General features: G+C 32.6%; 3 protein-coding genes and 2 pseudogenes across 3 annotated transcripts in view; all 5 read right to left on the bottom strand.

The window, feature by feature from the left end:
* The window catches only part of LOC107139769 (olfactory receptor 6C1-like), a 960-nt gene extending 777 nt beyond the window's left edge, over positions 1-183 (bottom strand). Inside the window, exon 1 of the mRNA XM_015482638.1 lies at positions 1-183. This exon is cut by the window's left edge and continues 777 nt beyond it. Within this exon, the coding sequence (XP_015338124.1) occupies positions 1-180 (180 nt within the window). The 5' untranslated portion in view covers positions 181-183.
* Positions 184-11,757: 11,574 nt separating this feature from the next.
* Positions 11,758-12,714, bottom strand: LOC107139766 (annotated as a pseudogene).
* Positions 12,715-21,892: 9,178 nt separating this feature from the next.
* LOC107139765 (olfactory receptor 6C4-like) lies at positions 21,893-23,824 on the bottom strand. The gene is given in 6 exon segments (XM_048801273.1): positions 21,893-21,991; positions 22,532-22,543; positions 22,898-23,331; positions 23,334-23,397; positions 23,618-23,721; positions 23,776-23,824. Coding segments are annotated over 6 exon segments (762 nt in total).
* Positions 23,825-25,431: 1,607 nt separating this feature from the next.
* On the bottom strand, positions 25,432-26,379 carry LOC107139764 (olfactory receptor 6C2-like). Its single transcript, XM_015482637.1, has one exon. The coding sequence runs from the start codon at positions 26,377-26,379 to the stop codon at positions 25,432-25,434; it is 948 nt and encodes a 315-aa protein (XP_015338123.1).
* A 21,994-nt stretch (positions 26,380-48,373) lies between these two features.
* On the bottom strand, positions 48,374-49,315 carry LOC107139851 (annotated as a pseudogene).
* Between the last annotated feature and the right edge of the window lie 22,774 nt (positions 49,316-72,089).

The following is a 72,089-nucleotide window of genomic DNA, read 5'->3' as shown; positions in this document are numbered from 1 at the left end:
GAAGAAATACATGGGAGTCTGAAGATGAGGATCCAGCAGAGTAAGGGTGATGATGGTCAGGTTCCCAGTGATGCTGAGCATGTAGGTGAGGAAGAGAAAGATGAATATTACCACCTGGAGCCTGGGATCATCTGACAGGCCCAGGAGGATAAATGATCTTATTTCTGTGTGGTTTCTCATCTGGTTTTCAGTTGTTTATGTTTGCTCTTGTCAAACCTATAGGAGAAAGCACAAACAAAAAACTTGGGTTGATGATTAATAAATATCCCAGTGTGAAGCTGGAATTTTGCTGAAATATTATGCCACTTCCACCTTCAAGGGAAATGGAAAGCCACCTGATAATGACAACGACCCTTTAATTTCCACTCTTACAGTGAAAAACTCTTTGGTTAAGGTAGATTAAAAACTGCTTTAGTATCAATACTCCAGTGAGGTGTCCTCTCACCACGTTAGAATGGTTAAGGTCAAACACACACACACACACACACACACACACGAGGAAATACTGAGGATAATATGTGGAGAAAGAATTCTTATAAACTGCTGGTAAGAATGTAAATTAATATAGCCACTATGAAGGATAGCACATAGGTGCTAAAAAACTGAAAATAGAACTACCAAATGATCCAGCCATGCTACTACAGGGTATATATAAAAAAGAAATGAAGTCATTATACTAAAGATATACCTGGGTGCCTATGTTTATAGTGGCACAACTCACAATTGTAAAATATTAAGGGCCTAGGTGCTCTTCATCAGAGGAATGGATGTATAAAATGTAGTATGTATACTCAAAGTAGTAGTATTCAGCCACAAAGAAGAATGAAATCATTTGCAGCAAAGTGGATGGAATGAAGTGCATAATTTTTAGTGAAATATGCTAGACCCAGGAAAACAAGTATCACTGTACTCTCTCATATGCAGAATCTAAAAAACAAAACAAAACAAAATAAACAACCAAGTAGAATAGTGATTAGTAGCAATTAGGAAGGATGCAGGGATGGGTTGATGGGACAGTAGAAGAAGGGTTGTTGAGTATGATCAATGAATGTTGTATACATCTACAGAAATATCACATTGAATTTCATTAACATGTATAATTAATATGTGTGCATAAAATAATTGTAAAGATAATAAGAAAATAATTTGGTATTATACAGCTTGAAATGGTAGGGCTAACTAAGGTTTTAGCCAGACTTTTCTGATTCCAAATGTTACGTCTCATCTTTCATACCTGGGTCTACAAAATATCTTCCTTTTAGGACAATGCTCCGATCTCTATAGACATTTCCCCTTATGTAATAGTTTAGTTTCATTGAAAATTACCAAAAATGGAAAAGACATATAATTATTTAAAGTGATTTTTTTTATCCTTAGCCATCCACTAACATTTACTAATGCTAATAAACTTTCCAATTCTTCCTCCTATATCATTGGAAGTTGGAAATCCTGATGCCATTTCCATAAGCAGCCTAGGTGTGAAGGATAGAGGGGAGAAAAAAGCAGGAAACAATGAACACTGGAAGGTTTGAATCTGAGGTTTATTGAATGTAAAGCTCTTGCAAGATTTTATGACATTTTAGTCTACTTGTGTCACTTTTATGTTGTTTATTACTAGTCAACTTATTTTCTTTTCTAATTGAAGCAATATATCCTTATTATTGTTATTAATATTTGAGGATAGCCTTAGATAAATAGACAAGCATACCCCAAGAAAACTTGCTTTAACATTTTTATTTTTACTTTAAAAATAATAAGTTCTAATGCTTTTTTAGAGGTGAAGTTTAATGTTATTACCAAAGATATTTCCATATGAAAGAATGGGAATGTCTGGTTGTAAATCCAATTTGCTCTTTAGGTCTTAAAATCACTGCTCTATGCTCAGTTTCCTTAACTACAATACAAATCAATCTCATTTGATAATTGTAAGATTTAAATAAGTTAATATATGTAAAGCATTTGGAAATATGCTTAACATTTAATGGAAATTGTATAGACATTTTCTATGCAGAAAATATTCTCTAACCACTGAGAAAAATACCTTGGGATTAGGATGATGTTCTGAGTCAAAGGCTATCTTAGATAAATAGGAACAAATACATTTTATCCCAGGAGAATTATACAAGAATAACAACAATAGACTAGGAATTACCTGATTGTACACACACTCTACTCCCATCCCTAGCAGGATTTGATCATTGTACCTGAGAAAATTATGTATTCACAGCATATTAACATTATCCATGGCTAGTTTGTTTTTCTGATACTCATTAGTAATAATCTTTCTGGAAGTGATTGTGAAGTTTTCAGTAAGCTATAACTAGCATTGTGAGTGGCTCATTGTAATGACATCCCAAATCACCTCTTTCCATCACAAGAGGAGTATCCATTGTATAATGTTATAAGAACCCCTAGTCCTTCCTCCCAACACACCACACCTTTACTATGCTGAAGTCTCCTGTGAACTCTGTCCTTACCCTACTCATTCTTGAAAGGACAGGATCTTATCTTCAAAGCTAAAAGAAAGATTCATCCAGTTAATGCTGAGTTTGTTGTTGAAACAAATGCTGCCATCAGGCTCAGTTCCCTATTTTATGCTCTATTCTAGCCTGGGCAGTAGTTATGTCTTATTTTTCTCTTATAAGATGTATTTTCACCCATTACCTTACAAGATATACTTAAACACTTAGCTCAATGTCCCTATATGGAATGAATTTAAATTCACACATTACCTTACAAGATATACTTAAACACTTAGCTCAATGTCCCTATATGGAATGAATTTAAAACAAAAAAAAGTAAGGGAAATCACATTTTATTGATACATAAATTTTTAAAAACTTCATTAAACATTATTTCTAAATTACTTTTGTAACATTTCTTTCAATTCTCTTTATGCCTCCTCCAGTAATATTACTTTTACTTTGTGTTTGTTTATATTGAATTCAAGAGTTTTTCATAATACCTTGAAGTAATAAACTACCTTCCCATCAAATAGACCAGATTTGGTGATAGTCTCAATTTTAAAGTTCTTATAATAACTTACTGATATGGGAAACTCATACTTTTAAAAATATATTTACATTATTACTATTCCATAGTAAAATGTATGAATGCACTCTATTTATCCTTGTTTCCAACTTTATTGAATATCTATATATTTTTCTAATCTTTGTTAATTTTAACATTTTTGTGAATATTAATAATATCATGAGTCACTATTTTTTGCTACTAATTAAAGTTCTGAAGAAATGTAGGAGGAGCTGTGAAGGATGATATAAATGAATAAAAGAAGGCTTTATGAGCCCATCACACAAAAATGAACATTTGTATAGAAAGTTTCCAAAGACCAAAGAAACAGACTTAAAGAAACTCATAAACTCTAGCAGTAGGAGATTGAACATCAGTAATTAAGTGTGGTATACTGTGCTTTTCTATAAAAATTTGTAAATATTCCATGGATTGTTTTCATTTGTTAATATAAAATGAGCATGATAAAATTATGAGTATTTCTATTCCTTTGAAAGAAAATTAATTAAATACTGAATAAAATATATATGATTCCTGATCCTTAAACTAAGGATGTGTTTATATGGAGGATGATGGGTATCTGCAGAGATCTAACTCATTATTTTAGTTTATTATTTATGAATGTAAACTATATTTTCTCCTGAAAGAACATATTTTTGGTTATTTAATTCTCATTTCATTTTACACATTACATCAAAATTACTTCTTATTTTCTTTCCAAAGAATCTGAGATAGATTCTTTGAATCATTCAAAATGAAATTTAATAGTGATATTTATAACTTGTTAAATAAAATTTGCACTTTCCAAATCTCTACTATCAAATGAATATTAATAATGACCATATAAATAAAGCCAATATGATATGGGCAATATATTTAATTAGAAACACTATACTAAAATATATATTAGGTGTGAAGGATCAAAGGATGTTCTTTAGAGACTGAGATAAAAGACTTTGGTTCCATTTGATTTCTGATCTCCACCCCCCTTTCTCTCTCTCTCTCTCTCTCTTTTGGTTGTTTGTTAAATATATATATATTGCACTGGGTTGAAATCTTCTTTAGTAATGCAATAACTTTGAGACTCTAGTTTTTCAATATTTCATTTGCTCAATTCTCTTTTCTTCACTTAAACCCCAGTGGAAATCATTAGTAAAGTTTCATAGAGCTTCTGATCCTGTCACACTTTATTTCTACTTTATAAATTTCAGGATCTGTTCAGTGTCTAGGTTAGTACATTACAGAACAAACTAATTATTGAATTCGACATGTGGGCAATCTCTAGCTCAGCTCTGTAACCACACTAAAATGCACTTTTACACTTCTTAGGCATTTCAGGCTCTGAGCCAGGACATGGGAGATGATGGTTCCTGAAAAAGTCTGTCAGCATGAATAAAGCAAAAACTCCTTAGGAACACCAACTAAGCAGTTAAAACACTTGTTTATGAGAATTTATTTTTACTGTTTCTTTCAATTATTTTAGAAAACTTTTGCCTAAAAAGTAATAGAAATAAGAATAATTTATATATTATTTTCAGTAATGATGGGCAGATTCAATTCTCTGTAATCATACCAGCTTACAGAGAAAGAAATCAAGGGAAAAGAGAGATCATTGAATTTAAATTGATGATCATTTCATAAATACTAACACTCGTGTCAGTGTTTATATTTTCATTTCATTACCTAATTATCTATAATTTAAACAAGAAAGGAAGAGGAAATAATCATCTCAGAACATGATTAGATTATTCTTTATTACATTAGGTGTGAGCTTAGGTTTTAGATGTAGATAAAAAATACAGATGTGTCATGCAATGGATTGGGGACTTTGGATGCATTACTTAAATTCATTAAACTTCAGTCTCTGCTTAAAATGCAAATGGAATTTCAAGACTGTTTTTGAGAATTAAATATAATCATGTAAACAAATGTACTGCATAAATCATGTGGTTCTTAGGTTCTAAAAATAGCTGTGATGATGATTTTTCTTTTGGTTGGAATTAATTCTCAACTCTTGAAAGGATACTAATAGTAATTGTGGTTTACTAAACAAAAGTTTATTCCAGTGACTGAAAACTTTTTATCTCATCTCAGTTATCATAACACAAATGTGAAATTGTTCCACCTATTCCTAAAGAAACATTGAGACTCAAAATTGTAAAATTTCCATTAATCCACACAGCTAGCAAATGTGGAATACACTCTCAGACTATGTACAACTCAAGTCTATTCTTTTAACACAGTACTACAAGTCGCTATTCAATTTAAAATACAGAGATACGAATAGTAATTTTCTGCTTTTAATCAATAGAAAATGAATATATTAAGTAAAGCAAAACATGCTAACCATTTTATGACTTTTAATATGTCAAGTTTCAAAATATACCTGAGTATATTCTATTTAACCTTGATTAAAAGTTGAGCTGTTAAGGATTGAATCAATGCTGAGATTTGACAGTCTTCCTCTATTCTCTGTGTATCCAACTTACCTCTGGTTTTTATCCAGTTTTACTAATAACCAGAATGACTGGAATAATAAATAAATAGACAATGGCTTTGTTGTAATCCGGGAAAGCCAGTATTCCTAAAAACATTCCCTCTTTCTTCTACTGAACTAGTATGCTTATTTTAATTGTTGCAGGTTATGTATCACTTAAAATACAAGTCAATTTTTATATTGTCAAAAATTTTATCTTATTTTTTTCCATTTTATCCAGAGCAGATATATCTCTTTGACTATAGATCATGAGAAAGAAGCAAAAATATAAAATAGAAACAGTATCAGAAGTGCTTTAAAATGGTTTGATGTGGTTTCTATAAAAATTTTATATATCATGAGCTACTTAATATTTTTATCCATTTTCTCTGTCACTGACTCAAGGGACCAATTCAGTGAAGACTGCCAGAAGAAGAATGTAAACAAAACTCAAAGGAATATAAACATAATACACATTACTACTGAAGTTCGAAAGGAAAGGTTGGGGGACAGTGGGCAATAAGGGGGTCATGATTTACTGTAATATACAACTATGGAAGCAATACTTTAGAAATATTTGCCTAATTTTAAACACATGTATATATTTAAATTATATATTTAAACATGTATATATTTAAACACATGTATAAATTTATATGAGACAGTCACAGTATGTGAGTGTCTCATAAAGCAAAAAATAAACAAACAAAAACAACAACTTTTAGCTGAGCTTTATGAATTATGTTACAGATTTAAAATCATAACTAATTACAAAAAGTCTAGTTTTTTCATTTGGAATATTTTATTAACTTATGTCTATAATAAAATCACAAAGCTTTCTGTCCTAGTATCCCTAGACTTTGAAAGTTTATCTTCACAGGACAGAATCCTCACTCTGTTTAGAGAGAGTGATACAGGAATGAATGTGCCACTGTGCTCACATATCAGGCCCTGGGGCATAACTCACATTCCCTGTAACTGTATCAGGAATAACCCCCCAAAATTTGAAAATTATATTCCTGTGTCCTTGGTAAATTTACTTCTTATTGTACATTTTCAATTGGATCTCCCAGGAATGCCTTCCAAGTGTGAAAGTAGAAGTGTATGTGAACTCAGATCAATAATTACTTGTGCTCAGTCCCTTTATTCCATAGTACACGGCAATTCTGACAAGGACTATTTCATTTTTCAATTATGACAATTTTTTTTCATGTCATCTAGAAAAGTGATTTGTTTTCAAGTTCGAATTTTATATAAATCTCCTCTCCACTTTCTAAAAGCCCAGTATACACCTGTTTTAAATTGGGTCTTCTTAGTTAAAAATGAGAGTAGAATCTATTTTGATAAAATTATATAAGGATGGAATATATCTTATTTCAATTAAGACCCCATTCTTGTGTATGGGGACAATGGTGGGTTCACTTAGGTATTTTAATATGTGTACTTAGAACAATTTTATTAGATTGATTCTACTGTCTTCCTTATTCCTTTCCCAAATCCCTTCCTTTCATTCTCCTTTGTATAACCTACTGAGCTTCTCTGATTCCCTTCTCACATATTTATTGTGATTTAGCTTCTACATATCATCAAAAATATTAAACCTTCATTTTGGGGGGATTGGATTATTTCACTTAGCATGATAGTCTCCAGATCCATACATTTACCAGCAAAAGACATAAAGTCATTCTTTTTTTTTTTTTAGAGAGAGAGAGAGAGGAGAGAGAGAGAGAGAGAGAGAGAGAGAGAGAGAGAGAGAGAGAGAGAGAAGTTTTTAATATTTATTTTTCAGTGGACACAACATCTTTATATTTTATTTTATATGGTGCTGAGGATCGAACCCAGCGCCCCGCGCATGCCAGGCGAGCACATTACCGCTTGAGCCACAACCCCAGCCCTAAAGTCATTGTTTACAGCTGAGTAATACTCCATCATTTCCTTTATCCATTCATCTGTTGATGGGGCATCTAGGTTGCTTACATAACTTAGCTATTGTGAATTGTGCTGCTATAAACATTGATGGGGCTGTGTTATTGTAGTACACTGATTTAAAATACTTTGGATATATGCGATGGAGTGGGTCAAATGGTTCCATTTCTAGTTTTTGGAGGAATCTCTATACTGCTCTCCAGAAAGGTTGCACCAATTTTCAGTCCCAACAACAATACATGACTGTTCCCTTTTTCCCACATCCTCACCATCATTTGTTGTTACTTATATTCTTGATAATTGCCATTCTTTCTGGAGTGTGATGGAATCTCTGTAGTTTTCACTTGCAATTTCTAATTGATAGAGATCTTAAACATGTTTTTTTTATATATTTGTTAATCATTCACATTTCTTCTTTTGAGAAGTGTCCGCTTAGTTCTTTTGCCCATTTGTTAATTGGGTTATTTGTTTTTGTTTGTTTTTATTTTTTTTTTCTTTTCTAATTTTGTTTTGTTTTGTTTGTTTATTTGGTGTTAAGCTTTTTGAGGTTTTTTTTAACATATCCTAGGAATTAATACTCTATGTGAGGTGCAGGTAGCAAAGATGTTCTCTCACTCTATAGGCTCTCTCTTCATGCTCTTGATTGTTTCCTTTGCTATAAAGAAGTTTGTTAGTTGGATGCCAACCCATGTATTGATTCTTTATTTATTGTGCTTTAGGACTCTTGTCAAAGAAGTCAGTTCCTGTGCCAAAATGTTGAACTGTTGGGCCTACATTTTCCTCTAGTATGTGCAGGTTTCTATTCTGATTCCTGGGTCCTTGATCCACTTAGAGATGATTTTTGTTCAGGGTGAGAGATGGGAGTTAACTTTCATTCTATTACATATGGATTTCCAGTTTACCCAGCCATTTGTTGAAGAGGCTATCTTTTCTCCAGTGTGTGATTTTGGTGCTTTTGTCTGGTATAACTGCATTACACATTCCTAATTTAAATTATAACATCATTTGATTTTCACTACGAAAATACTCTTTCATGTGTTTGTCTTTGCTCATGTCCCATGATCTCTTAACTTTCTTCACCCTTTGTAAGTGTGCTTGTATTATTAGGAACATCTACATATCTTCATTTTTATCATCATGTTTATCTTATTCATTATCATGATCACATTTCAAAGACAAATATATGCATAACAAAACTGATGTGAGTTTTTATTGATACACAAAGGTTATCATCACCTCTCTCTGTTCATTCTCTAGTTTTACAAAATATGGACAGTAGCAGAAAAAATCCTCTAATTATTTACCATAGTACTTCATTAAGTTTTAGTTTATGGTCAATGTAATAATGCTCAGTTTTAAGCTAAATTTTTAGCACATTATGAAACAATATTTATGATAACAAGGCATGTATAGGATGGCATTTGATAAATTATGTCTTGTAATTTTCTCTCAATCATGTGAGTTTGTATAGATTAGTGTTTTTATTCTTGGAACTATTAACATTGCCAACATGATAAATATTTTTCTCTATGGGTATCTTTAAACAAATAATATCTGAAAAAAATGGCTATTCACATGATCAGTAACTCATACCATATATAAAACTCAAATAAATCATACCTATAAAAATAAAGTTATAAAACTTCCAGATAAACACAAAACTGACAGTAGATGTTATCTTGGGCTAAATTGAAACATGAGCCATAAAGAAAAATAATTGATAAATATAAATAATCAACATTATGCTTTTCAAAACACATTATTCGTGAATGGAAGTACAAGTCACAATGTAGAAAATATATATGAAAATTGCATATCTGAAAAAGGACTTGTATCTGCAAAACACAAAGAATCTCAAATAGAATTCTCTATCATGTGTTTTAGCATTTTATTTTATGGATCTCAATCTACTGTCAATGAAACTATCAACATTCAATTTCCAGGAGCATGCCTATTTTGTCTAGTATGATACAAGTTCCTAGATAGCTGTTTGGTGAGGTTATGAATGAAAGAATGAGCATAGGTTTGTTCCCAGAATTTGTGATTTGATGACTGAGAAGAATTTGTCCCAGAAGAGCTTGGAGTTGAGATATTGTTCTACAAGGGACACATATAGATCTTAAAATCTAGACCTGTTTTGGCTTGGAAAAATTAAATTGCTTTAATAGTAATATATATGCTTATGATTGTTGCTCTTTTTCTGATTCTTCCCTGCATCAGAAATCATCTTCTATGCCCTCTAAAACTACGCTCACCAACCAGGACATCAAAGGCATCTGAAATAGCATGAGTAGATTTCATGGATGTAAGCATTCATAATTGACAGAAACTTCAAACAGTCCTTATAATTGGTTTAAATTGAACAAGAAGATGAAAAATGCATCTCATTCCTTCCAGCCTGTCCACAACACTGACATCATTCTTTGAGTAGAGTCAGCAATAAAAAGCAATGATTTGCACTCTCTAATACCATAGCTTTGGTTTTATAGAATCTCCATTGAACTATATATTGCTGAGTCAACATCACACATGACCTTTCTAGCTATTCTCTAAGAGCAGAGGACCAACTGGGAGGCCATTTCCCCATTGTTTCCTTCTCACTATGGTAAGTTAAAACCAGGAGAGGACTTTGTGAAAAACTTGAAAGTAGGAAAAAAAGCAAAGTTTATTGTTCCCCAGAAGTGTTTGTAGTCAGGCAGCTGAGCCAATGTGACATCCAGAGTATCTTCTCACTAAGTGTTTGGGAATTACCTACTTTACTGCTAAGGCTTTGGGTAAATACTGTCTCAGAAATTATGAAATGCATTGCCATTTCCCATTCACACCTGCCTCACCTTCTTTGCAGACCACCATCCTGAAATCTTAAGTATTAGTTTGCTCAACATCCTGTCATCAATACTCATACTTTGGCTTTTGGCTCCCTCAGGTCTTCAAAACCAAGTTGAGTCTTGGAGTCTGTTTAATTATAAAAACAAGTTATCAAGTTTATTTTCAGGTGAAGTGGGCCCGTGGTCCACTAGGGTTAGGGTTAGGGTTACAGTTACTTCTTCTTTTCCTTGAGAGACAACTTTTTAAGCTTCTCTGCCTGGATGATGGGAATTGGAGAGTGGAATCATCAAAAAATAAGAAGTCCATTATTATTAATTTCATTTTGACAGATTTTATTTCAAAAGGACATATGTAAGGATAGAAATTTTCAGGGATTGGCATTTCAATTTACTCACTTTTCACACTAATCAAGGAAATAATTTACTTTTGTGGAGAGATTCCTCAGACAATGAAACACCAAACTATTGGATCAAGTGAGGAAAAACTGGCAATTTCAAAAGAACAGGAGACATGTTGCTAAATTACATCAGCATAAAGAAGAAGATATGAATGCATCCAATAGCATGGGTGAACTTTGTTATATTGAACAAAAGAAGTCAGACATGAAATTCAAACCATAGTTTCATTTATATGAAATTCAGAACAGGTCCTAATCTACAGTGACTAAAAATCATCAGTGTATCGTTTCTTTCAGTGGCTGATGGAGGTGATTTTATACACATGCTTTAAATATATAAATATTTTTCCAAACCAAGATATAAATGAATCGTAGGTTGAATTTCTTTCATGAAATAGTTTCACCTGTAGTGTTCAGAAATGGTAAAGTTAGAACCAAAGCCTGGAGTTTATTTTTTTTACCTCAAATGACAACTATTCATGTTTATGTTTAACTTATTCTTAATTATTACAAATCCACAGGAGAAAAGTTTTCAGTAGAATATCCATTCCTTTCATATGTTATAGCTCTCATCACAACGTCCTTACATTTTTATTTTCTTTATCCATCTTTCAATGTTCAACATAAATACTGATTCTTCTTGGAAGTTTACCTTGAACTTTAAAATTTCTTTGATTTTCTACTACTTTTCTATCACAACAGCAATTACATTACATAATAAATGATCATGTTTTGTGTCTCTGACAATTTTAGCAATGCAAAATACTTAAGAGCAGATGCAATGCTTAGCAATTAACACATATATCAAAATATTGAACTAAGTATGTCTAGCAAGGTTCTCTTGCAAAAAGTTTCAATGTATAAAACTACCCTTTAAGAGAATAGACATTTCTAAGTCAAGATAGAATTTAATATTCTGGATTAAAGAAGACAATTTATTCATCGAAATTAGGAAAATCCACTCAGAAAGAACAGAGAAGAGTAGATAGACACATGAAACCTAATAAGATATAAATATTCAATGGGTGAAATATTATACATACAAACTAATGTAATAAATAATCATATTGAATTTTCTTATTCATGTTCCAACAGCATATTATTTATGTATAACCACTGACTTGTCCTTTTTAAAAGAACAAAACCTTTGGAGCATATGCTTAAGAGCTTCTTTCACCTGCTGGTTCCTCTGGGTGTAAATGAAAGGGTTGAGCAAAGGGGCAACAGAGGTATTGAGCACAGCTACATCTTTAATTAAAGTCACCCTTTCTTTTGCTGGTGGCTTCATATACATAAAGATACAACTTCCATAAGTAATAGAGACAACTACCATGTGTGAGGAGCAGATGGAAAAGGCCTTCCTTTGTTGTTGACCAGAAGGGAATTTGAGAATAGTTATGATGATGAATGTGTAGGAGAGGATCACTAATAACAATGTGATGTCAAGTGTCATCACAGCTAAGACAAAAGCCATCAATTCTATGAAACGTGTATCAGTGCAAGAGATCTACAAGACAGAAGATTCACACAGGAAGTGATCAATCACTTTGGAAGAACAGAAATCCAGCTTGAGTAGCAAAAGCAAAGGGGGAAAGATGATTAAGAGTCCAGCTGCCCAGGAGCTGAGCACTAGTTGGTAGCACACTCTGCTGTTCATAATGACTGGGTAATGCAGAGGTTTGCAGATGGCAACATAGCGGTCATAGGACATGGCAGCCAGGAGGTAAAACTCTGTAGCCCCTACTAGGAAAAAAAAGAGTAACTGAATTGTACAACCATTGTAGGAAATTGTTTTGTCTCCACTGAGAATGCTTATCAGGAACCGTGGAATGCAGACTGTTGTGAACAAGATTTCCATGAAGGAAAAATTTCGGAGGAAGAAATATATTGGAGTCTTGAGGTGGGGATCCACCAGGGTGGGGAGGATGATGATTAAGTTCCCCATCAGTCTCAAGATATAATTGAAAAATAGAAAGAGGAAAATCACAATTTGTAGCAGAGGGTCATCTGTGAGTCCAAGCAAAATGAACTCTATCTCCACTGATTGATTCTTCATTTCTCTTTTGTTCTATCTAATTGACATAAAATAAAAATTAATATTGCAAGAAGTTATTTCTTCCTTTTCATCCATATAAAGTTCCATTTTCAGAAACTTACCAATTCACCAATATTTCTCAAATCAGCTGAGAGTTATCACAATTAACATATCCTTCACTTAAGTCATCATCTTTATAAGAACACTGAGAGATCCTTCTATGACCAATCTTTCAAAGGCTTTACTACAATAGGCTATTATGATAAGCTATTCAAATATTTGATTATTTTTTTGAACCAAGTATTGAATTCAGGGACACTGAGCCATGTTCCCAACCCCTTTCTGTATTTTATTTAGAAACAGGTTCTCATCGAGTTGCTTAGGGTCTCACTAAGTTACTGATGCTGGTTTTGAACTCCAGGTCCTCTTGCCTCAGCCTCAAAGCCCCTAGAAATACAAGCACGCACCACCATGCCTGGATTGATATTTTTAAATTTTTTAAATTTCTGAATTTAACTAATATTTCAAACAAATTTTCATTCAAGTGATACAATGGTAATAGGAAATAGTGTTTTTTTTTCCTGTAGCCATAATAACTAAAATTTGAAGATACATATACCAGTATAGGATTTCTAAGGGAGAGAATATATATGAGGGTCTAGTGAGTATCCAGCAGGGTGAGTGTGGAAATGATCAGATCAAAATAGTGCTTAGCATATAACTGAGAAGCAGAAAAACAAATAACACAACTTTCAAATGTGGGTCATCATTTGAACCCACTATGATAAACACAGCCACTACTGTATGGTTTCCCATTACCATTTTCTGAATTTTATCAAGTCTGAATGGTGGGGGTTAGGGAAGAAGCTCTATTAAATAACAGCAATGTTAGAGTCTGTAAACAAGTCAGGATGGCACCTGGCATTTTGCCAGAGAAATGTTAGAGTCTGTAAACAAGTCTGGATGGCGCCTGGCAAAATGCCAGAGGGAGTGGTTTGTGAAGTAATGCCAACGAGCCATTAAGTGTGGAGATTCCTTATTGGTTGACTGATGTATCTAGTTTATGCTAATTAGATAAACTGTGTGGAATGTATAAATACCTCTGTTGTCCTACAATAAACGGCTCCTACTCCTGCTGTATCAATCTACACAAGTCGATCGTCACCCCCCAGTTATTTTGCTGCAGCCGTACTCCGGCACAACAATAGCTAGTGCTTAAGTTAGAATTAGAAAAGTTATGTTTCAGGTAGAGTAATGCAATGCTCATTCATAATGCACAGGTAATTTGCTGGTAAGAAAAATAATTTGAATTTCCAGAATACTTTGACAGAAAATTAAAACTTTATATATTTTAGCAATATTATAATTCTATAAATGTAATGAGTGTTGGTTATTTATATGAATAGTAAGAAGACCCATAAATCCTGGAGAATGCACCTTTTTGATTAATACACAAGAGTTGAGATGGCATATCAGTTCTTGATTAGTTTGTAAAGTAGAACCATATACACAGCAATCTATATTTGCCATTTAACATACACAGAGAAACAAATCTAGTCTAGACAAGTAACCAGAGTGTGGCCATCTCTGCTGTATGAAAGTTTAATATGCCTGAATATTACACGACTTTTATGGCTAATTATACCACTGGTCCTCAACTATTTCCAAACAACCAAGGTACAATCTATTTGCTTTTCTTGTAACAATTTCTATCTCCTCGTCTCTGATAACATCTATTCCAGATGACACACACTTCCCAAAATATTTTCGTTATGAACAATTTGGTAATGCTGTTATATATAACAAAAATGTTTTTCTTCTAGTTATAGTTTGAAACTTGATAAGATCTAATAATGTGAAATGTACTGTAATGATTTTCAGAAGCACAGAAATATAAAAATGTGTTTGGGATGTGCTATGAGAAGTGAAGTATAATGTGAGGAGAAAGAAAGGGTCATAGAAACCTAAAGAAAAAATTATATTTTTTAAAAGTTAGGGGATTAGCTTAAGAAAAAATTGAATGATTAAAATACAGAAAGATATATATGTAATAAGGGAAGAAAATTTAAAACAGAATATGCTTCTTTATAATAACATACCACTTTGTTGATTCCACAAAGTGTAGACTACAACCATGAGTATACTTTAAGTCAGCATAATTTAGAAGGAGAAGAAAAGTTAGTGATAAATTTTAAACTTACACTAGGTGGTTGGACTGTAGTTCAGACAAATTTTGGCCATTTATCTCATTTACACAAACCATCCCAAAAAATTTATCTCATTTACACAAACCATCCCAAAGGCAACACTAATATAAATGTTTAATTATATAGTAAACTACAATTTTCTCATGGTTGATTTTTCCTGATTCAACAATCACGCATACCATGTATCTGTACAATGCATATTTTGAGGGGAAATAATATAACATCATATGAACATTGGCCAATAAGTACACTTATATGCAGTTTTGTTGAAATAGTAAATATAACATAAAATTGAAACTTAAAATGCTAGTTATTTTTAAATCATTATGTTATCTTATCAATTACCTTTCACCCATATCTACAAGCTGAAGTACAGATAATAGTTAAAACACTAACCTTTAATAGTTTAACACAGATTTGTATCTGCTTCTGTGGGCCAACTTGATGCACTTCCATACTTAACTCATCATCCTGGTGAGCAGAAAGCACTGAGGATTCAGTTTTCTCCCTAAGCACTTAATTCAACATAAACATGACTGATTTAAATGTTATTTTAGAAATATTAATTTTGACTGATTTATTATATGTTCTTAGAAAATTTATCAAACTAACTTCTTTCTAAAATTTACTATAACCCACTTATCTGAAGTATTATACCACTTGCTAAATGTGATGTGCTATACAATATGAAAATTAGTTATCACTTGATACTGTGAAGGATTTATGTCTTCTGTTTTACAGGAAAATATCTAATAAGAACAAAGAATTCTCAGGATAACTGACACCCCAAAATATCATTTCCTAAGAAATGGCCAAATTGTTTTCTACAAACACACACACACACACACACACACACACACACACACACACACACTTTTATATGTTCTAACTATGCTTTCAATGAATTCTGTATATGATGCTATACTAGTTGATTGCCTACCACACATCCAGTCCCAGATGCATAGGTAGGAGTTTAGAAGTAGACAGAAAGAATAATATTTTAAGGTTGATATGAGAAGTGAGAATATAAGATATAAAAATATAGCCTCTTATAGACTAATTGAGCTCAGGCTAAATAAGTTATAAGACAGATACCCTGTTTCCTTTTGGTTTATTCACTAAACAAGAATATCCTTTCAAACACATACATCAACACATGGAGATATTTCAAATTTCTTAATGGGTGCATAGTCCTTCTTTGTAAGGATGTGTCACAGTTGATTTAATTCCTCTCATATTTGGCTAATAGATTGTTTACAATTTTGACAAGTAGAGAGCACAAATGAATAAAATTGTGCATATATATTTTCATAAGTTTTTAAATAAAATTTAAATTACATAATTTAATATAAATTATTAACATTGGGATTTCTGAATCAAAAGCAAACCCCATTCACTTTCAGTTAGCAATGTTAAACCATTTTCTACACACAGTATTTTAATTCCCATTAATATTGTGTTATTAGGGTTCTTGTTTTTCATTAACCTTAACAACAGAGTAAATTTATATAGTTACAAAATGTTAGCTATCCTATGTCTTAGACATTGTAGTTGAGAATCATTTTACTTTGCATTTCTCTAATTATATGTTGGATTGAATATCATTTCACAAATCAAACAGCCATTTCCTATATAATTATGAGTTGTCTATATATGTCTTTAGCTAATTTTCTCTATCAAGTTTTTATTTTCTTAAACCTTTTAAGAGTTGTTTATAAATCATTAATATCATCTTTTCATCTTTGCTGTGTGATAGATATTTCCTCCTATTTGACCATGACTTGATTTTTTTATGAGTTTGTGTCTAAGTAGATGTAGGGGGAAAAGATCTTCCTTTTTGTGTCTTCAAATGTGTCAATCATTTTTATTGTACTTGTATTTGATTATAACAGCTAGAAATCTTTTTCTTACATCAAATATGTAAAATAATCCATCATATTGACTGTTTTCTTTCTTGTATAGCTTTTTTTAAATATAATTCAATTCATTTTTTGTTGTTGTTATTGTTGTTTTGTTTTGTTTTGTTTTGCTTTTATGTCTGTGGTTTTGGAGTCTTATCCAAAAATATTTGCCCATTCCAAGGACTTAAAAATGCCCTCTCTATTTTCTTCTGGTAGTTTCATAATTTCACATTTAACTATTTCTTTCTCATTAAGTTAGTTTTTGGAACTGGTGAGAGATGGGATCTAGTTTCATTCCTTAGCATTTGTATTTTGAAATTCACCAGCATTGTTTATTGAAAAGACTATCTTTTCTCCAATGCTTGTTGTTAGCATCTTTGTCTTGAGTCAGTGGCTATAGGTGTGTGGGTTGCTTCTAGGCTTTCTATTCTGCTCCACTAGTCCATGTATCTGTTTTTATCTCAATACCATGCTCTTTTGATTACTATAATTTTTCAGTATATTTTGAAGGCAGGAAGTGTAATGCCTCCTGCTATATTCTTTTTGCTCTAGAATGTTTTGGTTATAAGGTGTTGTAAAGAAAATAAAAAAGAGACACATATGCAAGATTCAGAGGCAGAAAAAAATGGCAGAATGGCAGAATGGCCAAGCAACCAGCTTTATTTATATCAATAAGTTACATTAGGTCTCTGGCATTGGTAGTACACTATTATTCATTGGTTCATTAGGAAGGTTATAGAGTTAGCAACATTATGCAGTTTATTCCTCAGTTACATACTGTAGTTGCAATGTGCAATGTTAGGAGCTTTGATTAGCTCTCAAGAAAGTCTATATTTTAAAGTTACTGTTATGTGGGCATGTTCGGGCACAGTGGAGCTTGGTGAAATATTGTTGCTGTCTAACAAGAGAGTTTCAGAGCTGTGTGCCTGAGATCAAGGTCAAGGCTGACAATACTCTAGCACAGAGCCTCCTCATGCAGGGCATTGCTGCAGCACCTAGGCATTCCGTGTCTTTGCACAGAAGATTTCCTAGCAGCCAGGCATTCTGTGTCTTTGCACAGAAGCTTCCTAGCCACCAAGCATGCCACAGCATGAAGCTATCAGAGACCTAAACACAGAACCCTTACATTTAGGGTCTTCTGTGGTTTTATATGAGTTTTAGGATTTTTTGTCCTGGTTCTTTGAAGCATGCTACTGGTATTTTGATAAAGCTTGCATTAAGTGTGTAGACCACTTTGTGTAATTTAGACACCTTAATTTTTGATACTTTTAATTGAAAGACATGGAATGTCTTCTTATGTTTTGTGACTTTCATCTTTGATTTCCTTCTTTAATACTTTTTTTTTCATTGCAAGATTATTCCTACACACTTTATGTTTTTTTCTAACCATTACAAAAGGATGTCTTTCTTGATTTTTAGATAATTCACCAGTGACTTATAGAAATGCAACTGATATTATATATTGATTTTGTATCCTGTAATTTTGATGAATTCATTTATTACTTCTAATTATTTCCTGGTGAAACCTTTAGGAAGATCATGTCATCTGTAAACATGAACAATTTGACTTCCTCATTTTTAATTTGGATGCCTTTTACTTCTTTTCTTGCCAGAATGCTGTGACTAGGACTTCCAGTAGTAGGTTGAATAAAATTAGTCAAATAGGCATCATCATTTTGTTCCAGATCTTAGAAATCTTTAAGCTTTTCCCCATTCAGTATGATGTCGTATTTATTATGTTGGGTTACTTTCTTTCAAAATCTAATTTGTTCAGAGTTTAAATCACAAAGGGATAATAAATTGTATCAAATGCCTCTTATGTATGTATTAAAATTATCATTTTTGTCCTTCATTCTGATGACATAGTGTATCTAATTTATCAATTCACATGTTGAATGATTCTTTCATCTTTATGATGAATAACATTTGATTATGCAGAATAAAATTTTAGATAGGAGTAAGAAGTTCTTTGCTATTGCACAGAAGGGTGAATATAAAGACACTATATATTTCAAAAGCTAAGAGAAAAGAAAGTATATGTTTTCACCATGAAGAAATAAAAAGTATTTGGGGAGATATATGTGTTTACCCTTATTTGAATAATTTATAAGTTAAACATGAAAACTTCAGATCATATTCCATAAATATCATTTTATGTTCTATGTATCAGTTAAAAATTCAAAAAGAAATTTACCCACATTTTCTTTTAATTATGTTTATTTTCATTTTTTATATTTAGATCCCTAAGCCATTTGAACTCAATTTTTATATTCATATTTTAAGAAATGAGTGACCTTTATATCCAAATTACTTATCAATATGCCCTACAATATGTATTTAAAAGTTCATACATTTCCTGTAATCTTCTATCTTTATTATATGCAAAATTTCACATATAAAATAGTATATATAAATCTTTTCATTCTATTCCAATTTACCTATTTATTAATACTCCTACAACTTGATATTTTATTAAATATTTAATCCCTGATAATTGTTGTTCCTTGTAGATTTTCTTTTCTTAACAAATTCTTTAGGCAATAGTTGCTTTACTATTTTTTCATATATAATTTATTTTACTTACAACCATAAGAAAAATCTTGTTGGTATTTTTATTGAGTTCTTATTGAACTTTTAGTAAAATAATTGAGAACTTTTATCATTTTGTAAATAATTATTCTATTGAATCATAAAGAAAGGGTTTGTTTGTTTCTTTCTGCCTTCAGGAAATGTGCGTAAGGTTTTACTTTTTCTAAACAAGAGTTATTTTCTTCAGTATATTCAGTCAACAAATCCTAGGGCAGTCTAATTAAAAATAAAATGAGAGAAAAATAAAATTAGTAAAATCAAAAATGAAAAAGAAACATTACTATAGATGCCTCAAAAATAAAAGAATCATAATGGACTATTATGAAAAATTTTATGACCCCCAAATTGAATAAACCAGAGGTAATGAACAGATTCCTAGAAATATATACCCACCAAGACTGAATCCTGAATAGTCTGAAAACAAAGTAAAAATAAAGAAATTGAAGTCATAACCAAACTTCCCTCCAAAAAGTAAAGCCCAAGATAAAATAGTTTTAAAAATGAATTCCACAAAACTTCAAGGAAGAACTAATACCAATTCTTCAACTTTTTGAAAAAAATAGAAGTATAAGAATACTTAAAAATACATGTTCTGAGATATCACTGTGATACAAAAGCCAGAATATCTCAAGTATTTTGATCATAATAAAAATCCCAACTCAGCTTTAAATTTAAAATATTATGAATGGAATGTAAAATTAGCTCAATAAGTAAGTTAGCAAACAGAGAATCTGTTAATAAAAATTTTAAGTTATGACCAGCTTTAGAAAATGAATATAATTTGTAAGAACATCTGAATATGGGGATTATGACATGTTTGGAGATGGAGAGCAATAAAGATAAGAAATTAAAAATTAGAAACATATATTTTGTATTATTCAAAAAAAGACTTCAAAATTCTGAGAATTTATTTCATGTGTAAATGACATAGAGCTTTTAAGGAGTCTAATCATAGATTAATGCTAACATAATATTAAATTACTTATTCACTTACTAAAATTATTGAAGAAATATTTACATTAAAATGTACAAATACAATGATTTATTTAGAAGATAAGGGATTTTATATTACTATTTAACTGATGACATTTTTTAGATATTTGTTTTGATATAATAATAAACATTCTGACAGTTTTCTTTTTTCAGTTTTGACATCATATATATTTATATAAACTTTCCTATAAAATTTTACCTATATTTCCATTTTTCACTCATTTATACATTTTTTAAATTTATTCTGGTTAGTTACATGACATAAGAATGATTGACATATCATAAATAAATGGAGAATAACTTCTCATTTTTCTGAGTGTACATGATGTAGAACTACATCAGTCCCATGTAGTCATACATGCATACAGAGTATGGATATCCAATCCATTCTACTATCCTTCCTATGCCCCTACCCCCTACCCTCCTTCACCCCGCTCTGCCTAATCCAAACTACCTATATTTGACAGTTTTGTTTTGAATAATAAATAAAGGTCTTTCACTTTAAATACTTTATTTCGTTTCAGGAAGATTAATTTGATGAGTAAAAAAAACATGGCTGTATGCATAGTCAGAATGGAAGTGTATAACTATTAGAATCTATGTTGAAAGAAGTTAATTCAAATAGTTAATTTTATGGGTAAATCAACTGGAAAATTAGAATGACTTGTGGGATAGGTCATTGAGTTACTAAAAAAAAGTTATGAAATAAGTAGCACAGAGAACTGATTGATAACTCTGCATTGAAATGATAAAAACAGATACTTAAGAAAAGTGATATATGAACTGAATACTTAGAGGGCTCAGAAAAGCTAATATATGAAGTATTTCAGAATAAATGACAGGTAGTTTAACTTGAATGGTATTGTTTTAAGCAAATCGGTCCTCACTGATACATAACAGAATCAAAATTAATGAATCTATTGAGAGTACTTTAGGCTTGACTTTTATTTTACATTGTTACAAGATATTTATACATATGTGTGTGTGTATATGTACATACGTATGTGCACACATAATTTTGTGTTCTCTTCATATCTCTAAACCTTAGATAATGCTCTACAATCATCAGGTGTAAATGGACAATTTAGAAAAAAAATGTATACTAAATGAAAAGAAAAACTATAAATAATTTATAATCAATTGTTTAAATAGGTTTTTTCCTGAAATTATGTTTATAATCTAAATATCTTCTAATATTCAATTCATTCTACAAATTGTACAGAAACGTATATAATTGTCTAATTATATGCTATGTTTATTTTTCTCCCTGGTTATATTTAATCCCATCCCTTTGGGTGATATTTTCAAATATATTTTTTCCAACTAAGATTCTCACTTTAAAAAAATGAAATGAAAAAAGGAAACCCGATATAATACAGATGTTTATAGGAAAATGTTCATGAAATTAGATGTGTATCTTTAAAAATACTATTATATTTTATTCTTTTGAAGTTCTGTTTATTCCACAAAATTTAAATTTCAGAGTCTCCTAATAGATTCAGTCCTAAGCTAGGAAATCAGTAAGCTAGAAATTGAATCTTCTACTATCTTGGTATCACTGGTAGGAAGTATATCTATATCAATCTGCATATCTGTACTAATATATACCTAGGTCAGACATAAAGGTCAGACAAATAAAATGTGAAGACAAAATAGAATTAGCATTGCTCTTATTTCACAAAGATTCACAAATCATTTAGAATTTGCTTTAGGATTATCTCAAGTTAATCAGAGGAATTTGGGGGAGATTGAGACCATCAAATAAGTATTATATTATTATTATTGATTTTCAAAATGAACCAGTAATATATCACATTTTCTTTTAACCATGATAAAAATCATTTATAAATGAAAATTCTTTCATCTAAAAATTAAGTGATTTGTTATTTTAGAGCTTATGCACATATACATAGATATGTGTGAATATACACTTAGAGAAACACATATAAAATATTTGAATATACATGTCAAAGATAAATAGTGCTCAAAGGCAAACATGAAAAGCTCTGCTATAATTTTCTTTTAAACTACTTAAATACAATACACATCAGTTAATTGGAAGCATAAAAATAAATATTAATTCTAAATTAGTTTGATGGGTCATAAGTCAAATACAATTTTAAATGAGATAAACTTTTATAATCTTACCTTATTGCAATTCTTAAGGGACAAAAGAGACATATTGAAAGTGAAAGCTCAATGTTGTCATATATCCATAGAAAGAAAACTAAGAGAAGGGAGGAAATAAAGTCAAAAATAAAAGGCAGCTTTAATGGAGATTAAAAGAAAAATTAGCATTTCAAACCCCAAAGTTTTATGAAAAAAATATTTTTCAAAGGATATAAAGTTAAATGTCAGAGCAATGAAATAAAAAGTAAAGGAGGAAACTATCTCTTGGAAGCTGCTGATACCACCTGGGCATTCTTTATTCATATCCTTTGTATAACAAAGTAAAACATTAATTTTTTGAGAAAGAGACAATTCTGTGTAGCAGATTAACAAAGGCTTTTTCACTTGTTGATTCTGTAAGGTACAGATGAAAGGGTTCAAAAGTGGAGCTACTGAGGTATTGAGGACAGCAATTCCCTTGGGAAAAGATATTCTTTGTTTGATTGAAGGTTTAAGATACATGAAGAAGTAGCTGCCATAGGAAAGGGATATCACGATCATGTGAGAAGAACATGTGGAAAAGCCTTTTTTCCTCTGACTAGTTGAAGGGATTCTTAGAATGGTAAGGGCGATATAGGTGTAGGATACCATCATCATGACCAGTGTGACCAAGAGCGTCACCAAAGCTGAAATGAATCCCATCATCTCCAGGAGCCGTGTGTCTGTGCAGGAGATCTGCATGAGAGGTGTAGTGTCACAGTAGAAATGATCAACAATGTTGGAGGCACAGAAGTCAATATTTAGACCTAGGATGAGTGGTGGGAAGATGACAAGCCAGCAAGCCAACAACTGAGGACCAGCTGAATGCAGATTTTGCTGTTCATGATGGTCATGTAATGAAGGGGCTTATACAGATGGCCACATAGTGGTCATAGCACATAGCTGCCAACAAGTAAAATTCTGATGCTCCAAGTAGGAAGGCAAAAAACACTTGAGTAGCACAACGGCATAGGAAAAGACATGTCCCCAATTGCCATAATAACCAGCAATTTAATAGTATTGGAAATTTCTAAGAGAGAAATTCCGAAGGAAAAAATACATGGGAGTCTTCAGGTCCATATCCACTAGGGCGAGTGTGGCGATGGTCAGATTGCCAGTGACACTCAACAAGTAGGTAAGAAGCAGGAAGACAAATAACACAACTTTCAATTCTGGGTCATCAGTCAAACCTGCCAGGATGAACACTGTCAGTCTTGTGTAGTTTCACATTATGGTGCTCTTACTTTCACCAAGTCTGAATGCAAAAACAATCATCATCATCATCATCATCATCGCTTCCCCCAAAATAACAGTGGTAACTAGGTTTGAGCTAACATTAACAAAGCAATATACCAAAAAAAGCTATGCAATGCTCATTTATGCTTTAAAAATGATTAAGCATTCCTTTTTTTTTCAGGCTATCTAGTCAGAGAACTAATAAATTAGTTTGCAGTTCTACTGGAGAATAATCTATATTGTGTAGCAATTGTTTATTCTGTTTTATGAATAAATTAGAGGGAAATTAAAGGAAGTTAAAGACTAAAAAATACTTTTTCTTTCTTGATAATACATAAGTTTTGGTATATAATTTCACTAGTCATTTAAAGGTTTTTTGTTGTTGTTTTTTTTTTTAACCTTAATTTTCTTTATTTATTTTAATGTGGTGCTGAGGATCGAACCCAGGACCTTGCTCGTGCTAGGCAAGCACTCTACCGCTGAGCCAAAACCCGAGCCCCTCATTTAAAGTTTAATTAAATAAAATTCCATCACTTTGTGTAAACCTTGTGATTCTTGTTATTTTCAATACATCATTTTATTTTGTATTTTTGCACAGACACACACACACACCTAACCCTCCTCAAGGTTTAGGGCTTTACAATGTACTCAAAATCTTCATTCCTTTATCATTTGTTTTCATGGTTGAAACTCAATTTCTAATAAGAGAAATGATACATAGGAAATAATTTCATTTACTCTTCTTTTTACTATGCCAGTATCTCTGGAATAGTCTCTGTTGGCAACCCCATTCTTCCTATTCTGTACCTCAATACAAAATCAGTAGGAACACTCTGATAAAGTCAGTGTTAGGTCAGCCAGGAAATTGAATAATAAGATACATGAATGTAGAGGCAAAGAGAAANTATATATATATATATATTGTTTTGTGTTGATTTAACCAGTTTTCCTATTTGTGGGAACTTAAAGTTTGGTGTCCCAATTACCTTTTATGCAACTATTGTGTATTAGTAACCCATAATAGGTTATTTTATGTTTATATTGCTTTAAATTAAGCATTTATCTTTTAAGTGATACTGTTCTTTTATATAAGGAAATATCAAGTAAATCTTGTCAGTAATTATAATGATATCTCAATTTCTTCAATTCTGGTTAATCACAAACTACTGTAGACATTTTTTTCCCAATTAGTTTAATGGACCTGGAATGTCTTATCCGGTTCATTATTTTCAGCATATCTCTGCTGGGTTTTTTTGTTGTTATTGTTGTTTTGATAGTTGCATTTGTGTTGTTCATTTTGTGACTTTTATTACAGAAAGAAAGTGACTAGCACTATTGTCATATAATTTAACCCATAGAAAATTTATACAAATTTTTAATATTACTTTCCTTCCCTAGAGAAATGTTATTTTCTGTACTTCCCTATCTCATAAGTGGAGAAAAACAGAATTCTTGGAAATTATATATTTCAATTTCACAATAAAGGAAAACAAAATGTGTGAATTTGATTTGAAGTTATAAAGAGTTTAATAAAGGTGTGGTCAGTATGAAATATTAAATATTATTGAGAAGGCTAATCTGACTGAAATGTATAAAGGAAATCATGAAGTAAGTAAGAAGCAGCAGTAAAGCAGTTGCAGAATGTTTTATTTTCCTTTGATTCATCAAAACTTCTGCTTCTTTGAGAGAAACACAATCTTCTTTATGGAGTCATTAAAAGCGTGTTTCACTTGCTTGTTTCTCAAAGTGTAAATGAAAGGGTTCAACAAGGGCGCTACAGAAGTAGTGAGAACTGAAACTCCTTTATTTATGGACACCTCTTCCTTTGCTGAAGGCTTGATGTAGATGAAGATGCAGCTGCCATAGGTGATGGAAACCACAATCATGTGGGATGAGCAGGTGGAAAAGGCCTTTTTCCTTTGCTGAACAGAGGGGAATCTCAGAATGGTCCTGATGATGTACGTGTAAGACAGAACCACACAGACTAGGGTAATAATAAGCCCAAATACAGCCACAAATAGAACCATCTGTTCTAGCATCCACGTGTCTGAGCACGAGATCTTTAGGAGGGGACTTGCATCACAGCTGAAATGATCAATGACATTAGAATCACAGAATTCAAGCTGGAGACCTAAGCTAAGGGGTGGGACAATAATCATCAAGCCAGATACCCAGCAGGAGAGGACTAATAAGGTGCACACTCTGTTGTTCATGATGGTCATATAATGAAGGGGTTTGCAGATGGCCACATAGCGATCATAGGACATGGCTGCCAGGAGAAAAAATTCTGTTGCTCCAAAGAGAAAAACAAAAAATATCTGACTTGCACAAGCATTGTAGGTAACAGTATTGTCTCCAGTTGATAAACTGTACAGGAATCGAGGGATACAGACAGTAGTAAATGAAACTTCTAGGAAGGAAAAGTTTCTGAGGAAGAAGTACATAGGTGTCTTCAGATGGGGATCCACCAGTGTGAGGGAGATAATAGTCAGGTTCCCTGTTACACTCAACATGTAGGTGAGCAACAGGAAGATAAAAAGCAGAACTTGCAGTTTTGGGTCATCTGTTAGTCCCAGCAGGATGAAAGTGGTTATTGCTGTGTAGTTCCTCATCATAGAACTTTGACAATTACCTAATCTTTGTGTAAAAAAATAAAAATTTTATGAATAAACAGATATTTAAATTCTAGAGCAAAAGACTGTGTATAGAGAAGCCAAGCAAATCAGCCTGTTTATTTTCTCTTTTCACATCATTATTAATGTTTTTACTATTCCAATAGCCTTCCTGAATTATATGTGGATGAGCAGTGGAGATTTCCTTAAGGATTCACATTATGGTAAAACATTCAACTTTTTCTTTTATCATTTGTTCCTACAGAATTTACATGTGTGGTTAATTTGTCACAAACAAATCATTATGTGGACTGGATTTCCGATGGGTACAGAAAGATGTCATTTCATGGGAGGCTAATAGTTCTTTGTCCAAGCAAACTCTGGATACAGGGCATATCCAGGTAACTAAGAGCATGGATTCTTTTCACTATTATTATCTGGGGATTGTTTTAAGGATAAGATATATTTCTTCTGAAAAACAAACAAATGATAATGACAACAACAGGTTTCCTTATAGTGGAAATTCTAGAACATATGGATGGTTTGATATAAAACTAATTTACATAGACTGCAAGGGAATGTCCAAGATATTTACAAAAAAAGTATTATTCATTCATTTATGATCAATTATTTGATTGTTCCTCCTTTTCTCTCGAAACCTAGAAGTTAATTTTTATTTAACATCAATAAATATAGCCTTCTAGGATGTGTCTTTTTCTCATGATGCTTTTAATTCCTTTGAAAAGACTTTAGTGTCTCCTCAGCTCATCTTCACTCCATTGAGGCTTTAAACAGTTATATTGGGACTTGCAACTCCCTATAGCTTTCTGAATACCCCAATGAGTTTATTTCTGTTAGACAATGACACATTTTAGTTTTTATCTTGCCTGAAATTTCCGCAGCATTAAAAAGCAAAGTTTGGTCATTATTTAAGTGGTTCCTATATCATCTTTCTGATTTTCCTCCTAGCATTAGATTGCTATTTTTAATGTCTGTCTTTTTTCTATTCACATGTGAAATATTGGTCCTCCCCAATATTCTGTTTTCAGACCTCTCACTTCCTATGTTCTGTTTGTTATTCTTCTTTCTCTTTGATTTCTATGAATGATTTCATCAATTCATTTGTTTTATCCTTTATATGACATACTCCAAAGATGAGATCTATTATCTATAAAAACATTAAACATATAGGTCATTTTTGGGTTGTTCCAGGACCCCCTATGGGTACCAAATCTGAGGATGCTCTAAATATTACAAGTTGTGTGTCCACATCTCAATTACCATATGCTCTAAATGATTTACTATATCTTCTTCCAGTGTTAACTAAGTTTTAATATAGAAAAATTATTTTTTTTAACTTGCAAGGCTGTTATGGAAAGTACCTTCTTTGTTTTTTTCACTTCAACACTTGTCATTTTCTTACCTGTCTTCCTTAGGGCTTGAGTTCCACTAACACTGACTACTTAAAAGTCTTCTTAAGTTCTATATGCTTTCTCCTCTGCACAGGCTAATCTTTTGATTAATACCTATCAGTCCTTCCACGTTCCCCATAGGTATCAGTTCTTTCAGGAAATCTTCATTCATGAACCCAAAGCATGTAAAATTGTGCTCCTGTGGTATTTCCAAGTACGTGTTGTTTATCCAGTCATGGAATACATCACACTGTATTTTGCTGTGCACTGTAATTACATTTCTCCTGTATGTTTCTGTAAATTTATCTAAAGTAGAAACCATATTGTATACACTATTAAATATCCTTATATTTTGGCTTATATAATAAATTTAGGGACAGAACAAAGCAGCATTGTCTACATACTGGGGAAACTTGTATTCCTTAATGCCTATTCTGATCACTTGGTTCAACGTTCTTATTTTCATATGTGCTTCAAACTACTCTTTCATTTTGAATACTTTTTTAAACAAAGGCCTGATTATGCTCAGTTTTAAACTGTAAAGATTCTCCTTTCCCAGGGTTTTCTCAGCCTGTGAACGACTCTACCTTACTCTTAATAACTAATTCCCTCTCTGCTGCTGCTGTTTGCTTTCCTGTGTCTGATAACCTCTTTCCTGACCTCTTCATTGTTAGGTACATAATTAGGATTTGCCACCATTTTACAGAATTGCTTCCCATATATAATTTTTTGAGACTGCAATAGTTTCACTTCTTGATTTTTTTTTTGAGTCTGAAACCACCTACTGCATGTCTAAAGATTTAATCTCCTAAGATAGACTTTGTATATTTTTACTAAAATCAATAGTGATCATATATAATATGAACAGATACATTCAAGAAACTGAAGAGTATCTGAATATTCTCAAAATTATTCGATTTTTAGGGTCAATAGGAAATGTACTCTAAAAATAGGAAGTTTGTTGTCCTTCTGTTATGTCATTCGTGGTTACAAAAAAATACCTGATACATAACTCATGTTCAATAATTTTTGAATAAATAATTTAATGTACCTTTATGTAACTGTAACTTGTATTTTAATTTTTCAAAAAGTAGAGAATGTTTCAGGTAACACTTATATCTAAAAGGCTTTCTTATATCTTCCCTCTGGAAGATCAGAATTGCTGTTAAATCCTGTGATTGTAACCAAGGGAGTTTTTTTTTTCTTTGTTTAATTTACTTTCCTATCTATATCCCAAACCATTTCTCTCATACTGACACTCCAAGTACATTTGCTGATATAACCAGAATGCAACTAGTGTTACATACTTTTCGTGATCATGTATTAATTCTACACATCTCTTTATATCCATATTAGAATGTTCCTCTAGCTGCCTAGTTTTCTGTATTTTTTAAAATCAAAATTAGTGGTAGTGTTTCTAGAGAAAAAAAAATGTTTACCATAGAGATAAATAAATAAACCTACCTACCTTTTGTAAGAGAGAAAAAAAATGTCATCGCATTTCTGTGGCCCACAACATTCACAGTCTGAAAAACTCTTATTCAACTTTTCTTTGCCTGGCCAGGTTTCCTTCTGTTTTCTCCATTCTTCCAGTCCATCAAGTCACCTAAAATGTTATTAAATTATAAATTTCTTATAAATTTCTCCAACATTTTTGAGATAAGGAACACAAAACTACAATAGAAGTTGATTTTTCTTTTGCAGTGAACAGAAACCACATACAGGATGAAGTAAAGGCTGAGTGAGAGAGAAAAGTTAAAAATTTTCTTAAACTTCTCTTTTCTGGTGATTTTGCTATCTATCCTCCAGGACATGTGATCCTCGTTTAAAATCTTTGTTACCCTGGGAATTGTGGGTATTTGGAGTCGCACAGTAAAAAAAGTAATTCTAACAACTAATAATAAGTTGTGAACTACAATCAGATGTCACCTTATATCTCTTATGATATCTATTACCAAACTAATATATGTTTTGATGAGGATGTGGATAAATTGAAATCTGTGCCCTTTTTTGGTGGAAATGTAACCTGGTATAGTTACTAGAGAAAACATTATGATGTTTCCTCAGAAAACTAGCAATAGAATGGCTGTAATCTAAGAATCCCACTTTTTGTCATATTTCCAAAAAAATAAAAATAAGTATCCCAAAGAAAAATCTGTATCCCTGTGTTCATTGCAGCAAAACTGAAAATAGTAAAGACATGGAAACAACCCAGATTTACGTCAACACATAAGTGGATTAAAAGAAAATGTGACAGGCATGCGCATACACACACACACACACACACACACACACGATGCAATATTATTCAACTTTAAAAAGAGGAAACCCTGCAATATGCAACAACATGAATAACCTGGAAGACATTATCAAAGTGAAATGAGTTACAGAAGGGCAAATATTGCATGATTCCACTTCCATGAAGTATTTAACATAGTCAGATTGAAAGAAATAGAGATTCAGAAGGGTGGTTGCCTTGTCTAACCTCACACCCCTAGAGGGGAGTTGTTCTGTGGCTATAAAATTTCAATACGGAAAATAAGTAAATCTAGAGATCTGCTGTGCAACATGGTGCCATTATTAGCGCTGCTATTTTGAGTACGAAAAAATTAAAGAGGATATATGTCCTTTTAAGTGTTTTTACCAAAACAAAGGATTAAACAAAAAAAAAAAAAAACAAAGAAAACCAAAAGTTAAAAAGGAAACAAATTTTGGGAACTGATGGATCTGTTCATTACCTCTCTTCTGATAATGTCTTCATGGTATGCATGTGTCCTATCACATCAAATTGAGTATTTCAAGTATATGCAATTTATGTTATAAATTATACTTCTATATAGCTGTCAAAAAGAAGCATATGCTGTAGATCATTAAACTATCTGAATGAAGTGTCACTTTCATAATTATGAACAGGTTGTGGCATACTCTGCCAAATGACATCTGGCAATATTTTCGAACTGATCTCTGTACCATGTGGGTGGACTATTGGTGAATCACATGTAAAGTTATTTGGTCAAGTGTATCATTTGGAAAAGACCTAACATGTTTATTTGGAGTGTCTTAAAGTAAAATTTCGCCTCCTTAATTATTTGACATGTAGTTTTTCCATGTGTACTTTTATAGCCTCTCATGTGATCCTTTACCCAAACTTTCAATTTCACCTATTTTTCTCCTCAGAACACAATATCACTTTCATTTCTCTTTTCAGTCTTTATATTTTATTGAGTAGGAGTAATTTTTTTCTCCTTTTTCATAAGAATTCTTTTAATTCTCCTAATATTTTTGAGTTTTGTCCTTTCAGACTTCTTTCCACCAGTGCAGGCTAGGGGAAGTTGTGTTAAGGTAATGATTGTTCTCTAGCGTCCATTCTCCATACTCATCTTCCCAAACTCCCAATATCCTTCTGCCAGAGTGCTCCACTCTGACATTCTCTTGGCCCTAGTCTTCCCAAAGAATAAGTGCTCTGGATCTTTTCATCCTCCTCGCTCTTATTAATTCTGTTTCATGGATTAATTGAACCTGGTTTTTGGCAAACATGAACCAAGTTATTTAAAATAAATTTATAACATGTAGCATCTGCCATTTCCCAGGCACCAGGATAGGTTCCATATGATGAAACTCATTTAATTTGTACTAAAACTCTCACTATCATTTTCTGTAATCTGTTACATGCATCTTCTGAATTAAAATTTTCAAAGATTTTTCTCAAATATAGATTCATGGGAATTAGAAAGCTAAATAGTTTTCACCAGGTAGTAAAGGAGTGAGGTTAGACATTAGTGGAGAAATTAGAAGCTAAAATAATTTTAGTATAATAATTAAGAGTTTCATATGCATGTTAAAATTTAAGAATCACGGAGGCAATTGAATGACAGTGTTCAACATTGACATTGTCATCTACATACTCTGTTCTTTATGCCATAAATCATCACTTAATTTATATATTTGCATTATAATTTAGACACAAATGAAGGATGACAAAAACATTAATAGAGATCTTTTACCTGCCTTACAGCCTTTCTTTTGTTGATGTAATCTCTGATCATTATGTGTAGTCTTCATATAGAAGAACAGACTGTACCTCTGTTCATGGAGCAATAACTGCCCCTAGTCAGCCAGCAATAATTATTTATAATGCTAACAATGAACACATGCATTATCTGAAAACACAATCTATTGGGGTTTTCTATTTTCCTATCATTGATATTTCCCCAGGAGATAACTGCTTTAGGAAAAAAAATTAATTCAGTTTGCTTTTTACAAATTTCTGTAAATAACATGAGTCCTATGGGTCTGGAAAAATGAATTCTTTCTTCCTATGGCCATGTGCCTTAGAAAATCCCATGTGGTATATGTGGCAAGACTCAGCTTATTTCAGAGAATCATCACAGGAAAATAAGCAGAAAATTAAGGGAAGTGGTGCAGACTGGTATAACTTGGATGAAGATACTAACAAAGCACACTGACAATAGTGGACAATGATAGTCTGTCACATGCATTCACTTCTGAGTGAGACTTCAGGTTTTTAAAGAAATCTGTAAAACCAAATCTGTTACCCTTAATAATATCCAACCTCCACCTCAAGATTGATCTCTTTGAAAGACTCTCAGGCTAACCAACAGCTGATTCAAGGAAAAGAAAACAGCTCTTTGTTTTCAAATTTGCTGGGGTTTTCTACTTCAGCCTCAATTTTTTTAAATGCAAATTCTATTTTGTCTTTGATAGACAAAAATCAACACATTAATTGTTTCTCTTTTATACAGGTAAATCATATGCCAATACTTCACTATAACTTCCTTTTTGATTTGAGTTTATCTAAGAATTAATTGTCTCTCAACTACTTCAGGGCGATAAAAAAGTGCAATAAGCTATGAAGTAACTAAAAGTTGACAAGCTTTCTGTCATCTCATTCTTCATATTCCCCCTCTGAACACATACCGGGCAAAAACTGTCTTGGTGAAAATCTTAGCCTTGATGATCTTGTGCAGTGAATGGTGGACATCTAAAAGTTCTCTCAATAGAGAGTAATTTGTCTCATTTAGCTTTTAAGGGAAAAATTTCATTAAACAAATAGGCGATATTTCACAGTAAAAGAATGTTTACAATTTAGAAAATGTTGAAATTTTCAGCAATGTAATATTCTTGTGGTACATTTTCCAAGGATTTGGAAGGCATACCTCAGTGTGTCTTTTAAATTAAATAAAGAGGATAACAAATTACTGGATTGGTGACTACAGATTGATGCTTAAATATGCCCTGACCAAGTCGTTAGTCTTGTCAAGGATCTGTTCAATAATTTAAAAACATGTTCATTAGAATTTTCCAAATTAAAAATTTAAAGCAAAGTTTAACAAAATTACAGGAAAATACACTAACAAATATTTCTTTCCCTTATCTCTCAAAACAGAAAGCAGTTCTCACATCTACCTTAGATTACTTACTCTTGACAATTTTTCATCATTTGGCTGGAAGCTCTTTTTTGGGTTTAATTGTGTTGTGTTAAGGTAGATGTGACTTGTCCAGGGCTAGCACCATCATCTAAATTTGTTCTGTAGACATATTTTGGAGAGGCTTGAGTTTCCTAGTTTCCCATTTTCACACAGTATGTTTATATCTTTAGAAAACTCTTTCCTACATTCTACATTGCAAACGTTTTCTTTGCTATCCATCATGCTGGTAAAAAAAAAAAAAAAAAAAACCTGAGAGGGAGAAGAAAAAAAGAATTTTCTTTGGGTTGAGAAAAGTGGTGTTATGATTTTTTCTGAGCAGGCAGTAAATATTTCTACTCCCCAAATAATGATATTTATGTTTTCTGCTCTGTTTCCAAGAGACACACTGGGATTGCCCAAATTAATAGTCAGGTATCCTTAGTGCCCAGGTTCAAACATCACTTACTAAACCTTCTGTGTAATTAGCCTTGGCAAAGCAACTAAAATTGGCAGCCGCAGAGACAATTTCCTTTGAGACAGTAAGATAGCAAACCAAAATAATTTAGAGAGTAGTTGCTCATCTTAATGAGGGGGAAAGAAACCTCAAGCCTGATTCAGCTCACCATTATAATTTCTAAGGATATAATTATGTTGGTTATTTTATTGAATTCTTCATGATGAAATGTTCTGTAAAGTATCTGCTACATGTAAAATTCTAATTGACAAATATTATTATGTATACAGATATATTAAAAAACAATCATTTTATTAATCAGCATTTACATTTTAAAACAGGAGAACATGTGTAAGTTGGACATTATTTGTTCTATATGCAAAAAATGCATCTCTTTATTACTTTGTGTTTGGAGCCTAACAGCTCCTTTCTTCTAGTTATTCATAAAACATAAAATGTTATTGTGAACTGCATACCACTCTCTGTTCTGTGAGTATTATCTTACTGTGTTCGGGTACCACTTTTCTTACCCCCATTATCCTCCCCATTACCAGTTCTAGTAACCACTATTGCACAATCTTATCAGCTTAATTTGTTTAATATCCACATATGAAAAAGAATAGATAATATTTGTCTGTCTGCATGTGACTTACTTTACTTTGCATATTGTTCTTTAGTTTATATCCATCGTGGGGCATATGATATCATTATTTTTATAACTGAATAATCTCAATTTTAAGTCAGATAATTGACTATTAGTGCACAGAAATACTAATGAGTTTTGTATGTTACTTTTGTATCATTTAACTTTGTTGAATTAATTTTAGTTCCAATAGAATTTTATTAAAATTTTGGGGATTATCTGTACATATTGTCTTACAAACAATGACAATATGATTTCCTCTTTACCAAATTAGATGTTTTTTTTTTCTTTTGCCTGATTGTTCTTGCTAGAATGAAAGTGTTAGAAATGGCATTCTTGTTCCAGATGTTAGAGGGAAATCTTCCAGCTTTTCTCCATACAGAGTGATTGCAACTGTTGACTTATCATATATAGATTTTATTATGTTAGATACATTAGTTTTATACTTAATGTGTTCTGTTTTTATCATAAAGTATTGTTGAGTTCGCTATTCTACATCTACAAATAGCTGTTCTACATCTATTCAGTTGATCATATCTTTTTTGTCCTTCATTTTGTTGATGCTGTATATCTTGTTTATTGATTTGCATATTTTGAACTATACTTGCATCCCTGGTATGATTCCCACTTAAGAATGGTGAATAATCGTTTTAATGTGTCATTGCACTTAGTTTTCTAGCTTTTGTTGTAAATTTTTGCATCTATGTTCATCAAGGACATTGGCCTGTAGTATTCTTTTTAGTTATGTCCTTTTCTTATTTGGGTATCAGGGAAATTAATGTTAGCCTCATGGAATAAATTTGCAAGAATTTCCTTCTTTTCAACTTTATGGAGCCACATAAAAAATGGAATTAATATTTCTTACATATTTGGTAGGACTTTGTAGTGAAGCCATCTAGTCCTGGGTTTTTCTTTGAAGGGAGACTTTCATTTACTAAATCAACCTCATTATTAACTATTGGCTGTTCAGTTTTTCTATCTCTTCATGATTAAATCTTGGCAAGGTGTACATTTCCAGGTATTTTTTTCTTTTCTCCTAGGTTTATTTTTTAGGTATAGTTATTCATAATAATCTTTGATGTTTCTCTGTATTTCTTCAGTGCCAATTTTAATAATTTTATTTTTATTTCTGATTTTGTTTGCATATTCTTTCTTTTTTGTAAGTCTTGCTAGAGAATTGTCAATTTTCTTTATTTTTTGAAGGACCAGCTCTTTATTTAATTTGTCTTTTGTTGTTGTTGTTGTTGTTTTAATTCTCTATTTGACTCATTTTGGTTTAGATTATTATTTCTTTCCTTTTACTAATTTTCAATTTTGTTTGTTCTTATTTTTCTAATGCCTTGAGATGCAGATATAAAATATTTAAAGTCTTTACTTTTCTGGTGCAGGTGTTGATTGCTATGAACTTTCTTCTTAGTACTGCTTCTGTTGTATACCATTGTTTTTGGTATGCTGTGTTTCCAATTTCAATTGTTTCAAGCATTTTTTTAACTTCATTCTTGATTTCTTTCATTATCTGTTGGTTGTTCAAGACTGAATTTGTTTAATTTCCCTGGATTTATGTAATTTCCAAAGTTTTCATTTTGATTGATTTCTAATTGTGTCATGGTTTGTTTTCACAAGATAAATTAATATGATCACAATTTTTAAATACTTATTGAGATTTGTTTTATATCCTATCATATTATTCTGAATGATTCTGTCTATTACTGAAAGTGCGTTATTCAAGTTCTATACTTTTATTGTTTTGGAGTTTATCTCTCCATTTACATCTATTAATATTTTCTTTATATATTTATATGCTTCAATATTGGATGCACATAGAACTATTATTTCCTCTCATGAAATTGATGCTTCATCATTATTTAATTATATCCTTTGTATATTTTTTAAATTTTTTTATTTCCTTTTTTGTTGTTGGTGGTGCTGAGGATTCAACTTGGGGCTCATGAATTCTAGAAAAGGACTTTATCACTGAGCCACACCCTTGGCCCTACAGTTTTTATAGAGGGTCTAATATTTTGTGATGTGACTGTGGCTATTCTTGCTTCATTTTATTCTATTTTAATGGAACACCTTATTGCATACTCTCACTTTCAGCCTATGTGGATCTTAGTGGTGAGTTGTGCTTCTTGTCAGCAACAGACAGTTGGGTCTTTATTTTTTATTCATTTAGCTTTGCATCTTTTAGTTGGGGAATTTAACACGCTTACATTTAAATACATTTTCAATCGGTAAGTATTTGGAAACTCTTTCTTGGTTTTATTATATTTCTTTTCTTCCCTTTCCCCTTTCTTCCATGTCTTCTTTTGTGATTAAGTGATTTACTTCCTTTGTGAATGTGTTTTGATTTATTTCTTATTATTTTTGGCTTATAGATTTTTTTTGTATTTTCTCTGAGGGTTCCAAAGACATCTTTGATTATAACAAGTTATTTTAAAATATTTACAACATAGCATGATTATGAAGGTTAAAAAAAAATAAGACAAAGGAAAAAGAAACTATACTAATAAAAACATTACATTTGCACTCCACTCCTCCCCACATATTCAATTTTTAGTATCCCACCTCACATATTCCGTAAACATACTGATGTAGTTACTGGGTTTAGGCTCCTTTTGTTCATTATTTTCATACTAAAGACATAAATGATCTACAAACCACCTTAGAACATTAAGGCATTGTGAAATTTTTCTGTTACTCTTACTCTTGAGTTTTAAATCTTCTCATCTTTTGTTCTTACTCTTCAACATCAGTTTCTTTCATTTTAAATAACTCCCTCTAGCATTTTTTGGCATTTAGTTCTGGTAGGGACAAATTCTCTCAGATTTTAGCTAAACATACCTTTACCTCTTTTTCATTTCAAAGAATAGCTTTGATGGGTACAGTGTTTTTTGCTAATAATTTGCTTTTCCTTTTTCTAAAAATCTCATGCCCCTCTCTCTTACCCTATAAGATTTTGCTAAAAAGTCTGCTGCTGTCAGGTAAATTGAGACATCCTTATGTGTCCTCTGTTTCTTTTCTTCTTCCCTCTTGAGAATCTTCTCTTTATCTTTCACTTGATAACTTCATTAAAATATGTCTTGGAATAGACTTGGTCAAGTTAAATCTGTCTGGTGAACCTTGACTTTCCTATACCTGGATATTTGTATTCTTCCCTAAGTTTGGGGAGTTTTCTGTTATTATATCTGACAATAAGTTTTCTATCCCTTAGGCATTCTCAAGTCCCTATTGAAGCCCAATAACACAATTATTTGCTGTTTTAATGGTGTCCCAAAGTCCCCAAAGGCTTTCTTTATTCCTCTTGTCTTCTTTCTTCTCCAATGGTGCATTTTCAAATAACCTTTGAGTTCATTAATTCTCTTTGCTGTTTAATCGATATTGCTATAATGCCTTCTTTCATATTTTAAAATTTTGCTTAGTGTATTTTTGTGGTGCAAGGATTTCTGGTCATTTTTTCATTTTCAATTGCTTCAAATTTTCTGCTAATTCTTTGTTACAGTTGATAATTTCCCTATATTTTCTTGAAGCTTATTAAGTTCCTTAAAATTATTCTTTTAGAGTCTTCATTCAAGAGTTCACATCCATGTGGGTTACTATCCGGTCGTCTTTGTGTACCTTATTTGGACAGTTAGTAGTTCCATGAAAGTTCGTGATGCTTTTTGGTGTACAATATCATTGAAGAGTTGGGTGTTTATTCCAATCTTCATAACCTATCTTTGTTTATGCCTTTATTTCTAGTAATTTTAAGTGGCCTGCTTCTTTTCTCTGAGTCTGTAGTCATTTCTGCTATTTCAGCTCTAGATAGTGTTCTAAGTCCAGGTTTGCTACACATTTGCTTAATGTGTTCATTGTGTCAGCGCTAGAGGGCAATCCAAGCACAGTTTGTCCCAAATCTGAAGTTGTGTTGGGCAGCATAAATTGGCTTGGTTTTAGAGGTTTCAGGCTATGGTTGCTTGATCACATAGCCTGCTGAGACAAGACTTGCACTGGAATTAACCAATTAGAAGGATAATTATTAATATTGGTGAGTATTTATTTGTTTACTTGTACTATTTTAGATACTAACCTACACAAAATCATAACATAAAAATCTATGAATTGATTACAATTATTTTTTCTCTGTTACAACAAATGAAAAATCTGAATTCCAGAGAAGGTAATGTTTTTTTTCAAAGTGTCAACTTGTAAATTACAAATCCAGAGTAAAAACCCTGGCAACCTAATCCCAGCACTCATACACTTGAATACATTATGGCTATGAAACGTAAAACTGACCCTCTTGGATCTACGAGATAAGTCAGTAACTTATACCTAATCAAAGAAATGTCAATGAACACCTCCAATTAGCCCTTTAATTGAAATTGATGGTGGTGAATGTTTTGCTTTTCTATAAGAAATAAAAAATAAGGAATTGTATTTTTTATATTATGAGAAGGTATTGCATTTTGCCAATTTTGTTTCTCAAGCTATTGGGATGGTGATATAATTTTATCATTCATCCTATTAATGTGGATTCTCTAATTAATTGATTTGCCCATATTGAGCCATCCTTGCACCCTAAGGATAATCACTCTTTTATAATTAAAAAAAAGTAAAAACAAACTGAACAAACTAGATTCAGAAGGAATTAGTATCAACCTAATGAGTCAGTGTATAACAAGCTCACCACTGACACCATATTCAGTGATGGAAAACTTGATACTTAATAATAAAAAGCAAGACAAATTTTCCAATGCTTACCATTTTCATTCAGTATAAGACTAAAAGATAGAACTAGATCAATTAGACAAGTATATGAAATGAAAGGCATTCAATTTGAAAAAAAAGTCAAATTATCTTTGTAGATAACATAGTCTTCAATGAAGAACACAATGAAGGTACACACACACACAATAACTGTCAGAACCAATGAACCAGTAAAGTTGCAAGATACCATACCAAAGTACAACAATCAGCTGCATTGTATGTGCTAACAACAAACTATTTGAAAAGTTTGTAAGAAAACAATTTATTTTACAAAACCATAACAGAATAAAATACTTAAAATAAACGTAAATAAATAGAGAAAATACTTCCAGGCTGAAAACAATAAAATATTGATGGATGACTTTAGGGACACAAATAAATAAAAAAAAATATCATGTTTATGGATTGGACAATTTAATATTGTTAAAGTTTTATTTGTACAAAGTTATCTACACATTCAGTACAATCTGTTTCAAGATTTCAAGAAAAATATTTTTACTGAAAAATAAAAATGTCTAAAATGGAATAACCAAAAACTTTGAATAGCCAAGTAAGTCCTGAGAAAGAATAGAGCTGGAGCCATAACACTTGCTGATTTCTAAATATATTACAAAGCTACAATATTAAGAAGAGTATGTCATTTGTAAAAAGATAGGCATGTAAACTAATTGAACAGAATAGAGAGCTCAATAATACTCTCATGCAGGTACAGAAAATTGATCTTTTACAAGCGCTAAAAATTCACAATAGGAATGACAATTTATACAGTAAATAGAATTGGGGAAATGGCATATTCACATGCAAAATACTGAAACTGGAGCCTTAGCTTCCATTATACACAAACTGAAAAAGTACTAAAGATTAAACATAAGATCTGAGACAACGGATGTACACACATGCACGCTCACGTACGCACACACACAAACACACACACACACACACACACACACACAGCTGAGACAGTAAAACTCCTAGGAAGAAATACATGCTGAAAGATTCATGGCTGTGGTCTTGGCAATGACATCAAAATCTCAGGTGATAAAAAACAGACATAGACAAGTGGGAACATATCAAATTGAGAATCTTCTGCACAACAAAGAAAACAGCAGAATTAAAAGGTATCCCATGGAAAGAAAAAAATATCTGTATACCATAAACATATTAAAGTATTAATATCCAAAATATAAGAAACTCTGTAGACTTGACAGAAAATGAACTTATGTATTAGAAAAAAAAATGAGGAAAGGACCTGAATATTTATTTTTCAAAAGAGAATATACAAATGTACAAAGTTTTCAACATCACTAATTATCAGAGGAGTGCAAATTAAAACCACAGTGAGGCATCACACCTGTTATGATGGCTAGTATATAAATAAAAGCAGAAACAACAAACCCTCAGACTAAAAGTAGCAAGTTTTGGCCAGAGGAGGAGACGCAAAGAAAAGACCACTGACTCCAATTTTAAATCAAATTAAAGCAAGCTTGTAATTCTGACCAGCAGGGACTGTCTCTTCCAAAATCCTTGGGTTAGAGAATCATCCCACAGCTCTCTAGCAGCATGGTTTTATAGCACAAAAAGTTGCAAAAGGGGGGTGTCTTGAGAACTTACAGATAACAGGATTTTGACAAGCATAATACAAAAGCAGATAGGAGGTTAATGATCTAAATGGTTTAACATATTTCAAGTTAGGGAGTAAATTTAGATCTCAACACCAGAATTTATGAGGCACCACTAAGGTTTTAAAGAGGGTTGTTATCTGGTCATGGAAAGCCAGGCATGGGTGAGTTCAAGTCATGGGCAGGAATTCCAAGCAAGTTTTTTATAGTAATTTATAGTAAAACAGAAATTAACTTTTCATGATTTTGTGACAAGATGGCTCCCAATCTTAAAATAGAATTAGGCTGGGTTCATCAGGATGATGGTCCTCAGGAGATTTAGTCATGGGCCTTAGACATGTGGTTCAAAGTCTTAGACCCAGTAAACAGGCCTGTCCAGCTTCTAGGACTTCTCTGTCTGCAGTAAACTTAAAACAAGAAAGACAAAGAGAAGATTCAAGTTGGGGAACTAGAGCTTGCCCCATCTGTATGTAGCTCTTGAAAATCAGAAAGGTGATCTAAGAACACAACCAGAGCAGGATTTGTTGTTTGTAGCTCTTGGTAGGCAGGGCAACAGCCCAGATCACATTTCACTAGAAAGAGAAAACAAGAAGATGGGGGTGGGGAGGTGGGTTTGCTCTGCAGTATTCTCAGTCTAAGGAAGAGGTTGAATTCTCAGCCTAAGGAAGAGTTTGACTTGGCAGCATCCTCCATAATTTACATTTGAATGGTCCTGCTCCAGCAATAAGACCTGTTCCTGAGGAAAGACTAAGACTCAGACTCCCAAATATGACCACCACAAAATTCTCCACTCCAGTGGGGTCTCAGAGACATCTGAGTGATGGGAGAAGATATATTGGAATTTAAAACATTTCCAACTTTTGAGCAGTTAGAACAACAAAACCAAAATGTTATATTTCATGCAGCTATTCCTTTTAAAATATTTTTTTAAAAATTAAGATATGCTTGCTTCATGTATGGCCCAAACTTTCCTTTTGTGCAAAGTTTGATTAAACTGATGTATAATGAGGCCCTGCAGCTTCATGATTGGATTAGCTCTGCTAAGGCTTAGCTTTAAAAGCTGAATATTTGTTGTAGACATCAAATTGCATGGATTTTTGCTCTGAGCAGGCAGAAACTAACAGAAGGCATGGAGTTTAAATTACTTTACAAATGTTGATTGGGACATGACAATTTGCTGATTTGGAGCAACAGTTAGATTATGACTTACAAACTTATACTCAGATTAGTGTATGTGTGAGAAGGACATGGAGATAATTACATACTGAGGGAGAGAAAAACTAGATTTCATTCAAACCTGGTAGGGGCCTGAGGAAATATTTCTCAGATTTTGTAGCATATTTCTATCAAGCTGTGAGCTGTATGATCAGAGATTTGAAGGCCTCTGAGATGTTAGTTAACAGCTAGGTTTTGAAAATGCTAATAAAGTTTGGGAAGAGGTCATTTGGCCCCAACCCAAAAGGGAATGATATCAGATTACATACATCTTTTTTCAGAATTGGGACCAGCCTACTTCCAGGGTGCATCCATGGTGACTGCATTAAAACAAATTTTACAACCTCCATTAAAGGAGATCAATTCTAAGAGGCAATGCTTAGACAAGACAGGGCAAGACAGGGCACATGGCAACAAATTGCAAACCAGTCACAAGTACAAAGGAGTGTAACAGGTCTTTGTCTGCAATGACAGAAAGGTAACCCCTGGGTACAGGCATGCCATGCCCAGAAGGTTGTAAAGGGAACATCTCTGATTACACATCAGGGAAACTGGAGGTAGGGCCAGCCCCAGCTCAGCCAAATAATGGGAACATCACAATGTGCTCAGGAGCAGCTATTGGCTGTGGGTCAACATCACTCACTCTATCCCAGCCTCCTTATGTACAAGATCAGTCTCACATTACACCCAAGATAATTTCCACTCAAGAATAGGGAGCTGAGAGCTCTGTTCCACCTCAAAAAACATACTAACACCAGAGATGGGTTCAAAAATGATTTTGATGGGGCATTTGCATAACTCTATCCTGAGATACAATAGGTTAATATCGAATAAAAACAATTTAACTCAAAAAAGAATTCAGGTACTACCAGGTGTTCTTGATGTAAATTTTAATGGGGAAATTAAAGCTGCTATTCACACAAATTCCATTATTCAGCTTTCTCAAAAGTACACCATAGTGCAAATTATTATCTTGCCTTGTCATTCCACAGGGAAAGAGTTATCAGATGGACCCCATGAAATCCAGATTTCTGGGTCCCCAGACACAACATCCATGGCTCAATTCGTTAAGAAATAGAGCGCTCTATTGGATCTTAAAATTAATTACAAAATTTTCAAGGGAATTAAATATACTGGCGCAGATGTCTCTGTAATCTCCAGTAAATTCTGGACCTGAGATCGGGCTTTACACACAGCACCTGCCCCCCCGAGAAGGCATTGGATCTCTTAGCCTGCTCAAAGTGCTCAATACCTTCAATGGGAAAATAAAGATAGCAATTCAGGACTCTTTATAACTTATGTCTTCAATACTTTGTCAGTACATTTATTGGGGTGAGATATTTTGAGCAGCCTAGAAGTGTTGTTAAAAACCTAATTCCATGGTGACATCTCAGATGTTTAATCAAAGATCTATTTCCACTAAAGTATTAAAAGGAAATTAACAGGAAAGGTATTTACCTATTCCTCAGTCTTCTCAACAAAGATAATTTAAATTACTGAATCCATCTAATCAAAAATCTTAACAGAGGCATTGATCTGTGTATCATCCCAGGAAACAGCAGAAAAAAAAAAATTACTTGTCTGATGATCATGTCAGGGTGAACCAATGGCCCCTTACATGGGAAAAGCTCCAAGTAGCCCATAATTTTGTTCAAGAACAGCTTCAAGCTGGTCATATTGAGGGTACTCTAAGCCCTTGGAATACTACAGATTTTATGGTAAAGAAAAAAATCTGGCAAATGGAGATAGTTACAAGATCTCAGAGCTATTAATTGAACTATGGAACCAATAGGAGCTTTAAATTCTGGACTTCTTCTACAGATTTCCCTGTTATCAATTAATAGTAATAGATTTAAAAGATTGTTTTTTCATTATACCATTACATCTAGATGACTGTAAGAGATTTGCTTTTAGCATCCCAGCAATAAATTTCAGAGAACCAATTAAGAGGTTTTGCTGGAAGGTGTTGCTTCAAGGTATGAACAATAGCTCCACATTATGCCAGAATTTTGTAGAACAGGCTGTGGATCCAGTATGAGAACAATTCCCTGATGCATATATAATACATTATATGGATGATATTCTTTTTGGTCACACTAGTTCAGATGTGCTTTTAAATTTTTTGCTCAATTAGAAACTTCACTTACTGCAATGGGTTTATGCATAGCACCTGGAAAAGGAGTAAAAGGCTTCTCCTTTTCAATATTTAGGCAACTTAATCAAAGGAAGAACAATTTGTTCAAAAAATCTACAAATCAGAGTTGATAGCTCATGAACTCTTAATGACTTTCAGAAATTACTAGGTGATATTAACTGACTGCAGCCAAGTTTAAAATTAACCACTGTGGATTTCTGTCCTTTGTTTCAGATTTTACAGAGAGATCCTTCTTCAGCTTCTCACCAACTTATGGCAGAGTAAAGACAGCCTTGACAAAAATTGAAATATTAGACTGCCCAGCTTACTAGAATTAATCCAGAAGAGTCTATATATTTATTAACATTTCCCACTATTCATACCGCTACAGGGGCAATATGGCAGTCATTGGGAGTTATTGAATGTCTTCACCTAACTCACTCTCCCCAAAATTGTTGAGTCCTTACAATTGGTTAGATCAGAATCTTCCATATTTTTTTATTTAATTGATTTTAGTTTTTTAAATGCATGACAGTGAAATGCCTTACAATTCTTATTATACATATAGAGTACAATTTTTCACAACTTTGTATATAAAGTATGTTCACACCAACTCATGTCTTTATACATGGACTTTGCCTTTTTTTTTACATTTCAATTCTTATTACAAATATATACCACAAATTTTCATATCTCTGTATATAAAGTATGTTGACACCCAATTCGTGTCTTCATATATGTACTTTGGATAATGAAGTCTATCACATTACCCCATCCTTGCTGATCCCCTGCCCCCTCTTCGTCCATCCCACCCCTCTCTCCTATCTAGAATTCATCTATTCCTCCCATGCTCCCCCTCCCTACCCAACTAGGAGTCAGCCTCCTTATATCAGAGAAAATATTCGGCATTTGTTTTTTTGGAATTGGCTGACTTCACTTAGCATTAACTTCTCCAATGCCATTCATTTACCTGCAAATGCCATAATTTTATTCTCTTTAATGCTGAGTAAAATTCCATTGTGTATATATGTTACATTTTTTTTATTCACTCATCCACTGAAGGGCATCTAGGTTGGCTCCACAGTTTAGCTGTTGTGAATTGTACTGCTATAAACATTGATGTGGCTGCGTCCCTGTAGTATGCTGTTTTTAACTCCTTTGAGTATAGTCCGAGAAGAGGGATAGCTGGCTCAAATGGTGGTTTCATTCCCAGATTTCCAAGGAATCTCCATACTGTTTTCCATATTGGCTGCACCAATTTCCAGTCCCACCAGCAATGTATGAGTGTAGCTTTTCCCCCACATCCTCACCAATACTTACTATTGTTTGTATGCATAATAGCTGCCATTCTGACTGGAGTGAGATGATATATTTTAGAGTAGTTTTGATTTGCATTTCTCTGATTGCTAGAGAGATGAGCATTTTTTTTCATATACTTGTTGATTGATTGTGTTGGGTGTCACCCCAGCTCCAAAGAATAACCTCCCATCCCCCAAGAAGAGCCGTCCAGTGGTGAGTCCTGCTGACTCACATGATCCTTACCCATCAATCAGAACTTCCCCATCACCTCCAATGGTGAGTCCTGCTGACTCACATGATCCTTACCCACCAATTAGAATGCACCCCATGCCAGCGGCCAAAAATATTAAATTGTTAAACTCTTTCAACTGTCAATCCACCCCCGGCTCTATAAATATGCAGAGCTGCCTCAATAAATGGGCATTTTCTCCAATGGCAAGCCTTGATCGTTCTTTCAGATTGTATATCCTCTTCTGAGAAGTGTCTGTTCAGGTCCTTGGCCCATTTGTTGATTGGGTTATTTGTGGGTTTTTCTTGGTGCTTAGCTTTTTGAGTTCTTTATATACCCTAGAGATTAGTAGATCCTTCTATTATTGTAACCCCTTTATCTACTCAAAACCAGTTGCCAGTTGGTTCTGGCAATCTTCCAATATGTGGCTTATAGATTTTGCTAACTTTTTTGGTCAAATAGAAAGTCACCATCCTTAGGATAAGGTTATTAAATTTGCTCTTATAACTTCATTTATTTTTCCCAAAATTGTATGTGCTCTACCAATAGTCAGAGCAATAACAGTGTTCATTGATGGCTCAATTCAGGAAAAGCAGGCTTCTAGAGCCATGCTCATACTGAGATAAAACAGACATCATATATTTCTGCACAATGAGCAGAATTTCATGCTATCCTTTGCATTTTATTTCGCATTACTAATGAGCCAATTAATGTCTATAGTGACAGTGCATATATGGTTGGAGTTGGAAAACATATTGACACAGTTGCTATTGGAAATACACCATCAAAGGAGTTATTCCATTTGTGCCACACTTTATATAAGGCAATCAAATTTATCAATATCCTGTTTCATTCATCATACCAGAGCACATTCTAATCTTCCTTCTTTAATATCAGGTACTGATAAGATTGATACTTGTTGTTGTCTGTCAACGAATTTCTTTATATGATTGCACATAAACCTCACATTAGTTACCTCATCAGAGTGTTTCTAGTTTACATAAAACATTTCATACTACCAGGGAGAAAGCTCATCAAATTGTTCACCTATGTCCACAATGTGTTATACATTTTCCATCTTCACCAACTGGGATTAGTCTCCATGGTTTATCACCAAAGCAGTTATAGCAAATGGATGTAACTCATGTCCCTCAGATTGGCAAAAATTGTTATGATCATGTTTTTGTCAATGCTTATTCTCAATTTATCTTTGCCATTACCCTTGTAAAAGAAAATACCCAATGTCATTTCTCATTGCCCACCTGCTTGTACAGTATTAGACTGTCCTTTACAGACTGAAAACTGATAATACTCCAGCTTATACTAGTTCTTCTTTTCAACAATGTTGCCACAAATTTTGTATTGATCTAAAAAAAAAAAAGTATTCCCTATAACATCAAGGTCAAGCCACAGTAGAATGAGCTCATTTTTCTACTAAGCAACAATTACTTAAACAAAAAAGGGGAAATAAGACCCAATAAAATAACCTTATTCATGTTTGTTTTCCTAAATTTTTTTAAAACTGTGACTCTATAGGTCACACTGCTGTGGAGATACACATGTCTTCCACTGCAGCAGATCCATTGGTCCTAGTTTGGTGGAAACATTTAAAACAGGACAGTGGAATGAACCAGATACAGTGATAATGTGGGGTAGACGAAATGTTTGTGTTTTCCCTCTGGAGGGAAAACTTTCCTTCTCCCTTATGCTATGTTTGCAGCAGAAAATAATCAATAATATGAAGAAAGAGCATACAGAATGGGAGAAAATGTTCATCGCATTCACCACAGATAGAGCATTAATTTACAGGTTATATAAAGGACACAAAAATTTAACACCCAAAAAAACAAAAAATTACCTAATCAATAAATGGACTAATGAACTCAACAAGTACACTTTTAATAGCTTCAAACTCTAAGCTCTTTAATTTTTGAGTATTTTCTATATTATTCCCTTGATCTTAATTTCAATTTACATTAGCATTTGTATTTCATTATTTTTCCCTAGTATTATCATCCTATATCCTTAATATCTTTTAAAAAAATCTTTCATATTTATTTGTATTGATTTAACTAGATTTCCTATTTGTGAGAATGTAGAATTTAGTGTTCCAATTAACTTTCATGCATCTATTCTGAATTAGAAACCCATAATAAGTGATTTTATGTTTATATTGTTTTAGATTAAATATATATTTGTAAGTGATGTTGTTCTTGTATATAAGGAAATAGCAAATAAGTCTTATCAGTGATGTTGAAGATTTATCCATTTCTTCAATTCTGACTAATCATAAACTCCTGTTAATATCTCCTTTTTCAAGTATTTTAATGGGCCTGAATGCCTTATTTGGTATAATATATTTTAGCATGTATTGGGTGTTTGTGTTTTTTAATTTTTTTTTTAATTTTGATTTTTGCATTTGTGATATTGTACCTTGTATTACAGGAAAAATGTAACTACCAATATTGTCATATAATTTACCCATAGATAATTTATACAATTTAAAATACTATTTTACTTCCTAGAGCAATATTCCCTACAGCAATATTATTTTTGCCACATCTTTAGCTCAGAAGTGGAGAAAAATGTAATTGCTTGGAAATTATGTATTTAGTTTCACAATGAAGGAAACACAAAGTATGAATTTGATTTGAAGTAATAAAGACTTTAATAAAGATGAGATTTGGATGAAATATTAAATGTCATTAAGAAGGCTAATCGGACAAAAATGTAGAAAGGAAACAATGAAGTCATTTAGAAGCAGCAATAAAAGAATTAAGACTGTTTTATTTTACTTATTCATCAAAACTTCTACTTCTTTGAGAGAAACACAATCTTCTTTATGGAGTCATTGAAAGCGTGTTTCACTTGCTTATTCCTCAAGGTGTAAATGAAAGGGTTGAGCAAGGGCGCTACAGAAGTGGTGAGAACTGAAACTCCTTTATTTATGGACACCTCTTCCTTTGCTGAAGGTTTGATGTAGATGAAGATACAGCTGCCATAGGTAATGGAAACCACAATCATGTGGGAGGAGCAGGTGGAAAAGGCCTTTTTCCTTTGCTGAACAGAGGGGAATCTCAGAATGGTCCTGATGATGTATGTGTAGGACAGAACCACACAGACTAGGGTAATAATGAGGGCAAATACTGCCACAAATAGAACTATCTGTTCTATTATCCATGTGTCTGAGCAAGAGATCTTTAGGAGGGGACTTGCATCACAACTGAAATGATCAATGGCATTAGAATCACAGAATTCAAGCTGGAGACCTAAGAAAAGGGGTGGGACAATAATAATCAAGCTAGATATCCAGCAGGAGAGGACTAATAAGGTGCACACTCTGTTGTTCATGATGGTCATATAATGAAGGGGTTTACAGATGGCCACATAGTGATCATAGGACATGGCTGCCAGAAGAAAAAATTCTGTTGTTCCAAAGAGAAAATCAAAAAATATTTGAGTTGCTCAAGCATTGTAGGTAACAGTATTGTCTCCACTTGATAAACTGTATGAATCTAGGGATACAGACAGAGTAGTAAATGAAGCTTCTAGGAAGGAAAAGTTTCTGAGGAAGAAGTACATAGGAATCTTAAGATGGGGATCCACCAATGTGAGGATGATAATAGTCAGGTTCCCCATTACACTCAACATGTAGGTGAGCAACAGAAAGATAAAAAGCAGTACTTGCACGTTTGGGTCATCCGTCAGTCCCAGCAGGATGAAAGTGGTTATTGTTGTGTGGTTCCTCGTCATTGAACCTTGATATTTACCTAATCCTTGTGTAAAAATCAAGATTTTATAAAGAGACAGATATTCAAATCCTATAGCAAAAGACTATGCATATAGAAGTCAAACAAATCAGTGTATGTTTATTTTCTCATTTTATATCATAATCAATATTTTTACTATTACAATAGCCTTCTTGTATTTTATGTGTATGAGCAATGGAGATTTGTTATTGTCGAACATCCAACTTTTTCTTCAATCATTTGTTCCCCTCAGAATTTAAAAATGTAGTTGATTTGTCACATACAAATCATTAGGTGAACTGGATTTCCATATTGGTTACAGAAAGATGTCATTTGTTGGGTGCCTAATCGTTCTTTGTCCAAGCAAACCCTTTGTATACAATACATATCCAGGTAACTAGGAACATGGATTCTCTTTACTGTTATTACTTGGGGATTGTTTTAAGGGTAAGATATATTTCTCCTGAAAACAAATAAGTGATAATGACCACAACAGGATTTCTTACAGTGGAGACTAATACTTATTAAAGATGGTTGGGTGTATAACTACTTTATGTAAAGTGTGAATAAATGTTATGTCCAAGATATTTACAATTATAAAGTATTTTATTATGCATTGACTTTTGGCCAATTATTTGATTGTTCTCCCTTTTCTCTCAAAGCCCAGAAGTTAATTTTTTATTTAACATCAATAAATATAGCCTTCTACGATGTGTCTTTTTTTCATGATGCTTTAAATTCATTTAAAAGACATTAATGTCTCCTCAGCTCATCTTCATTCCATTGAGATTTTAAACAGTAATATTGGGATTTTCACTTGCAACTCCCTATAGCTTTCCTAACACCCCAACAAGTTGATTTTTGTTGAAGCCAATGACACATTTTAGTTCTTATCTTGCCTGAAACTGCCACAGCATTGAAAAGCAAAATCTGGTCATTCTTTAAATGGGTCCCATGCCATCTTTTTCATTTTCCTCCTAGCTTTAGATTGCTATTTTTTGTATCTTTCTTTTTAGTCTTCTCTTTTCTCTATTCACATGTGAAATATTGGTCCTCCCCAATATTCTATTTTCAGATCTCTCACTTCTTATGTTCTGTTTGTTATTCTTTCTCTATGCTCTCCATGAGTAATTTCACCAATTTATATGTTTTATCATTTATATGATGCACTCCAAAGATGAGATCTACCTCTATGAAAACATCATTAAACATTCATTCCAACATTGTTTCCTGAACCCTCCAAGGATGCCAAATCTTAGGATGCTCTAAACATTACAAGTGGTGTGTCCACATCTCAATTGCCATATGCTCATATCTTCTTCCAGTGTTAACTACCTTTTGATATAGAAAAAATTATCTTTTTGCTTAATCTGGAAGGTTCTTTAAGGAAAGTAGCTTCTTTGGTTTTCTCACTTCAGCACTTCTCATTTTCTTACCTGTCTTCTTTAGGGCTTAAGTTCCACTAACACTGACTACTTGGAATTCTTCATATTTTCCGCATGTTTTCTCCTCCGCACAGGCTAATCTTTTGAATAATACCTATTAGTCCTTCAGGGATCCCCTTTGGTATCAGTTCTTTCAGGAAATCTTCACTCATGAACCCAAAGCACATGAAATTGTGCTCCTGTGGTATTTCCAAGTACCTGTTGTTTATTCAGTCATGGAATATATCACATTGTATTGTGCTGTGCACTGTGACTACATTTCTCCTATTCTTTTCTGTAAATTTATCTAAAGAAAAATAATATTTTTATGCTCTTAAATTTCTTTATATTTGGGCTTATATAGTAAATTTAGGTACAAAACAAAACAGTGTTGTCTATATACTGGGGAAATTTATACTTCTTAATCCCTATTCCAGTCAGTTGCTTTGAAGTTCTTATTTTCATATGTGCTTTAATTACTCTTTCATTTTGAATACTTTTTAGAACAAAATGCCTGAATATGCCCAGTTCTAAACTGTAAAGCTTCTCTTTTTCCAAGATTTCCCGTTGCCTGTGAACTACTCCTTCCCTTACCCTTATCAATTATCTCCCTCTCTACAGCTGCTATTTGTTTTCCTCTATCTGATAACCTTTTTCCTGACCTCTTTCTTTTTAGGTACTTAGTTAGGAATTGCCCCTATTTTACAGAATTGCTTCCCACATATCATTTTTTGGGACTGTAATAGTTTCACATTCTGTTTTTATTTTTTATTGATCTAAAATTGCCTACTGCATGTATAAAAATTTAGTCTGCTAAGAGAGACTTTGTGCTGTCTTTTATTAAATATATTTTATTTTTTAGTTGTAGTTGGACACAGTACCTTTATTTTATTTATTTATTTTTGTGTGGTGCTGAGGATCAAACTCAGGGCCTGGCATGTGCTAGGCGAGCACTCTACCACTGAGCCACCACCCCAGCCAAAGAGACTTTGTATTTTCTTTAAAAAATCAATAATGATCCACATAGATAATATGAACAAATGCATTGAAGAAGCCCAAGATTACCTGAATATTCTCAAGATTATTATATTTCTGGGGTCAATACAAAATGTACTCTAAAAACAGGGAATTTGTTCTTTTTCTGTTATATTCTTTGTGGCTACAAAAATAGAGTCTACTGCATAACCCATGTTCAATAATTTTTGAAGTAATAATTTAATGTACATTTATGTAATTGTAACACATATGTTAGAATTGTCCAAAGTAAAACGTTCAAGCAAGACTTAATAAAATTACAGGAAAATATCAACAAACATTTCTTTCCCTTATCTCTCAGAAAGAGAAAGCAGTTCTCACATCTACCTTACATTACTTACTCTTGATAATTTTTCACCATTTTGGCTGGCAGCTCCTTAGTGGATTTAATTGTTTGTGTTACGGAAGATGTGACTTGTCCAGGGCTAGCACCATCATCTAAATTTGATCTGTAAACATGTTTTGGAGAGTATTGAGTTTTCCTAGTTTCACATTTTCACACTGTATATTTATATCATTAGAAACTTTCTTACTTTGAAAATATTTTCTTTGATCCTCTTCAGCTGGTAAGAAAATCTAAGAGGGAGAAGAAAAAAAGAAATTTTCTTTGGGTTGAGAAGAGTGGTGCTGTGATTTTCTGAACAGGCAGTTAATATTTCTGCTCCCAAAATAATGATATTTATGTTTTTGCTCTGTATCCAGGAGGCATACTGGGATTACCTGAATTAATAGTCAGGTATCCTCAGTGTCCATGTTCAAACATCACTTACTGAAACTTCTGTGTAATTAGCCTTGGCAAAGCAACTAATAGGCAGCAGCAGAGACACTTTCCTTTGAGACAGTAAGATAGCAACACCAAAATCATTTAGACAGCAGTTGCTCATCTTAATGGAAGAAAAAAAAAAGCACAAATCTGATTCAGCTCACCATTATAGTTTCTAAGGATATAACTATGTCTGTTAATAAAATATTTTATTGAATTCTTCATGATGAAATGTTCTATAGAGTATCTGCTACATCTGAAAATTCTAATTGACAAATGTTATTATTTATAGATATATTATAAAAACAATAATTTTGTTAATCAGAAATTACATTTTAAAAGAGGAGAACATGTGTAAGTTGGTCATTATTTGTTCTATATGTAAACAATGCATCTCCTTATTACTTTGTGCTTGGAAACTACCAGCTTCTTTAGTTATTCATAAAACATAAAATAAGTTATTGTCAACTACAGCCCCCCCCCCTTTCTATAGACTCTTATCTTAATGTGTTTGGGTACCACTTTTCTTACCCATATTATCTCCTCATTACCAGTTCTAGTAATCACTATTATGCAATCTGATGAACTTAATTTTTTATCACCCATATATAAGAAAGAATAGATAATATTTGTCTGTTTGCATGTGACTTATTTTACTTAACGTATTGTTCTCTAGTTATAGCCATCTTGAGGCACATTATATCATTACTTTTATGGCTGAATAATCTCTCTCAAATTCTAATTCAGTTCATAGACTATTAGTTCACAGAGACACTACTGATTTTTGTATGTTGGTTTTGAATCATTCAACTTTGCTGAATTAATTGTAGTTCCAATAGCTTTTTTATTAAAGTTTTGAGGATTTTCTGAACATAAGAACATATTGTCTTACAAACAATGACAATATGATTTCCTCTTTACCAAATTAGATGTTTTTTTTTTTCTTTTGCTTGATTGTTCTTGCTAGAATGAAAGTGTTAGAAATGGCATTCTTGTTCCAGATGTTAGAGGGAAAGCTTCCAGCTTTTCTCCATACGGTGTGATAGCAACTGTTGACTTATCATATATAGATTTTATTGTGTTGAGATACATTAGTTTTATACTTAATGTGTTCTGTTTTATCATAAAGGGTTGTTGAGTTTGTTATCAAATGACTCTTCTACATCTATTCAGGTGATCATATCTTTTTGTCCTTCATTTTGTTGATGCTGTATATCTTATTTATTGACTTGCATATTTTGAACCATCTTTGCATCCCTGGCATGATTCCCACTTAAGAATGGTGAATAATCTTTTTAATGTGTCCTTGCATTTAGTTTGCTAGCTTTTGTTGTGAATTTTTGCATTTATGTCCATCATGGACATTGGTCTGTAGTATTCTTTTTAATTATGTCTTTTTCTGGTTTGGGTATCAGGAAAATTAATGCTAGCCTCATGGAATAAATTTGCAAGAATTTCCTCTTCTTCAACTTTATGGAGCCACATAAAAAAACAGAATTAATATTTCTTACATATTTGGTAGAACTTTGTAGTGAAGCCATCTAGTCCTGGGTTTTTCTTTGAAGGTAGACTTTCATTTACTGAATCAACCTCATTATTCATTCTTGGCCTGTTCAGTTTTTTTATCTCTTCATGATTAAATCTTGGCAAGGTGTATGTTTCCAGGTACTTTTTTCCTTTCCTCTAGGTTATGAATTTTGGAGAGTATAGTTACTCATAATAATTTTTAATCTTTCTCTATATTTCTTCAGGGCCAATTTTAATAATTTTATTTTCTTTCTTATTTTATTTGTTTGAATATTCTTTGTTGTTAGTTTTGCTAGGGAATTGTCAATTTTCTTTCTTTCTTTTTTTTTTTTTTTTGAAGGACCGGCTCTTTATTTAACTTGTCATTTTGTATTGTTTTTAAAATTCACTATTTTACTCATTTTGGCTTAGATCATTATTTCTTTCCTTTTACTAATTTTGAATTTTTTTGTTCTTATTTTTCTAGTGTCTTGAAATGCAGAGATAGGTTCTTTATTTAAAGACTTTTGTATTCTTTTATCTTGTGCCTCAAGATACCTGTTTATTGAAGGGATACAACTCTGCAACAAGGAAAAAAACTTTACTTTTTTGATGTAGCTGTTTATTGCTATAAACTTTCTTATTAGTAGTGCTTTTTTTTAAACCATTGTTTTTAGTATGCTGTGTTTCCAATTCCAATTGTTTCAAGCCTTTTTTTTAAACTTTATTCTTGATTTCTTTTATTACCCATTAGTTGTTCAAGAGTGAGTTTGTTTAATTTCCATTGATTTATATAATATCCAAACTTTTCTTTTTATTAATTTCTAGTTTAATTGTGTCATGATATGTTTTTAAAAGATAAATTAATATCATCTCATTTTTTGAAAGACTTATTGAGATTTGTTTTGTAGCCTGTCATATGATCTATCTTGAAAATTATTCCACGTTTTTACAGGAATGTGTATTCTTCAGTTATTGGAGGGAGTATTCTGTAGATGTCTGTTAGATATAATTTAACTCTGCTATTGTTTTGTTGATTTTCTTCCTGAATAATTCTGCCCATTACTGAAAGTGTAGTGTTCAAGTCCTATACTACTATTGCTATTGAGTCTATCTCTTCCTTTAAATCTATTAATATTTCATTTATATTTTTTTGTGTGCTCCAATATTGGATGCATTTAAAACTATTCTTTCCTATTGAGGAATTGACTCTTCATCACTATTTAATTACATCACTTGTATATATATTTTTTTTATTTCTCTATTTGTGGTTCGTGGTGCTGGAGATTCAACTCAGGGCCTCCTGCATTCTAGGCAAGCACATTAGCATTGAGCTACACTTCTGGCCTACTTTTTTTTAATTTAGGATATGGTGTTTTTTGATATGATTATGGCTACTCTCACTTTATTTTATTCTGTTTTAATGGAAAAATTTATTACATACACTCACTTTCAGTCTATGTGGGTCTTAGAGGTGAGTTGAACTTCTTGTCAGCAACTTATAGTTAGGCTTTATGTTTTATTCTTTTAGCTACTTTACAACTTTAATTGAAGAATTTAACATGCTTACATTTAAATGATTTATCAATAGACAAAGGCTTACTACAGCCATTTTGGAAATTCTTTCTGATTTTACTGTATTTCATTTTTTTCCTTTCCCCTTTCTTACAGTCTTCTTTTGTGATTAAGTGGTTGATTTTGAACTGTGTTTTGATTTCTTGCTTATTATTTTTGGCTTACAGATTTTTTTGTGTGTTTACTCTGAGGGTAACAAACACGTCTTTGATTATTACAAGTTATTTTTAAATGTTTACAGCATACCATGATTATAAAGGTAAGAAAAAGAAGATAAAGAAAAAAGAAACTATTCTAATAAAAACACTACATTCACACTCCACTCCTCTCCATATTTTCAAATTTTAGTATCCCACCTCACATCTTTCAAGTTAACATATAAATGTAGTTATTGGGTTTAGGCTTGTTTTGTTCATCATCTTCATACTAAAGACATAAATTATTTACATACCACCTTAGAACATTAAGGCATTGTGAATTTGTCTGTATGGTTACTCTTAGTCTTGAGTTTTAAATCTTCTCATCTTTTCTTCTTACTCTTCAACAGCACTTTCTTTCATTTTATATATTTTTTATATTTATTTTTTTATTTATATATGACAGTGGAATGTATTACCATTCTTATTACACATATAGAGCACAATTTTTCATATCTCTGGTTGTATACATAGTATATTCACACCAATTTGTGTCTTCATACTTGTACTTTGGATAATAATGATCATCACATCCCACTATCATTATTTAAATAACTCCCTCTAGCATATCTTGGCATTCAGTTCTGGTGGGGACAAATTCTCCCAGGATTTAGCTAAACATACATTTATCTTTTTAATTTCAAAGAATAACTTTGATGGCTACAGTGATTTTGCTGACAATTGCTTTTTCCTTCACTTATAAAAGTCTCATGCTGCTTTCTCTCTTTTATTTTTTTTTCAGGGACAATATATTTTTATTAAAATACAATCTTATCATCATGTTCTTTTAAATCAGTTGTTTTAATAGATTTTAGTGGCAGAGCAAGTCAAATACTTGTCCCCAAAAGCCTCACTAAAAAGCCTGCATAGTGATGATGCCATCATTTTTAAGAAAAACTATAAGCACCCTTCTGGGAGGTGTGCGCTTGCACCCTGGCTCTCTTGCGACTCCTTTGTTTTTATTTTTTTTATTTTTTTTTTATAATTTCTGCTAAAGGGACTGCTGTCAGATGAATTGAGACACCCTTGTGTGTTATATGTTTCTTTTCTCCTTCCAGCTTGAGAACCTTCACTTTAACTTTCATTTTGATAACTTCATTATAGTATGTCTTAGAATATATGTGGTCAAATTAAATCTCTCTGGTGGTCACTGAGTTTTCCTATACCTAAATATATGTATTCTTCTCTATGTTTGGGGAGTTTTCCGTTATTACTTCTTTGAATAAGCTTTCTATCCCTGAGGCATTCTCAAGTCCCTATTGAAGCCCAATAACACAATTATTTGCTCTTTTAATGGTGTCCCAAAATTCCCAAAGGCTTTCTATATTCCTCTTTTTCTTCTTTCTTCTCCAATGGTGCATTTTAAAAAAATCTTTCAGCTCATTAATTCACTTTTCTGTTTAATCAATATTGCTATAATGCCTTCTTTCATATTTTAAAATATTGCTCATTGTATTTTTTGTGGTGCTAGGATTTCTGGTCATTTTTTTTTTCATTTTCAATTTCAATTTCTGTTATTTTTTATTAGAGTTGATTATTTCCAAATATTTTCTTGATGTTTATCAAGTTTTTAAAAATTATTCTTTTAAATTCTTCATTCAAGAGTTCACATCCATATTGGTTATTACCTGGTTGTCTTCCTGTACCTTATTGTAGTTCCATGAAAGTTCTTGATGCTTATCTTGTTGCTGTACAATAATATTGAAGAAATGGGTGTTTATTCCAATCTTCATAAACTATCTTTGATTATGCCTTCCTCTCTAGAAATTTTAAGTGGTCTGATTTTTTTTTTTTTTTTTCTGTGAGTCTATAGTCACTTTTGCTATTTCAGCAATAGAAAGTGTCCTAAGTCCAAATTTGCTGCATGTTTGCTATTGATGTGTTCATTGGTTCAGCACTAGGTGGCGATCCATGTACTATCTGTCCCAAATCTGCAGTTGTGTTGGTCAGTGTAAATTTAGGTGTTGTTCAGCAAAAAGTGGCTTGTTTTTAGGAGTTTCAGTCGATGTGTGCTTGATTCCTCAGACTAATGAGACCAGTGCTGCCATGAAATGGAACAATTAAAATAATAAATATTAACATTGGTGAGAACTTACTTCTTTACTTGCAGTATTTTAGATGTTAACCTACACAAAATCATTAAAAAAAAAAATCTATGAATTTAAGTACAATTAGTTTTTCTCCTTTACAACAAATGAACAAATCTGAAATCCAGAGAAGATAATTTTTTTTTAAACATCAGCTTGTAAATGACAAAGCCAAGTACACACTCTGGCAACCTAATCCAAGCACTCATACACTTAAGCAGCACATTATGGTTATGAAACATAACTGACCCTCCTGGATCCAAGTGATAGTTCAGTGACTGCTACCTACTCAAAGAATGTCAATCAACACTATCCAATTATCATTTTAATTTAAATTGATGGTGGTGAATCTCTTGCCTTTCTATAAGAAATCAAAAATAATGAATTGTATTTAATATAAGACGGTATTGCAATTTGTTAATTTTTTCTGAATTAATTGAGATGATGACATGATTTAATTCTTCATCCTGTTAATGTGGATTATCTAATTAATTGATTTGCCCATGTTGAGTCATCCTTCTACCCCAGGGATAAATCACTTTTTTTTCTTTATTTATATATGACAGCAGAATGCATTATAATTCTTATCATACATATAAAGCATAATTTTTCATATCTCTGTATACAAAGTATATTCACACTAATTCGTGTCTTCATACCTGTACTTTGGATAATAATGATCATCACATTTCACCATCATTAATTACCCCATACCCCTCCCATTCCCTCCAAACCCTCTGCCCTATCTAGAGGTTGTCTATTCCTCCCAGGCTCCCACTCCTTATCCCATTATGAATCAGCCTCTTATATCAAAGAAAACATTCAGCATTTGTTTTTTGGGGGGATTAGCTAACTTCACTTAGTATTATCTTCTCCAACTCCATCTATTTACCTGAAAATGCCATGATTTTTTTCTCTTTTACTGCTGAGTAGTATTCCATTGTGTATATATGCCACATTTTTTTATCCATTCATCTATTGAAGGCATCTAGGTTGGTTCCACAGTTTAGCTATTGTGAATTGTGCTGCTATAAACACTGATGTGTCTGTATCCCTGTAGTATGCTATTTTTAAGTCCTTTGGGTGTAGACCAAGGTGAAGTATAGCTGGGTCAAATGGTGGTTCCATTCTAAATTTTCCAAGAAATCTCCATACTGCTTTCCATATTGGCTGTACAAATTGGCAGTCCCGCCAGCAGTGTACCTTTTCCCCCACATCCTCGCCAACCATTATTGTTGTTTGCATGCATAATAGATTCCATTCTGACTGGAGTGAGTTGAAATCTTAGAGTGATTTTGATTTGCATTTCTCTAATTGCTAGTGATGATGAACTTTTTTTTCATATATTTATTGAATGATTATATATCATCTTCTGAGAAGTGTCTGTTCAGGTCCTTGGTCCATTTATTGATTGGGTTATTTGTTTTTTAATGCTTAGCTTTTTGAGTTCTTTATATACCCTAGAGATTTGTGCTCTATCTGGTGTGTAAGGGGTAAAGATTTGTTCCCAAGATGTATGCTCTCTATTCACCTCACACATTGTTTCTTCTGCTCAGAAGAAAGTTTTTAGTTTGAGTCTATCCTATTTATTGATTCTTGATTTTAATTCTTGTGCCACAGGAGTCTTATTAAGGAAGTTGGAGCCTAATCCCACATTATAAGAATTAGGGCCTACTTTTTCTTCTGTTAGACACAGGGTCTCTTGTTTTATTCCTCAGTCCTTGATCCATTTTGAGTTGAGTTTTGTGCATGGTAAGAGATGGGGGTTTAATTTTATTTTGTTGCATATGGATTTCCAGTTTTCCCAGCACCATTTGTTGAAGAGGCTATCTTTTCTCCAATGCATATTCTTGGCACCTTTGTCTAATATAAGATAATTGTAGTTTTGTGGGTTAGTCTCTGTGTCCTCTATTCTGTACCATTGCTCTACCAGTCTGTTTTGGTGCCAATACTATGCTGGTTTTGTTACTATTGCTCTGTAGTGTAATTTAAGCTCTGGTATAGGGATGCTACCTGCTTCACTCTTCCTGCTAAGGATTGTTTTAGCTATACTGGGTCTCTTATTTTTCCAAATGAATTTCATGTTTGCTTTTTTCTATTTCTATCAGGAATGTCATTGGGATTTTGATCAGAATTGCATTAAATCTGTATTATTATGGAAGTATGGTCAATTTGTATAGTATAGTATTGGAAGTATGGTCATTTTGATAATATTAATTTTGCCCATCTAAGAGCAAGTAGATCTTTCCATTTTCTAAAGTCTTCTTTGATTTATTTCTTTAGTATTTTTTTAATTTTCATTAAATAGATCTTTCATCTCTTTCATTAAGTTAATTCCCTAGTACTTTATTTTATTTTATTTTATTTTTTGAGGCTACTGAAAATGGGGTGGTTTTCCTCATTTACCTTTCTGAGGATTTATCACTGATATACAGAAATGCTGTTCATTTATGGGTGTTGATTTTATCCTGCTACTTTGCTAAATTCATTTACTAGTTCTAGGAGTTTTCTGGTGAAACTTTCAGGGTCTTCCAGGTGTAGAATCATATCATCAGCAAATAGTGAAAATTTGAGTTTTTTTTTTTCCTATGTGTATCCCTTTATTTTCTTTCATCTCTCTAATTGCTCTGGCCAGTGTTTCAAGAACTATGTTAAATAGAAGTGACGAAAGAGGACATTCATGTCTTTTTCTAGTTATTAGACGAAATGCCTTCAATTTTTCTCCAATTAGAATGATGTAGGCCTGGGGCTTAGCATAGATAGCCTTTATGATATTGAGATATATTCCTGTTATCCCTAGTTTTCTAGTGTTTTGAACATGAAGGGGTGATGTATTTTGTCAAACCCTGGTTGCTTCCACAGTCCCTGTGAATGGTATGATTTTTCCCAACCCTTTACCTTCAGTCTGTGGATGTCTTTTTCTATGAGTTGAGTTTTGTGGGGGCAGCATATTGTTGGGTCTTCTTTTTTTTAATCTAATCTGCTAGTATATGTCTTTTGATAGTGAGTTTAGGCCATTAATATTCAGAGTTATTATTGAGATATGATTTGTATTTCCAGCCATTTTGTTTATTTTTTGGTATTCAACTTGGTTTCTCCTCTAATTATATTTTCCTTTAGTATAATATCTCTCTCTACTAATTTTCATCATTATTTTTCATTTTCTCTTCTTCAAATATTTTGCTGAGGATGTTCTGTAGTGCAGGCTTTCTAGTTGTAAATTCTTTTAACTTTTGTTTTTCATGGAAGGTTTTAATTTCATCATCAAATCTAAAGCTTAGTTTTGCTGGATATAAGATTCTTGGTTGGCATCCATTTTCTTTCAGAGTTTGGTATATGTTGTTTCATGATCTCCTGGCTTTGAGGGCCTGGGTTGAAAAATCTGTTGAGATATGAATTAGTCTCCCCCTATATGTGATCTGATTCCCCTCTCTTGCAGCTTTTAAGATTATATCCTTATTCTGTATGCTAGGCATTTTTGTTATAATGTGCCTTGGTGAAATCTGTTGTAATTTTGTACATTTGGTCTCCTGTAAGCCTCAGGTATTTGGTTTTCCAATTTGTTCTTCATGCTTGAGAAATTTTCTGATATTATCTCATTGAAGAGATTATGCATTCCTTTGAACCTCTGTGCCTTCCTCTATCCCAATAACTCTTAGAGTTGGTCTTTTGATGCTGTCCCATAATTCTTGGATGTTCTATTCATGGTTTCTATCTTCCCTGTGTGATCAACTTCATTTTCCAGGTTGTATATTTTTTCTTCATTATCTGATGTTTTTTCTTCCAAGTGATCTAGTCTGTTGGTTATGCTTTCTATTGAGTTTTTTAATTTTATTTATTGTATCCTTCATTTCAAGGATATCTGACTTTTTTTTTCCAGAGTCTCTATCTCACTCTTGAAGTAATCTTTTGCTACCTATATTTGCTCTCTTATCTCATTGTTGGAGTGATCAATTTTTGCCTGTATTTGCTCATTTAGGTCATTCTTTAATTCACAGATCATTTTAATCATGAACCTTCTGAACTCCTCTGACATTTCATCAACTTTGCTGTCCATGGGTTCTGTTATTATAGTGTCCTGGTTTGTTTGGGGCACTTTCCTCCCTTGTTTTTTTCATGTTATCTATGTGTCTTCCTTTCTTGCAGTGTGGATCTGAGATATTACAGTTTCTTTCCTATATCCTTGTAGTACCTGTGCAGATTGTTTTTACCTCACCTTGATGTTGGGCTTCTAGACCCTGCTGGTTTCCTTCAATAAATACTACTTCAACCTGGATCTGGATCTTGCACAAGTTGGTGTGGGTGGATATCAGCAACCAGGCTTGACCTCCCTCAGTGGTCTGCTGGCCAGAAGGGGAAGTCTTTTGATAGTGGCTAGGCTGTGTTGCTGTGTTGCTCTGTTGTGTCTGCCCTGCTGGGGGAGGGGTGGACCAAGCATGCCTTGTGCCTGGGACCTGCACAGGTTGGTGTGGGTAGATAATAAATCACCTTTTTTTTAAGAGAGAGAGAGAGAGATAGAGATAATTTTTTTAATATTTATTTTTCAGTTTTCGGTGGACACAACATCTTTATTTTATGTGGTGCTGAGGATGGAACCCAGCGCCCCGCACATGCCAGGCGAACACGTTACCACTTGAGCCACATCCCCAGCCCCAATCACCTTTTTATGATTAAAAAAAATCTCTGAACAAACTAATTTCAGAAGGAATGAATCCCAACATAATAAGACAGTGTTTAAAAAGCCTACCACACTAAAATATTCAGTGATGGAAAACTTGATTCTTAATGATCAAATTCAAGACAAATTTTCTCATACCCACCACTTTCATTATATATAAGACTGAAAAAGACAGCTAGAGCAATAATAAAAGAATAAGAAATAAAAGGCATTCAATTGGAAAAAAAGACAAATTATCTGTTTGTAGATGGCATCGTTTCCCATGAAGAAATGCTGAAGAACACACACACAGAAACACATACTCATGCACACAAACATCAAAAAACTGTTAAAACCAAGGAACCAGTAAAGTTGCAAAATACCAAACCAACATACAAAAATCTCTTGCATCTGTACACTAACAAAAAAAAATTAGAAAAGTTTGTAAGAAAATGAATTAATTTATAATAGTGTAACTGAGAATAAAACTCTTAAAATAAACTTAACTAAATGGAGAAATGACTTTCATGCTGAAAACTATAAAACATTGATGAATGACATAAGTAACACAAATAAATAAAAAGATATCATGTTTATAGATTGGGAGATTTAATAACATTAAATATCTCTGTGTGCAAAGTTATCTACACATTCAACACAATCTGTTTCAAGATTTCGAGAAGAATTTTTTACTGAAAAAAAAAAAGTCAAATTGTAATGGAATATCCAAAGACTTTGAATAGTCAATTGGTCCTGAGAAAAAAAGAATAGAGCTGGAGCCATAACACTTGCTGATATTTAAATAGATTACAAAGCTACAATACCTAAAACAATATGTCATTGGTATAAAGACAGGCATGTAAACTAATTGAACAGAATAGAGAGCTCAGTATAATCTCGTGCATGTACAGAGAATTCATCTTTTACAGGGTGCTATGAATTCACAATAGGAAAGGTCAATTTATACAATAAGTAGAATTGCAAAAACTATATATTCACATGCAAAAGAATGAAACTGGAGCCTTATCTTACATTATACATGAACCAAAATAGAAGGAAAGACTAAACATAAGATCTGATACAAGACACACACACACACACACACACACACACAAGACAGTAAAACTTCTAGGAAGAAATAAATTGGAAAGCTTCCTAACATTTGTCTTGACAATGACACAAAAATCTCAGGTGATAAAAACAGAAATAGACAAGTGGGAGCACATCAAATTGAGAAGCTTCTACACTCACAAAGAAAACAACAGAATGAAAAGGCATCCCTGGAATTAAAAAAATATTTATAAACCATAAACTTGATAAGGGATTAATATCCAAAACATTAAGAACTCTGTAGACTTGACAGAAAAAGAACTAATATATTTGGGGGGAAAAAAAACGGGAAAAGGACATAAATTGCTATTTTCCAAAAAAAGACATACAAGTTTACAAGGTTCACAACATCACGAATTATCAGAGGAGTGCAAATTAAAACCACAGTGAGGCATTACACCTGTTATGAGGGCTATTATATGAACAAAAGCAAAACAACAAACCCCAAAACTAAACATAACAAATCTTTGCCAGAGGAGGAGAAATTGAGACTAATGTACATTGTTTATGGGGTTGTAAAATGATACGCCAATTCTGAGAACAGTACAATTTTTCCTCAAAACAATTACAATAGAACTACCATGTGAGAAAGAAATCCAATTTTTAGATATGTATCTAAAAGTACTGAAACCAGGATCTTCTAGAGATTTTTTAATATTTATGCATACTACATCATTATTCACAATATCCAGGATATGAAAGCATTCTTTTAAATACCCATCTATAGATTAGTGGCCAAAGAAAGTGTGTTATATACATATGTTAGGATATTATTCAGCCCTAATTAAGAAAGAATTTTTGCCATATGCCACAATATACATGAATTTGAAAGACATTATACTAAGATAAAATCCAGTCATAGAATGATATTTTTATGGAACTGAAAATAGGGTCACATTTTTCAGGAACTGAAAATAGTCAAACTCAGAAGCAGAAAGTAATGAAAGTTTTCAGGTCTGGGGAGTTGAGGAAATGGGCATTTACTTTTCAATGAGTATAAAGTTTCAATTATGTAGGATGGATAAGTGCTAGATATCTAATATATAACAAAGTGTTTGTAGTTAACAATAATGTATTTTACACTTAAAATTTTGTGAAGAGGGTAGAACTTCATGTGATGTGCTCTTACTAAGTTAAAAACTGAAAACTAAGAATAAAGAGGTAGGAAGAAGTTTTTGGAGATTATAAATATGTTTATTACCTTGAATGTCTTTAATATGGAGATGATTTTATGGATGTATATAAAATGTAAAAATAAATCCGATTTTGTTCCTTACATATGTGCAGTTCCTTAACGTAAACCATATGTCAATAAAGCTGCTAAAATGAATTTAAAAATAAAAAATAAATGAGTTATTTTTCTAAGAGAGTGAATTTGGGTCAGCAGAGAACTGTTACTTATTACGTGACAGATGACTATCAACTTAATAAACAAGCAAACAAAATATGAACAAATGAAGTCATGATAAATTAAAAGCAGGAAGAAAGTAAATTAAATTTTAAAAAACATTCTCAGTATGAGAAGTTGCCATGATTATCATGAAAGTGCCATGTAGGGTTACTCTAATGCTTTTTCTCTAAACAAATAAATAAATCTTTAGAATCCAGTGAGAACAGACATAGAACATACCAGAATCTCTGGGACATTTTGAAGTTTTTCTAAGAGGAAGTATATAGCTATGATTGCCTATATACAAACAACAACAACCTAAACAAACCCAAACCCCAGCAAGATCCCAAATAAACAATCTAAAGATACATTAGGGTCCTAGAAATAAGGTCCTAGAAATATAAGAAAAAAATAATTTTAAAGCTAGTGTAAGTAAGGAAATACTTAAGCTCTGAGATAAAATTAATAAAGTGTAATATAAAAACATACAAAAATGTAATAAAGATTGGGTTCCTTATAAAGATAAAAAAGATTGATAGAACTTTAGGTAAACTTTAAAAAAGGACAGATAAATGGTACAGTTAGAGATGAAGAAGGACATCAGAGAAATCTACAGGCTCATTAATTACTATTAGAAAATTTCTTGGGGCATAAATATTTAGTATTATGACATCCTCTTGTTGGATTCTTCCTTTATAGTTTGAAGGTAAATTCTTTGTCTCTTCTGATTAATGTTGACTTGATATTTGCTTGTTGGATACCAGAGGAGCTACTCTTTCTTGCTTTTGGACCTCATTTCCATGGAATATCATTTTCTGTTCTTTTAATTTTAGTCTATGGAATTTTTTTGCCTCAGTATTGTGCCGCTTACAGGTAACATATAATTGAAATTTTCTCTCCTTTTTCTTTCACTGGTAAGTGCACTGTTTTTTGTTTGTTTGTTTTTACTTTTTAACATTTTATTTTTAAAATTTGTTCTAATTAGTTATATGTGACAGTAGAATGCACTTTGATACATCACACACAATTGGAGCATAATTTCTCATTCTTCTGGTTGCACCTGATATAGAATCCCACTGGTCTTGAAATCATAGATGTACATAGTGTAATAATGTCTGATTCATTCTACTATTCTTCTTACCCACATACCCTCACCCCTCCCTTCACTTTCCTCTATCTAAAGAATTCTGTTCTTAGCAAGCCCCCCTCCCCTTGTTGTGAATTAGCATCAGCATATCAGAGAAAATATGCAGCTTTTGTTCTTTGGGATTGGTTATTTTGCTTAGCATGGTATTCTCCAGCTATATCCATTTACCTGAAACTGCCATAATTTTATTCTTTTCTAAAAATGAGTAATATTCCACTGTGTATATATGCCACATTTTATTTATCCATTCATCTGTTTGAAGGGCACCTAGTTTGGTTACATGGTTTAGCTTTTAAGAGTTGAACAGATATAAACATTGATGTGGCTGTGTCACTGTAATATGCTGAATGTAAGTCCTTTGAGTATAAACCAAGAAGTGGGATAGCTGGGTCAAATGGTGATTCCATTCTAAATTTTCTGAAAAACTCCCATAAATTCCTCATCTGTCCCCTACTACAGTTTTGAGATGGTCCAATAAAGATTACCAATTTGTATTCCCACCAGCAATGTATGAATGTATCTTTAACCCCTCATCCTTGCCAACATTTGTTGTTGCTTGTATTCTTCATAATTGCCATTCTGATTGAAGTGAGATGAAATCATAGTGTTAATTTACATTTCTTTAATTGCAAAAGATGTTGAACATTTTTTTCATATATTTGTTGATTGATTGTATTTTTGTGTGTGTGCGTGGTGTATATGTTAATGTCTGAACCCCTCTTTCTCACCCAGAATGAAACTCAGCTTAAAGTGTACCAAAGAGTTAGGCACTAGAACAGAGACCCTGTGCCTAATAGAAGAAATAGTAGGCCAAATCTTCATCATGTCAGCCTAGGATCCGACTTCCTTAACAAGACTCCTAAAGCACAAAAAGTAAAATCAAGAATTAATAAATGGGAATTATTCAAACAAAAAACTTCTTTTAAGCAAAGGAAATTGCAGGAAGTCACACATGAAATGTGTGTGGACCAGGTTGGCATGAAAGCCATTGACTGGGAAGATCTGATATCTGGAAACTCCAACTGGCACCCCTGCTTGTTTTGTAGTGGCACCCTTCCTCCATAGAAAACTTAATTTTTTTAGAAATCTTCACCATAACTAATCTTAGAATTATGAGCAGAAAAATCTCTACATATGAATTTAATGTAGTTGAACTTCCTATTACCTGTTGCTAAATATTACAATAATTAAATTTGGCCCCATGGTCTTGAAAGAGATCAGCACCTGGAGTGCTGAACACCTCTTTGCTAGGTTTTTCACAAACATTTATGAAATGTCTAGGAATAGTGTGTGCGTGCATGTAGTAATTTGTAAAGGTTTTCAAGGGAACTGTGTCTGAAAATGCAGAATGTGATAAGAAAAACAGATTCTTTTAACTAGGTCTCTGGCCTTGGGCTGGGACTTCATGGATAAGATTACATTTCAAAGATAAAGATAAGAAGTTATTAAATGGGCTCCATGGTACCAGCTGGCAGGGGAATTTAGGAACTTCTACCACCAGATACAATAGGTTTAATATTGAATAGAAAAGGAATTCGGGTACTACCTGGTGTTTTTTATGTAAATTTTAATGGGGAAATTAAAATTGTTGTTCAAGCAAATTCCATTACTCAGCTTTTTCCAAAAGACATCATTGTGTCAATTGTTTACTTGCTTTGTCATTCTGCAAGAAAAGATTTAGCAGCGGGGTCCCCAAGAAGTTCAAATTTCCAGGTCCCCACACAGAGCATACTTTTGGTTCAATTACTTAAGCAAGAGTGTCCTCTATTGGATCTTGAATGTAATTACAAAATTTTCAAGGGAGTTACTATCCAACCATGCCCCCAGCTTCTTTCAACTGCTAGAGTCATGAACCCCTGAACCCTGCTTCCTGGGCCTGAGCCTCAACAGAACAGATGAGAGAGAGAGAGAGAGAGAGAGAGACAAAGAGAGACAATATCTCATAAAGACATAAAACATATTCCTTCTTGCTCCCCAGAAATAAAAAAATAAAAAAAATCAACACTGTCTCTCAATGTTTGAATTACCTGCTACCTTACTATGCATATTACGTTCAAGGAGAGAAGTCACTATGCAACTTCTGGATATTCTACCTCTCTATATTCTCTTTTTAAAAATGCATAAGGATTCAGTGGTGGTTGACTGTTCTTCTTTCTTAATTTGTCATCACAATTGTTCTTTTCCCACATTATGAAAGACAATGCTCTCTTCTCACTCATCCTCAGCCTTGCTCTATTACTATAACACAGGACCCACAGTATGAAATCCTAAGGGTACCAAAGAAACTATTCAAAATACTGATGTCCACAAAGACTTCTTTATTCAAAGTACCAATTTCAGTTCTTTTTTTGAAGCTTAACTTTCTATGCATTTTTTCCTTTAATTTCCAGTATTTTTTCTCATAGAAAAGGAGTCCAAGATTATAAATATATAAAACATAGTTTTATAAGACAGTAACAAGGGTGGTGTACCAAGTTGGAACCAATAGAATATATTGTATTAATATTTTATTGATAATAGACATATTAATAAAATATTTTAATTTTTGTGAAAACTCTATACAAATCTCCCTACTTAAAGCAAAGAGTGATCTCTTCCAAATAATAACCAATTTGCCTTCATTGTTTACACTCTGGTGTAATGATTTTAAGTAAAGTGAGGTGTTACTTTTCAATGAATATTTACTGAACAGTTTCATATCCTTGTGCCTTAAATAATACAATTGGAAAAATTATATTCCATATTCAAATTTCTCTCTAATAATAATCCTTATGGGAATGTTTCTTCATTGTCATAATTTAGAGCCCCCTAAGATAGTCTTGTTTTGGGAACAATATCCCCATCCACCTGATTCAATTTGTTTCATGTTTTTATGGGATAATTTCCCTCCCCATCCCCCACCCCTACTGTCTTTCTCATTTGTTGTGCTGAGGCTCAGGCCCAGGAAGCAAAGTTAAGAGGTTCAGGGCTCTAGCAGCTGAATGAAGATGTGAGGCATGGTTGGGATAGTAGCCATTCTTTATTCAGAGATGGGAATAGCCCCCAGCCAGCCTCCCACCAACTCTCATTTCCTGAGTATTGGCACTTATGTAGTGAGCAGGTGGACTGGCAGCAGTTGTGTTGTTGGAAGTATGGTATAATAGTCAATCAAGTATGCTTGCAATCCGGTCTCTATAATTTCTAAATGGTCATGGGTGTACATAAATAATTTCCCTAAATTTTATTTTTTAAAGAGTAAACTGTTCATAATCATGCTTCTCTTTTCTATTATGATAATTAAATTAAATACATTTTATTAATAATTAGCATGGTGTTTCAGGTATATTAAATGTTCACACATGATAGGTTAATACATCATAATTAGTGATACTTCATAAAGGTTGAATTTTGCTGTTAATCTTCAATTCACTGAGGAAAATACTGTTACACTCATTCTCAAATGGCAACACTATGCAGACATTTTATTTTTTATAATGTTGAACAATCACCTTTAAAAATTAAGTAGAGTTAATATTTAGGTACTTGGATGCCTTTCTCTTAGGGATATAGTCATATGTTGGGAATATGAATACATCCCCAAAGGAATTATTCCTTGAAAGACTTATTTTGATATTTTGGAACATATAGATTATCTATCCAAAACAACTTGCTAGTTTTCAATATCTCCATCTTTGTATTGATATGATTATTTTTATTGTGAGTAACATAATAATATGTTATATCATCATGCTTGGAACAGTAAACCTACTGTTATTAAATAATAAAAATAAAAGAACTACTGGTGTTTTGTAGGTTGTTTTGAATGTTTTTAAATCTTTCCTGTTTTTCCTTAGGGACCCTGTCCCCTTAGACTCCTCACAGAGAAGCATTTATGCCTTTTAAATAATTGGAAACTAGTATTTGCTAATTTCCAGAGAACCATCTCAGTTATAATAATCTTTATGAAGGATTTTGAGGTGGGATTAATTGGAACTATATATTTTCTTATAATTTATCTGGTGTTAAAAAGAAGATTTTATTAGAAATATTTATTATCCATTCCATAGATACTTTTATCTGTTCATATACAGGAGTTAGTGAAGAAAAACTACATTAATAAAATATTAAAATCTTAGTTCTTATTTGAATTAACCTGAGATATTATTTTATGTTAATTTTGCCAACAAAATTAAATATTGGTTTCAATAAGTATATTTGCCTTTCATTGTGGCTACTTGTTGGGGTTTGAGTGTGCAGAGTTTAGCTCCCTCAGGCCTGACATTTTGCAAGAGCTGTGGTTGTGATTTAGGTCAGCTGAGGCAAACCTCAGTTAGGAGGAGGAAAAGTTCTCTTCCCCTTATCGCAAGTCACAAGTTCTGCATGGTTTGGCCAAGAGGAAGAAGCTTCCTGCATACTTATCCTGGGAACAGTACATTCTAAAGAAACAAATGCATCCTCAGGGGATTAGATAATGTCTACAAAGAACTTTAAGAGGGTACTTATCAAATAAACAGGAACGATCTGAATTTAGCTCTGTGTATCCGCTGAGGCACGATATTTGGGCAATGTGGGTAACATGATATTGAAGAATTGCTTGCTTTGTTAGAAGAAGTAGATAAAAGGAACTTGCAAATAAACCTCAGCACGCAGTTGCAATTGCTGCCTTTGCTCTGCATCCCCTGTGTCCTGGTTATTTCACGACCCTTACCCAGGGACCCGACCGCTCTAGACGTTCACAGCTACTCATGTATTATAGAGAAAAAAATATATCAATATATACTGATAAAGGTATGTAAAATAGTGATTTTCTTTTTCAAATATTTAGGAACGACTACACATACAATGTAAATTACTCAGAAATAAGCAACAGTTATTCAAACATGGTATTTTATCACTTCTATTTTTATAAAACATAAATAATTCTTTATTTGCTATATTAATAATCCATGAATGCAAGTAAAGAAGTTTCACTTATGTACTTGCACCTGCATTTCTAATGCTTTGGTGTTCAAACCATACATTGTACTGGAGAACTATGAAGGAAATGGTAATTATTTATTTACTGTCTAGATAAAGAAAATCTCAGAAATTTTAGAAGTCAACTAAACATAACAAAGTTGAAAGATATTTTTTTTCCTAAAGTATGACTTCACATGTTTAATTTTTTTTTAGAGAGAGAGAGAGAGAATTTTTTTAATATTTATTTTTTTTTTAGTTATTGGCAAACACAACCTCTTTGTTTGTATGTGGTGCTGAGGATCGAACCCGGGCTGCACGCATGACAGACGAGCGCGCTACCACTTGAGCCACATCCCCAGCCCAACACGTTTAATTTTAATACATTTTTTTAAATGGAAAAAAATAACGCTTTTGAAAGTTAATTAATAAATGCTAATTGAATAATTTTCTCTTGTTGAAAAAATGTTTCTTTCCTGGTTTTGAAATTACTCTGATATTCCCATTTAACCTTCAGAAATGCTCAATATGTTTTGCAGAAAAAGCAGATATTAGAACACAGGCATAGTAGCAAAGTGAAAAATACCAAATGAGATGAAATCAAAGAAGAAAGTCAAAGATTAGTGTGTGTCTCTCTCTATGATCCACCATTTCCATCACAAGCTTGTAAACTGGAAAATTAATACAAGAGAGAAGAATCAGAGTTTTAAAAAAACTGAAAAAGAAAACAGTTACTAAAAAATGAAAATGATAAATAACATAAAGTTGGCTTCTTGAATTCATATAAGTAATAAGCTAAATTATGTAGAAGGAAAATATTCTATATTCAGCAATAATTTTTTTAAAAAAGTCTTCAGAATAGCAAAGATACTGATTTACAAAATTTGATGGGAGGAAATTTACTTTGAATATTTTAATTTAAAAGAAGAAAACATTTTATATTATAAAATGT

This window comes from Marmota marmota, unplaced genomic scaffold (assembly GCF_001458135.2).
Source record: "Marmota marmota marmota unplaced genomic scaffold, marMar, whole genome shotgun sequence".
NCBI classification, from domain to species: domain Eukaryota; kingdom Metazoa; phylum Chordata; class Mammalia; order Rodentia; family Sciuridae; genus Marmota; species Marmota marmota.
The sequence above is the reverse complement of the archived record's forward strand: the minus strand, read 5'-3'. Positions and strand labels throughout refer to the sequence as shown.

Bases quoted from the DNA above. Each gene is read 5' to 3' on its own strand.
- LOC107139764 (XM_015482637.1), bottom strand. From the start codon at position 26,379: ATGAGGAACTACACAGCAATAACCACTTTCATCCTGCTGGGACTAACA.